The 72,089-nt window shown below is 40.9% G+C and overlaps 5 protein-coding genes across 6 annotated transcripts in view; 2 read left to right on the top strand and 3 right to left on the bottom strand.

The window, feature by feature from the left end:
* LOC110802659 (uncharacterized) overlaps positions 1–1,962 on the bottom strand; it is a 2,038-nt gene extending 76 nt beyond the window's left edge. Inside the window, exons 1-3 of the mRNA XM_056826827.1 lie at positions 1,813–1,962; positions 1,657–1,727; positions 1–486 (exon numbers count right to left, since the gene is read on the bottom strand). The exon at positions 1–486 is cut by the window's left edge and continues 76 nt beyond it. Of these exons, the coding sequence (XP_056682805.1) occupies positions 103–486; positions 1,657–1,727; positions 1,813–1,951 (594 nt within the window). The 5' untranslated portion in view covers positions 1,952–1,962 and the 3' untranslated portion in view covers positions 1–102. The remainder of the gene's footprint in view (positions 487–1,656; positions 1,728–1,812) is intronic.
* A 21,917-nt stretch (positions 1,963–23,879) lies between these two features.
* Positions 23,880–28,779, bottom strand: LOC110802661 (protein disulfide-isomerase-like). Of its 2 annotated transcripts, none has more exons than XM_056826826.1 (10): positions 28,575–28,779; positions 27,983–28,013; positions 27,569–27,859; positions 26,697–26,885; positions 26,454–26,585; positions 25,788–25,928; positions 25,268–25,387; positions 25,063–25,180; positions 24,383–24,486; positions 23,880–24,292 (listed from the first exon to the last, which is right to left on the bottom strand). In XM_056826826.1, exons 1-10 carry the CDS (start codon positions 28,739–28,741, stop codon positions 24,089–24,091), a joined length of 1,497 nt encoding a protein of 498 aa, XP_056682804.1. In that variant the 5' UTR covers positions 28,742–28,779; the 3' UTR covers positions 23,880–24,088. The 2 variants fall into 2 exon arrangements, with proteins under 2 accessions (XP_056682804.1, XP_056682803.1); XM_056826825.1 differs by having other exon boundaries at positions 24,383–24,496; positions 25,064–25,180.
* A 2,206-nt stretch (positions 28,780–30,985) lies between these two features.
* On the bottom strand, positions 30,986–43,280 carry LOC130471310 (uncharacterized). Its single transcript, XM_056841361.1, has 4 exons — positions 43,080–43,280; positions 42,580–42,983; positions 42,123–42,462; positions 30,986–31,639 (listed from the first exon to the last, which is right to left on the bottom strand). Exons 1-4 carry the CDS (start codon positions 43,278–43,280, stop codon positions 30,986–30,988), a joined length of 1,599 nt encoding a protein of 532 aa, XP_056697339.1.
* Positions 43,281–46,304: 3,024 nt separating this feature from the next.
* Positions 46,305–53,281, top strand: LOC110802652 (uncharacterized). Its single transcript, XM_022008090.2, has 4 exons — positions 46,305–46,666; positions 49,565–50,801; positions 51,952–52,026; positions 53,041–53,281. Exons 2-4 carry the CDS (start codon positions 49,866–49,868, stop codon positions 53,155–53,157), a joined length of 1,128 nt encoding a protein of 375 aa, XP_021863782.1. The 5' UTR covers positions 46,305–46,666; positions 49,565–49,865; the 3' UTR covers positions 53,158–53,281.
* Positions 53,282–61,032: 7,751 nt separating this feature from the next.
* LOC130471309 (uncharacterized) lies at positions 61,033–63,105 on the top strand. Its single transcript, XM_056841360.1, has one exon. It carries the CDS (start codon positions 61,033–61,035, stop codon positions 63,103–63,105), a length of 2,073 nt encoding a protein of 690 aa, XP_056697338.1.
* Positions 63,106–72,089: the final 8,984 nt, after the last annotated feature.

The following is a 72,089-nucleotide window of genomic DNA, read 5'->3' as shown; positions in this document are numbered from 1 at the left end:
ATACATATACATTCACGAAGTCTGTACCTCGATCCTATCCTATAAATCATTCATCGCTTGACCTCTTTTGCTTTAATCTCCGAGCTGAGTCGTCCCTCAATCTCAGGTAGTCGGATTATTCGTAGGAAAACGAGTAACAAATTGGCCGTGAACGTAGTAGTACTCAAACTCAGAGCATGACAAAGCCATAGATGCATAACATCTTGGCCATTGAACACTATCATAAAAGTTCAAAGTAGGTTCCAAAGGTATAAAGTTATTCAACTCATGATAACATTGTGTTTTAAGTCGGATCCAAGGTTCGATGTCTGGCAAAGTACACATCAAACAATATGCTTGCATAGCTGGCCTATCCCATTGACTTGGCCCTATATCACTTCGATATATATCTATATGTCTTTTTAAATGCAGAACATGACTTATGACCGGAGTATTAGCTTTCATTTTCATGTGAAAAGGGTTCGCCTTAGCCCTAGCTTCCAAAACCTGTCAAAATTATATACAAGCGTGCATAAGAAAAATATGTATAATAATGTACTACTTATTACTATCTCTGTTTCAAAATTATTTTTATGATTACTATTTGCAAAAATATTAAGATAAAATAGGAAAAATGTGTGAAAAATGTGGATGAATGTAAAAATGTATGATAAAGTATAATAGATGTGTAAAAAGATGGGTGGTTGTAAGAAAAAATGAATAAAGTGAGAAAGTGAGGATGTAATATGTCCAAAAGTAGAATAAAAAAATGTAAAGAGTCTATGAAACGGATTAAAACGAAAAATATAAAAATCGTTTTGAAACGAATGTAGTATGAATGTATTATATGCACTGCAGTAACTTTTACTTTAAGGTGACTTTTAATTTACCTAGTTATTTAATTTTAGGGTAAGTGGGTAATGTTTAACCAATACGGAGTATTGCGGTAATCTTTAACCTAAAAATGATTTTTAAGAGGTGGTTTTTTTAAAGGGTACATATGGTATAACCTTATGCTAAAACAAACACTGTGAATTTGATTATAGAATGGAAATAATAGAAATTTACTAAAATAATTGTGATAATATTTTAGTCAAATTGCTCCTTGTATCAATAATGAAATTATATTTAATCGATATTAAACTCTGTAATTTCCTTAAATATCCGAAGTTTAAACATTTATGAAATTTACACACTATTAGTCCCGACTATTTTTATTATACAACCACCCAAGCTAGGCAATTTGACACGTACGGGCCACGTCCCTAATTCCTCCACATCATGAAACTTTCATATATTTCGTTATACTTCCTCCAATTTTTAATACTCGCAACGTTTGTGATTTCTACACTATTCACATATTATACATTGACCACTGTTGGTGATTTATACGTAAGATAAACATAATCATGTGGGATCTTGTTAGATTCGTCTTAATGTGTATTTTCAAAATATTAACTTTTTATAATTTTTGCTTAAAGAGAATTAAAAATATTAATAATCAAAGTTGTGCATTGACATGCGTGAAAGTGACAAATGTTGCAGGTATAAATGAACAGAGAAAATATATAGTAGTACAACAGTACGTGGTCCTTATTTGTGTTATGCTTGATTTATGTTACTACATTAACTTAGTTGAACTAGGAAAAACAAAAAGAGTAATATAAAATGAATTACCTCAATTTGGAGCTTCAAGGATTTGATGAAATTAGCTACATCGTCTAGAATGGATGCTTGGTCGTCTTCGTCTATCTACAATATAAATATAACACGCATAAAAGACCATTCTTAAAACATTGTATCTATTTGAAAATTTTAAGAAAACAATAAAACTTGCCTCCTCATTTAGCAAAAGGGTGTCCTCATCCTCATCCTCATCCTCATCCTCCTCCTCATCAGCGAGATCAACTTCCTTAATAACACTGGTTGGACTAAAATCCCTAAAGTATTCAAAGCTATGCTCATCACTCATGTTTTGTTTTGTAGGAAACTATCTTATCTATCTATGGGAGTCATATATTTATACACCCTCTGCTTTTTTGTTTTTTCCCCTGTCAACGTCCGATAACTTTTAGCCATATATTTTCATTACTCACTCCGTCCCTTAATACTCGACCTGTTTTGACCAGATACGCTTGTCAATGCTCAACTTTGACCACCAATTTCTTTAACTACATATTATAAAAACTTACGGAGTATAAAAATATTCGTATTTTGAAAATATATGAAGTATTAAGATGAAGCCAACAATATATTATATATTAACATTTGTTTCCATATACTAGAAATAAAATAGGGTCAAAGTGAATTATGTGAATAGTGTAAAAAGTCAAAACGGGTCGAATATTAAGGGACGGAGGGAGTAATTTATTTCAAAAAAATAGATGGTTATGTTACTTAGATTTTTTTTATTTCACGTATGCGCGTCTGATTCTCAACACTCGAATATAAAAATGGAAAATTTGTAATTATTAATCCAACCTTTGCCCGATTTTCTTTAATTAAGCCTACCTATGCGATATTTCTAAATAATCCAACCTTTATGACCCAACTACTATTATTAAGCCTCACAAGTTACTAACCTGCTATAGGCGGTATTCACCCTTACGTGGCATATACCAATTATAATTCCTCCCCCTTTATTTTCTTTAATTGCTATTTTAATTTTCGTTCCTCTCTCCTCTGCGATTTTCTGCTTCATCTCTGGCTCTCTGCACTCCTCTCCATTATTTCTCTTCTACCTCTTCTCCACCATTGTCGATCCCTCATACCTCTCCATTCGAAGTTCATCAAAAATAATCAGCAATTGCTATGGCTGGGGTAAAGCAATTGCTTGTTGGATCTGGATCTTCTTCAAATTCAAGGGTTTTTTTCTTTCTAAATTTTCAACAAGACCACAATAACCAACATCCCACAACATAAAAAGAACTATATTATTGCAACAGCTCGGGTTTTTACGAACTGACCATCAAGGAAGCCCAAAATTCAAATTTACCAAAAAAGGAACAAAAACGCTACGGTTTGTAAGTTCACCTTTAATTGTACGATTTTAGAGACGAAATTTGAATAAGCGTGGATGAAGTCACCTATTTCCACAAGAAAATCGCTGATGATGTCATGAACCAGTACAATTGTGGTTGAAGCAGCAGTAATGGAGGAGAGAGGAATTGAAACACGGTACAGAGAAGAGAAGAGTTAAGGGTTTTTTGAAGAAGAAAAAAAATGAAATCCTTGTTCAGGTAGCAAGTGATGATGACGTGTCCAATATTTTAGGAGGGAAACCAACTTTAGGTTGTCAACGTCTTAACGTTGACTTTGTAGCAGGTAACCGGTCATCCAGGCTTAATAATAGTAGTTGGGTCATAAAGGTTGGATTATTTAGAAATATATTGCATATGTAGGCTTAATTAAAGAAAAATGGGCAAAGGTTGGATTAATAATTACAAATTTTCCTTGACTTTGTAGCAGGTAACCGGTCATCCAGGCTTAATAATAGTAGTTGGGTCATAAAGGTTGGATTATTTAGAAATATCGCATAGGTAGGCTTAATTAAAGAAAACCGAGCAAAGGTTGGATTAATAATTACAAATTTTCCTATAAAAATTGATATATATTTTGGGCACTTCACTTTAGACCAAAATCATGAATTTTCTTCACACATACTCCCTCTGTATTTATTTAAGAGATACACTTGCCTTTTCCGGCCGTATTTATTTAAGAGATACACTTGCAATTTTTAGTAACTTATCAACCCCACCTTCTAATTAAATAATATATATACACCCCACTCCCACCCCCCACTCCCTAAAATGACATGGTCCCCACCTGTTTTTCTTATTAAAACATCTACTCAACCCCACTTGTTTTATTACTTTATTTCATTCAATTCTTTTTCTTAATACCCGTACCCAGCCAAGTGTATCTCTTAAATAAATACGGAGGGAGTAATACGCAAGTCACACATTATAGAATACGTACCCGAATCCGACATATGTCAAGTCCTAGTAACATAGTTAGTTAGAATATATATGAATAATATGTGCATGTGAGATCTGTTTGGATGCATGCATCTCAATAAGTATTTACATAATATCTGTTTGGGCTCCCAATTGAATATCAATTGGGCCACTAAGTCCAAAGCCCAATGGCTCAAATCAACAACACCAAACCTGCCTCCACCACCAAGGCTATTCAGCCATCAACCAAGGCCCAAGGCCCAATAGCAATAAATGACCTATGGGCATTTATTATGCAAACACTATAAATAGGCCGCCAAGGCTCAAACCTCAAGGTACGTCTAATTTACTGCCTTAAGACTACTCTCTAGAGAACTTCTCTCTCTAGAATCCGAGCATTTTTCTTACTTAGGCATCGGAGGGGCTTTCCTCGGAAACACCCCCGAGGCTAGTAACATTGTCTTTGTGCAGGTGAATTCGGACAACACTCATTCAAGCCAACAAGATCTTCAACACATTCAAAAGGGCCTTCATTCGAAGCCCATTTTTCCATCCGTTTCAACACCGGAACAATTTGGCGCCGTCTGTGGGGAAAAACACTTTAAAGCTTCAAAAAACACCCCATTTTTCACGTAAGAAATGGAAATTCCCAACAATGACAACCAGGACGATGTCCTTGTCCAAACGGATTCGGAATCCGATGGAGGGGAACAACTGCACTCAGTGGCTAGATCACAACCGACAAGGGCTACCGCCGCAACAACCAGTAGACCCCCACTCCCTTCTCGAGAAGAGCTTGCCGCAGCCATGGCCATCATGCAAAACTACCTCTTCAATGAGAAAGAGCAGGCACAAGCAGCGGACCGTCAAGAAGCGAGGAGAATCAGGCGAAAACTTCTGCTTAATAGGCTGCCGCCTAACGAGGACGCTGCGAGACCCGAACGCACTCTCCTTACCTTGTCGGGAACACACTTAACAACAAGATGGAGAGAGAGTACCTGAGATACGCAACAGAGGGCCGAATAGCAACCGGAATGGTTTGAAACACCATCCCTAACACCGCAAGCTCTCCTAAGCGGAGCGAGTGACCGCACTCGGATCCGAAGCTCGGTACATAGCAGGTTGCGCCCCTCGGTCCATGATAGGTTGGGCAGCCCCAGCAGATCCAGTAGGCGAACCGAAGCCAGTGGCCAGTCAAGAAGGAGAAGGAGGAGTGATCAAACTCCTAGCCCCCTACACGCCCCCGAACAATCCCACAGAGGAAACTCGAGGAGTGATGGTATCAGGGCGAGGCTAGGAAAGAGGATCATGACCCCCATCATCTTCCCCGTTCTCGAATGATATTGTTATGGAGGAGATTCTCAAATTTAGGCTACCAGCACACTTAACATTCAACGGGATTACGGATCCGAGGGATCACGTCATCTCTTACGAGCAGAAAATATTCCTGAGCCCCTACTCCGAGGCTTGTTGGTGCAAATACTTCCCAACCACGCTGACAGGAGTTGCAGGGGAATGGTTCAGGTCGATGCCAAAGGGATCGATCAAAAGCTGGAAGAAGATGAAGAAGCGGTTCTGCGTACAATTCGTGAGCAATAATCGTCTCGAACGAACTACCACAGAACTGACCTCCATACAACAGGAACGAGATGAGAGTCTCCGAGACTTCATGGCCAGGTTCATGAAAGAATCCACCAACATCCCCAATCTGCAACCAGATGTAGCGATCTTTTCCTTGAAGCACGCGCTTCGGGAGGGGAAATTCCGAGATAAACTGTCAATGAAAAACCCCTCCAAGATAGCTGACGTACTTCAAATGGCGGATGCGTTCATCAGAACGGAAGAATTCAACAAGGCAGCAGCAAGGCTGAGGAACCCCTCGGATACGAGGGATACTAAAATGAATCAGCGTAAGCCCGAGGGCAACTCAAGAAAGGGGAAAGAGAAGGTGGGTGCGAGAGAAGCAAGCCCAAAGAAAGATGGGAAGCAGGGTGAATTTCAACCCAAGTACACCAATTACACTCCACTCACCACATCCCGAATAGAAATCTTCAGCCTCCACAAGGATGATGAAAAGTGGAAGCTGCCAGACAAGCTCAGATCAAACCCCCTCCGTAGGAACAAGAACAAGTGGTGTGAGTTCCACGATGACTTCGGCCATACCACCGAGGAATGCAACTCGCTGAAGGACAACATCGAAGACCTCATCCGCCGAGACTCTCTAAAGCAATACTTGCTCGACCAAAGAACGGAGAGGGAAGAAAAAGAGAAAGCAACGTCTGGAAAGCTACAAGAGCAAGCCAAGAGAAGAGTCCATGAGACCGAAGGGCAAAAGAAAAAACCGATTCTCGTGGTGTTCGGAGGCCAAAGATCCGGCCACGCCAGCAAGCAACATTTGAGGGCTCTCTCCCACCGAGTCAACTTCAGCACTATAGGGGAGAACCAGCCTACACCCCCGAACATGACTTTTACTGCTGATGACTGCCTCGGAACCCAGTAACAGCACGACGACCCGTTGGTAATTGAAATGGATCTCAACAACCACAACGTTCACAGGGTACTGGTCGATGGAGGGAGCGCCGTCAACATCATCTGCAGAAACTGCTTCGAGCAGCTCATCCTTGAAGAAGGAGAAGAGTCTCTAACTAAGGTCAGTTACCCGCTGATCGGCTTCAACGGATCCGCAGCCATTCCGCGGGGAAAGATCACTCTTCCCGTTACTATTGGCCAAGGCCTGGCAGCAAGGAACGTCCGAGAGGAATTCTTAGTGATGGACTGCGATTCGGTGTATAACGTCATCATGGGACGAACCATGATTCACAAGATACAAGCAGTCCCATCCACGTACCACCAAATGATGATGTACGTCTCAGACGCAGGCTTCGCCGAGCGGATAAAGGGTGACCAGGAGGTGGCAAGGTCAACCTGTCACACTGCTATCCGAAAACCGAAGCTAGGAGACAGTCCTGGAGATGAGGACGAGAAAAGTAGCCCCCCAAAAGAGGAAAACGATGCAAAGAGGAGAAAGGCTGGCCCGAGCAGTCTGGTAAAACCCGCTGAGGTTGATGCTCGGCCAGAAACCCTTTCTTCCGAACCAGATCAGGAAATGGAAGACATTCCCCTGGAAGATGATTCGGACAGAAGCATCCGAATAGGCAGAGGCCTGAGCTCGGGGCTCCGAATCGATCTGATCCAGTTGCTGAGGGATCACAAAGACATTTTCGCATGGTCGGCAGCCGATATGCCAGGGATAGATCCGGAGATGATTTGTTCATAAGCTGGATGTCAACCCCGAGGCCCGACCAATCAAACAGAAGAAAAGAAACTACTCCTCGGAGAAAAACAAAGCCATCACCGAAGAGGTTAGGAAACTGCAAGAAGCAGGCTTCATTGAGCCATGCATGTACCCCAAGTGGTTGGCCAACGTGGTCATGGTCAAAAAATCCAACGACTCGTGGCGCATGTGCGTCGACTTCACGGATCTGAATCGAGCCTGCCCGAAAGACTGCTATCCCCTCCCGAGGAAAGATCAGCTAGTGGACTCCACCAGTGGCCATGCATTGCTTGGCTTCATGGACGCCTTTTCAGGGTACCATCAAGTATTCATGCACCCCGACGATAGAGAAAAAACCGCCTTCATCACAAGCGCGGGAGTGTTCAACCACAGAATGATGCCCTTCCGATTGAAAAATGTCGGGGCCACCTATCAAAGGTTAGTTGATCACGTCTTCGCCGATCAAAAAGGAAGGAACGTCGAAGTCTATGTGGACGATTCCATAGTGAAGAGTGTGAAGGAGGAGGATCACATCAAAGATTTGGCCGAAACTTTTGCCAACCTGAGGAAGTACAAAATGAAGCTGAACCCGAAGAAGTGTGTCTTCGGGGTTAGAGCAGGAAAGTTCCTCGGATTCATGGTGAGCAAAAACCCGGACAAGGTCCAGACCGCATTAGACCTACCCGAGCCAAAGACAAAGAGAGACGTGCAAAGGTTAACAGGCAGGTTAGCCGCACTTTCAAGATTTATATCGAAGGCTTCGGACAAGGGGGCACCCTTCTTCAAAGCTCTCAAACCAAAAACTCTCCCAGGAGGAGAAGCAGAGCCTGCCAAAAAGAAAGGCGTCCCGAGGAAAGTGGACCCCGAGCTGACATGGGAACAAGAGCAGAAGGATGCATTTCAACAGCTCAGGGCTCACCTGGCCCAAATGCCGACACTAGCTAGGCCGAAGGAGGGGGAAACCCTATACTTATACGTCGCAGTTAGCCCCGGGACAGTAAGTGCGGTACTCCTGCGGGAAGAAGAGAAAAAGCAACAGCCAATCTACTTCACCAGCCGAACCCTAGCAGATGTTGAGACTCGGTACCCACTCATTGAAAAAGTAGCATACGCAGTGGTGGTGGCAGCCCGAAAGCTTAGACCCTACTTCGATTCTCATCAAGTAGTGGTGCTAACTGACCAACCACTGGAAAAAGTGCTAGACAAAATAGAGAGGTCGGGAAGATTGGCTGCATGGGCCTTCGAGTTATCTGAGTTCGGCATCAAGTATCAGCCGAGGACCGCCATCAAAGCACAAGTACTCGCTGACTTCTTGGCTGAATGCTCATATCAGGAAATGTTGGATGACACCAAGAGAACATGGGAAGTATACACTGACGGCTCTTCCACAGTGAACGGCTCGGGAGCCGGAGTGGTGTTGATACCCCCAGTAGGGAAAAGCATCGAATATGCCCTGAAGTTCGGTTTCAAAGCAACCAACAATGAGGCCGAATATGAGGCCGCAATCGCAGGGATAGAGTTATACTTATCTCTGGAGGCCGAACATGTTTGCCTCAAAACTGATTCTCAGCTCGTAGCCAACCAAATCCGAGGGGAGTATGAGGCCAAATGGCCAAGTATTACAACCTACCTAGCAAAAATTAAATCCTTAACGTCAAAGTTAAGATCCTTCGAAGTCATCCTCATTCCCCGAGGCCAGAACACACAAGCGGGTGCACTGTCCAAACTTGCAAGCTCAACGCTCATCGACCTAAACAGGTCGGTCCTTGTGGAAGTACACCAAGAAAGAAGCATTGACATGCCACCCCCCATAGTCTGCAACCTACGTCCCGAACCAAGCTGGATGGACGCAGTCGTTGCATACAAGGAAAGGGGAGAACTTCCCGAATACAAGCTACAAGCAAGAAAGTTGAAGAGATTCAACCAAAGGTTCATCATTGACGCCAACGGATAGCTCATGAGGAGGTCATTCTCAGCCCCACTACTGAAGTGTGTCGGCCCAACTGACGCCGATTACATCCTAAGGGAAATCCACCTCGGCATATGTGGAAATCACATCGGAGGCAGGGCATTGGCACACAAGGCACTAAGGGCCGGGTTCTGGTGGCCCACCATGGTTTCTGAAGCAAAAGCGCTGATAAGAAAGTGCGAGAAATGCCAGAAGTTCGCACCAGCAATCCACCAGCCAGCTCAGGCCTTACAGTCAACATTCTACCCCTTACCATTTGCACAATGGGGGTTGGACATCATCGGTCCATTCCCCTCGGCTGTGAACCAAAAGAAGTGGTTGATTGTAGCAGTTGATTACTTAAGCAAGTGGATCGAAGCTGAAGCAGGTTCATCCATCACTGAGCCACAGGTCCGCAAGTTCATCTGGCAAAACATCATCACAAGGTTCGGTATACCGAGGCTAATGGTCTTCGACCATGGAAAGCAATTTGACAACACACCACTGCAGACGTGGTGCAAACAGTTCGGTATCCACCTCGCTTACTCGGCGGTATGCCACCCTCAGAGCAACGGCCAGGACGAAGCTGCGAACAAGCTCATACTCAACGCACTCAAGAAAAGAGTCGAGGAAGAAAAGAGTAAGTGGCTGGAAGAGCTCCCTGGAACACTCTGTGTTAGGTTATGATACATATGACAATTCATAAATCATGCGGAAACAACCATTAAGCCAGGAATACATATTATTTACACATAATCATTTAGCACAGTTTAGATGCATACTCTTTGTTGCGTGCCTTCCCTAGCTGCGCCCGAACCGAACAAGAACAAGTCTTTAGGACTCTAAGTGTCGTCCCTCCGTAGATAGTCCACACCACGTCCGGATCCGCCTTAAGATTGACCAACTAGAATCGCCCTTAAGGTACTAATAATTTCGGCACTTTTAGGCAAGGTATGTGACTGAATTTTTCTCTCAAAAACTCACTTTGAATACTTGAAAACTCGTTGTAAATATGTGACCCTAGGCACTTATTTATAGAGTTTACGGAAAGGAATTATAATCCTATTAGAATACAAATCTATTTAATTACCACCCTACTAGGATTCTAATTAAACAAAGTTTATCTATTAGGATTAGATTTAATCATATTACGAATCCCGGTAGCCTTAGGATTCCGAGTAACACACACGAGTGGCGCACAAGCACCGCACGCCCGCACGCAGGCCTTGCGGCCCACGCCGAGCGCACAGCGCAAGGCCCACTGCCGCAGCCTTGCCCGCGCGCGCGCCCAAGCTACGGCTGGGCCTGGCTTTAGCGCTGGGCCTGGTCGTATGCTTGGCGTGTGGTTGTTGCGCTTGGCTTGCTGGGCGATGGCCCGGCTTCGTGCTGGGCCTTCGTCTGGCAGGCCTCGTCCGATGCTAATTCGTACGATACGCTTCCGATTAAATTCTCGATTCCGGAATTCATTTCCGATACGAACAATATTTAATATTTCCGATTCCGGAATTGATTTCCGTTTCGAACAAATATTTAATATTTCCGTTTCCGGAATTATTTTCCGATTCCGATAATATTTCCGATTCTGACAATATTTCCGTTTCCGGCAATATTTCCGATTCCGGCAATATTTCCATTTCCAATAATATTTTCCGATACGTACCATGTTTCCGTTTCCGGCAACAACTATGACTTGGATAATATTTATATTTCCGATACGATCCATATTTCCGTTTCCGGCAATATCATAGTTTCCGGAGTATTCTTTTCTTGCCTGTGACGATCTCAGCTCCCACTGAAACCAAGATCCGTCGATTCCGAATATCCATAGATGGAGTATTTAATGCCATTAAATACTTGATCCGTTTACGTACTATTTGTGTGACCCTACGGGTTCAGTCAAGAGTAAGCTGTGGATTAATATCATTAATTCCACTTGAACTGAAGCGGCCTCTAGCTAGGCATTCAGCTCACTTGATCTCACTGAATTATTAACTTGTTAATTAATACTGAACCGCATTTATTAGACTTAACATTGAATGCATACTTGGACCAAGGGCATTATTTCCTTCACTCTGGTCCCTTCGGACCACCGAGAAAGAAGCCACGGGACAAACGCCCTTCCATTTGGTATACGGTTCCGAAGCTGTCATCCCTGTAGAAATCGGAACAGAAAGCTTGATAGTCCAAGCATACAACAAGTATGATGGAACCCACGGACAAAGCAATGATCAACTTCTGACCGAAGCCTTGGATCTACTAGATGAAGCTCGGGATGAAGCCAGAACTCTCAACGCAGCTTACCAGCAGAGGGTTAGCAAACACTACAACCGAAGGGTCAATGCCAGACCTTTGAAGGTCGGCGACCTAGTGCTCAGAAATGCCGCGGCAGTTCAAAAGGGAAGGGTCTATGGGAAACTCTTGGCAACATGGGAAGGGCCATACATCATCCACTCTGAAAAGAGGACTGGCACCTTTATGCTTAAACAGTTAGACGGAACAATCTTGAAGAACCATTGGAATGCCGATGTTCTCAAGAAGTATTTTGTATGACCTTACCCCTTTGTAATCCAAGTAAGTTTAAACGAGTAAGTTTAATGAGAAGAGGAAAGCTACTAGCACCATGTGTTTCATTAAACATATCTCTAAATGTCTTTTGTCCTATTACCATTTTTATATATATATATATATATGCATGCATGCAACTTCGGATCTGATCAATCCGAAGCTAAAAATAATCCGACGCAGCCACTCCTTGGAAACTAAACCCAAGGAGCAGCCAACTCAACCCAACCCGCAAGGTACCGTCCAGAATCCTCGGATTCGCGATACCCAGGGAAACTCCGTTCGCAACAGGGTCTCTCGAATAGTTATGAGGAGTTCGGCTCAGATCCAAGGATCCCTGTAACGCCCCGACTTCTAAACACCATTAATTAGGTTAATTATCTTTAATTAGCAGCGGAAACCCTAATTTAGTCGGAGCGTCACATGCCGTATCTCCCTCGTGGGAAATACAAGGCGACATAGCCTTTTTACATTTACTGACTACTGTTGAGTAACAGTAATTATACTTCACTTCGATTAATTCTTTAAAATTTACATTGAAATCTAAGTAAACCTTAATAAATATTTCTAACATGTTTAACGTTAATTTAAAAATCTAACTCAAACCGTGAAATCAAACTTAGAGTTTAATTAATACATCCCTTCATTACTAATGACATAGTTATCTTTATTAAACATCGATCGTGAATTTGATGGTTGCATCCTCACTCTAAGGCATCCTATGATCTTCTTCGTACCTAAAACAAAAGCAACATCGTGAGCCGAGGCCCAGTAACATACTACCCTAACAGCGTAAACTCATTTCAATTCATTTTATTTACTTTGCAATCAGGGAGAATAGAACATAGTAAAACATTTTCATAAATGCAATAAAACATCATTTATAACTTGAAACTTTGATAGTTCCCATTATCTTTCTTAAAACCTTCTTTTTACTTGGTAACTGACAAGTTAGCCTTGCGGGACGTCTCCCACCTTGCGATAGTCCTCAAGGAGCACTCTCCCTTGTTGGACATACGCCCGTACCTAAATAGTTTCTCTTTTAGCTTGCGGTAACCCTCAAGGAGCACTCTCCCTTGTTGGGTGTCCCGCGGTACGGCGGTACGTGCACGACCTAAAAATAGTAACCCCACTAACTGCCAGAACCGGTTACACTTGTATTTATCATGTTTCTTATCTTATTATTATTAACTCATAGACATCGTTCTTATAAAATCATACATAAACATGCTTGAATATAATCATCATAAAACATACTTTATAAACACATTTCATATCCCACAATCCAATAAAAACATATCATTATAAACATATTTCATAATCTCATCAAAACACATTTCATAAGGGGATTGTGGGTGTTAGCAATAGATGTTACCTCAACCGTAGTTTATATTCCCTGTTCGATGGATCGTTCTTCCTGAACTCCGAGTCCAATTTCTTTCAAAATATTGAATAATTGAATTAGTTATTAATATGGTAATAATTTAACTTAGAAATTTCGAATTACTATAAATAACGAATTTTCTAATAATAATGTTAGAAATATAATTTCATAGTTTCAATGAAAATATAATTAAACACCAATTTTAGTGATAAATATAATTTATGGAAATTTCAATCGAAGTATATATATACATATATTCTAAATCAATTACACAAGATTTATTTAATTTATGTCCTTGATAAATCTAGTACGGTAATTTATTTTTCTTAAACTCGATAATCATATTTATTTATTTCCTGAAAATAATAACAATTCATTAGTAAATAATTATATCATAAAATTTATTAAAACATGAATATTAAGGAATTGATAATCTGAAATTCAGGTTTGTCTTACCCAAAGCCCAATTGATTTGGCCCAACTTGAATAAGGAGGAATAAAACAAAGTTTCAATTTCAGAAACTTTGTTTCTGAAATTGTAGAACACGAGCAGCAGGGGAGGGGGGCACGGGGACGCAGGGCACGAAGAGAAGGGAGGCTGGGCGGCTCAGCCTGGGCGGCGGAACCGCGCCGAGAGGCGACGGTGATGGTGGTTTGAGGCGGCAGAAACAGGCGAGGGAAGGGGAAGAGGGGCGCGAACAGGGGTGGAGAGTGGTGAAGCAGGGAAGAAGCAAGGGTGGTTCTGGGTGCTCGACGTGGTGGCTGGTGGTTCGTGGGGTTGGTGATTGGTGACCGACGGAGTGTGGTGTTGCTTTGGTGGTGCCACGAAGAGGAGAGGGAAGGGAGGCAGGGAGTATTTCGAAGGAGGAGGGAGAGCGAAGGGAGGTATGGTGGGAGTAGGTGGTCGGCCGGCGAAGTGGGTGGTCGGGTCTGGGTAGTTGGTGGTCGGCAGTGGTGGTTAAGGTGGTGGCAGATGGCTGCCGGTTGTGGTGGTTCGAATAAGGAGGAACAAGGGAGGAATTTTCAGATTTTTGTTAATTTGGTTTTTGTATTGAAATAATTCTGAAATTGGGTTGAATTTATAATTAGGTAGATTTCTAGAAGAACAAAAGTTCTTGGTCTCCAAGGCAATGAATATAGACTGAAATAAGGGAAGAGAGGAAGGAAAGAATGGCTTCCTTCTTCCATGTACGTGGAAAGCAAGGAGGAAGAAGCTAATTGAAAATTTTGTCCTTTAGGGGCATTTTAGTAATTTCAAGTAGTTAGGCCAAATTTCTGAATTTTAATTGCTATTTTAGGAAATTACTAAATATATAAATGTTTAATTAAAACAAAGTCTCGTAAAATATATCGTTAACAAAAAAATAAATAAATTTTCGTTTATAAATTTATCATTTAAAATAAATCGTAAAAACGTTTAAAATAACGAAATTTTTAAATTATTTCTAATAATTGAAACGAAATTACGTTAATAAAATATTATTAATTTTTAATAAACGAGTTTAAAAGTTTCGGGGTATTACAATCCCCGAAGCTCATAACTAGGAGTCAGACTTGCGACTTCTTGCCCAGGTTTCCGAACCACAAGAAGTCGGAAGAACAGAAACAGACGTTAAAGAGCTCAAAAGCATACTCTTAAACAGATCCACGGATCTGAAGAGCTCAGAAGCAGACTCTAAACACGTCTACAAATCGTTAAAGAGCTCAAAAGTAGACTCTTAAACAGATCCACGGATCTGAAGAGCTCAGAAGCAGACTCTAAACACGTTTACAAGCGTTAAAAAGCTCAAAGTAGCCTCTTAACAGATCCTCGAATCTGAACAGCTCGGAAGCGAAACTCCAAAGAAATCAAAGACTAAAGTCCAAAGCTACCGAATCCACCCGCAGAGCCTAAGCGAAACTCAAAACAAGTCTTAGAAAATCTACGGATTGGGAGAAATCGCAGACGAGGAAACAACTTAGCAAAACGGTGGATTCAAAAGCAAAAAACAGATACTTCGGAAATACACAAAAATATACGAAACAGCAAAGTCATTTTTCATTCAATATTTGGGGGGACAAGTACAATCATACCAACTAAAGCTCGGCACAGCCCGAGGAATCCTCAAAAAATTGAAAGCAAAATGACCAAAAGAAAAAGCTAAATTCGGCAGCCATCAACAGACAAAACACCGGCCTACCGAAGTACTAAGAAAGCAAAAAGAAGTTAAAGTACAACGCAGCGCCGAGGCAAAAGGGAAGAGAGTCGAGCGCAAGTTCAGAGGTCCTCAACTGGAACCGACCGACTCTGAAGAAGATGACTGCCCGAGTTCCTAAGGGACATCACCAACATGTCCCTGAGGAGCAGATCGCGAAGAGGCGCCAGCAGTGGTATCACCTTCCGAGGCGACCTTCCGAGCTTGCTGCGCCTTAGCAGCTTCTTCGCGCTCCTTGGCAGCATCGTCCCTATCAGCCTGACATTCCACCAAGTTATCCTAGGCCTCGAGCCACTGAGGCACATGCTCAGTCCACTTGAAGTCAGGCATATGCTTGGCAAACATCCGACGAGCACCAAGGATCCCCTCCCAATACTGGTCTCGACACTGGTCGGCAGTATACATCCGACGCAAAAGAAGGAGGAGACGAAGCAGAGGAAATGACAGGCGCAGCAGCTGTTACCTCTGGTCCCTAAGAAAAATAGACAGCGAAGGCAGGGTCAAAATCGAGACCACAAGAGTCCACAGAACCGAAGTCTAAACAAAATGAACGAACTAATCAGCGTTACCGGATCAGAGGTAGTTACCAATTCAGGAAGAACTGTCCGCCTCGGAACAACCTCTCCAGGGTTCTGAGAATCCCAAGGGTCGGCTCGAACGTCTTCCAGATGTGCAAGAGCGTGATCCGAGAACTTGTGATCCTCGAGCTTCGGCTGCCGAGGATTCTGCTTCTTGAAATCGTACGGCGGGCAACGAGTAAGGACCCCGTCACCGTTGAGCTGATAGCCGAGCACCTCGGGAACAATGGCCTTCTCACCTTGATCTGCGCAAAGAGGATGAAAAAATGAGATTCAAAGGAATAAAAAGGGAGGTTGACACCTCAATTGAAGCACGATCTCAGCATAAAAAATCTCACCCCTGTCGTAGATCCTACTGAGACCGACAGCAGCGAGGATGACCTCCCGTGTAATGTAATGCAAATTCGAAAGCCAATACATCGGCTCCCGAGCAGTTTTTGCCTTGAACCATTCCAGCTGCATGGCGTGGTCAGAGTTCTCTCTGTCTACGGGGCCAACCCGCGACATCGAAGGAACCGATTTCACGAACCACTTCGGGGGCGAAAAATTGTGAGGGTGCCTTGGATCCACAGGAACACGGACCAGCAACCATTAGTCCTTCCACCCATGGACCGAAGAAACGTACGGAAAGGCAGTCATATAAAGGTCCTCGCCCTTCCGCTTATTTTTGTTATTTATGGCCCACCAGCCGGCCTCGGCATTTGCGTTCCTCACAAGATCATGCATCTCTTTGAAAACCTCGATCGACGGCTCGTAGCCGAGGTAGTCACACATCCAGCGGTACCCCACAATATGACGCATAGACTTCGGCGTCAGCTGGCCCAAAGAAACGTTGTACTCCTCCAGCACACGGGCGATAAACGGATCCAAAGGGAACCGAAGCCCGTAGTCGAATTGATGGAGATACACAACAATGTACTCCGGAGGAGTACGGGTCACCCTCGCATTCTTCTGCGTCGGAAGCTCGCACCAATAACCCAAGGCATGCTGAATGCCATACAAATCCTCGGCAAGCCGATGATACTTTCCGCGCTTGGCTTCCACCAACCATTTCCCACCAACAGCCACACCATCCGGGCCCGCTATCTCGGACTTATCCTCAAACAGACAAGCAAGCCTCCCCAAGGGGTCAGCCTCCTCCCACCACCAGCACCTCGGCTCGATTCAGCACGGTTCTCATTTCCCGAGCCCCCTTCAGCATGAACCTCAGGAGACATCGATCTAGGCCCTTCAGAGGCTATCTTATTCTCCTCCTCACTACTAGAGGAGGACACCACGCCAGATTTCTTCTTCCACCTTCCCCCAGCCATGACAGAGTTGGGAAGCGCCGAGGATACACAGAAAAGGGGTAGAAATAAAAAGAAGTGAAAACAAAGAGCAAATTACCTCTCCGGAAGCGGAAAATGCCGATGAAACAGATGAAGTCAGGTCCCGAGGCAGATTCGTAGCAAATATGCAAAGATCTGAAGAAAACACCAAATGGAATCACCGGAATTCTTAAGAAGAATGGAGAGCGTTTGAGCGAATAAAGTTCGAAAAGAGGAAGGAAGTGCGGTATTTATAGGCCACGTTCTGAAAACCGCCCAACTTCCGCCCCTTAACACTTGTCAACCGTTCGCGGATTCAAACCACTCTATTTTCAAAAAAAAAAGAGGGAACCTTTGGACTTCCTATAGCTGGAAACCCACCCATTTAATTCCAAATGGGCTGGGTCTGGGGGGCATGTTGTTTGGGCTCCAAATTGAATATCAATTGGGCCACTAAGTCCAAAGCCCAATGGCTCAAATCAACAACACCAAACCTGCCTCCACCACCAAGGCTATTCAGCCATCAACCAAAGCCCAAGGCCCAATAGCAATAAATGACCTATGGGCCTTTATTATGCAAACACTATAAATAGGCCGCCAAGGCTCAAACCTCAAGGTACGTCCAATTTACTGCCTTAAGACTACTCTCTAGAGAACTTCTCTCTCTAGAATCCGAGCATTGTTCTTACTTAGCCATCGGAGGGGCTTTCCTCGGAAACACCCCCGAGGCTAGTAACATTGTCTTTGTGCAGGTGAATTCGGACAACACTCATTCAAGCCAACAAAATCTTCAACACATTCAAAAGGGCCTTCATTCGAAGCCCATTGTTCCATCTGTTTCAACACCGGAACAATATCCATTCGACCAAGCTTTACATTCTATTAATGATATCAATAGTACGTCGATTATATACACATGATGGTAATTGACTTTTAGATTTCACATAAATTTATATTTAGATTATAAATCGTACATCGCACGAATATTATACTAGTTAGTCATCTATTTACATAGAACAGAGTATGCCACGATGTGGTCAAGTAAATAGTACTCCCTATGTTCCTAAATGTTCTTCTCATTTCACTTTGACACATTTACCAATGCGCATTTACATCTTTCATATCTCTAATTACGTATTACCAAAAATTATAAAATTTCCATATTGTTAAACTACTCATTGAGACGAATCAAATAAGACCCCATATGACTATAGTTTTTCTTATATATTGATCGTAATTCAAAAGATTCTCTTGAATTGTGAATAGTGTCAAGATTCCAAATGAGAAGAACATTAAGGAACGGAAGAAGTAGTACTCTGTAATTGCTACCTTCGAGTATGCCACGAGGTGCAGTGGTGGCTTGGTATAGTTGATGTACTCCAGTGTGGTACGTGCTACTCATTTTGATACTTACACCTCGTGTCACGTCTTTAAAAAAAAATCAACCATATAATTTAACAGATTATATGACCTTTCTTAACAAATATATTCATACATATCAAAACATTAACCTTTTATTTGATTGTAAAATCTAATTAAGATACAGTTTTAAGAGAATACTATTATAATTTCAATGCATTTTCCATTTTAAAAAATGAGTTGCCCACGTACAATGGAAGCAAAAGGCTGTTTTGGAGGCCTCGAGCGTATCGTGTGGCAGTTATAGAGCACCGGTGACGGGAGTGGCGATGCGGCTATCCGATATGTGTTGCAAACATATATCAGTCAACAAAACGATAAAATAGAGAAAAAATGAAGTATCATTAATTCATGTAAAAACAAGTATAATTCCTGCTGTACCATTTCTTTTTAAAAAGTACCATTCAATTTATTTATTTTTTGTCTTTTGCTATGATATGCATTTACAAGCACATGCATACTCCCTCCGTCCTTTAATATTCGCACCGCTTCCCTTTTTGGGTCGTCCCTTAATACTTGCACCGCTTCTATACATGTAAATTTTTACCAGTATTATATTATTTCTTACACTTACCTACTAACCCATCTACGCCCCTACTCCCTACAAAAAAATCATTTAAAAATTCACATCCCCCACTCACTCTTCCCCATCTCTTGCCTATTTCCACTAACTATATTAAAAAAAATACTCCACTATCACCTAACACTCATTAAATTAATAATGTCAATTTAAGTATCTTAAACTCCGCACCGGTCAAACCGGTGCGAGTATTAAGGGACAGAGGATGTATCACATATAAAAAGATATTTCCTCTACCAGCGACAGCGCGCGACTTGGTTTCAATAAACAGTACATTGCAATATTGCATGCAATGGATCGCACGTGAGTAAGGCGGCAGGCCTTATCTTTAAAGCTTGCATGAAGTGGCCGGTGAAGCCTTAGCAGACGACATGCGTAGGGGTTAGTTTAATTTGCTAGTTCGCTTATGTCCTCCTCTGATGCGCGGAAACGGATAAAATATCCAGCTGAGCTGACCTTTTCCAAAACGTATTCGGAATACGAGTTTCGAAACTGTTGTAGTACGTGTTCGTTCAATTTTTACGGAATATTTTGTTATGTTCATCAAGTAAGAAATTGTTAATTGTACTTTGTTCAATGTGTATGAATAGTTTATTACTCACTCCCTCGGTACTTATTTAAGAGATACACTTGTCTTTTTCGGTCGTATTTATTTGATAGATACACTTGTCATTTTTAGTAACTTATCAATCCCACCATCTAATTAAATAATACATCTAATTAACCTACGACCCACCATCCTATTAAACAAATAATTTCAGAAACCCACCCCACCTCCTACCCCCCAAAATAACATGGTCTCCACTTGTTTATTTATTAAAATATCTACCAAATCCCATTTGCTTTATTATTTTATTTTCATGCAATTCTTTTTCTTAATACCGTGCCCGGCCAATTGCAAGGAAGAGAAATCACTTTTACACTTCCTCCTTACCTCCCTCTTCTCCGCTCTCTTCCATCATTCCTCACCCATTTACCCTATTTTCCATTTTTTTTTTCTATGAATTATTTTGTATTTCCAATGATTAGTTATAAGGTGGTGTAACTTGATTTTGATACATCAAAGTTCAAGTTACAATTTTTTTAAGCTACAAAATTCTTCAATGGTCGTTTACAATAATTTGTAGATTCCCAAAATATTTTATGTAGTACGAATTTTTATTTTTATGATTCAAAATAAATCATTCCATCAAATGTAACATAAAGATATTTCTTTTCACCTTTTTTTCTTAGCTTCCTGCTCAACATAGCTAGGTACACCTTCTTGAGTACATAATTACAGACGGTCGACTACCTGCTCAAAACTTATACAATAACTTTAAGCAAGTCTTTTTTTTTAATCACCATAGAGTTTCTCTAAGAAACCTAAGAACATTTATTTTGGAATTTCTTTTTTCTTTGAATTTTTTTTCCATGCAAATCTTTTTTAACTAGAAACCTTTTTCACAAACTTATACTCCCTCCGTCCCATAATTATAGTCATGTTTGACAAAAAAAATACGGGTTTTAAGAAAAATGGAATATAATGCATGAAAAAGTGGAATAAAATACAAATAATGATTGAGTTGTATGGAAAAGTAGAATAAAGTACATGTGAAAGAGAATATAGTACATAGGAGGGTGGAATATAGTACATAGGTGGGATTTTCAATACATTTTTAATTAATATAGTACATGAGAAAGTGAGGACCTTATTAGCCAACATTAGAAACATGACTATAATTTTGGGACATCCAATTTAGAAAACATGACTATATTGTTAGGACGGAAGGAGTAAAAGCTATAATTATTAGGAACACAGACAATATAGTATATATGGGCATGCAGTAATAGGCGTATTTGCCAAAATGTAATTTGTAGTTATCTAAATTAGGCAACATCATATTTGCAAATTTTAAATAAATCAACAAGGCTACAATGTCATAATTTTCCATCAAATGAAAACAGGGCAAAACAACAAAACTGAATAGTATATATTTTTGTACCCAATTCATGAAACCACAAGTTATCCATCTCTTTGATTGCTGCCGCTGAACTCCACATGGGAATATATGAACCCTTAGATTGGAGCACATCAGCAGCAATCAAGAGATTGACGGCTTGGATTGTACCATGTGTTTGTAAGTCCTTGATGATACTTATTTGAGGGAAAAACCATTTAGTTGGATAAACAAACTCAATACCAATACTAAAAAGTTTGGGTCATAATAAACTTGCATGCATTATTGAAGGAAAAAGGGACTTTTTATAGGCTTTTATTAATAACCGTCGGCCCGGCCCTTAATCAAGTGCATCAAACAAATTTGCACGGCCCTAACATTTTTGGGGCCCATTTTTGTTTTGTTAGAGCAGTGGTTAATTGAAGGAAGCCCGCTCTGGCCCGATCCAATTACATCTCAACAGACCTGCATCAATTAACTATTCACGCATTGCCACGTACCCGGAAACTTTTGGTTTTGACTTTACAGTGAAGCTTAGGGAATGCGCTTACGTAGACGTGGGTAGGGGTGTCAAATCGGGTCATTGGATCGGTTTCGGATCGGTTATAAACGGTTCGGGTCTTGTCGAAATCGGATAATGTCGGGTGAATGTTTCTATCCGGGTCAATTCGGATCGGTTCGGATAACTTCGGGTTCGGGTGAAGTCGGGTAATTAATTGTTTCGGGTTCGAGTCGGTTTCGGTTCGGGTAATTTCGGTTCGGCTAAATCTCGGGTTCGGTTTGAACCGGTTCAGGTTAAAAACGGTTTTGTGTCGGTTTATTTTGGTTCGGGTCTAGTTTGGTTCGGGTGCATATCGGATACGGTTGCATTTTGACCGGTTTACTGCGGGTACGGGTCATGTTCGGATCGGATAAGTCTCGGGTTCGGGTGAATGTCGAATTCAGTTAATATTTTAACCGGTTTACTGCTGGAATGTGTCATGTCTGGATCGGATAAAATCTCGGTTTCGGGTCAAGTTTGGATGGTGAGTCTCGGTTAGGGTCAAGTTCAGATCGGTCGTACCTCGGATCCGGGTCAATTACATATTGAGTTTGCGGTTTGAGCTAGGATCGGGTTGGTAGTATTCTTATGTTTTATGGATCGAGTAACTATTGAGTTCACTATCAAATCATATCGCTTTATTATTCTAATATCTCATGCCAAATAATGAATTTTTAGAATTCTACTTCCTCCGTCCAAAATTAACCTTTACATTTATCAAGATTCGCTGACACTAAACTTTACGGAGTAGAAGATAAGTTATTGTTCATATAAATATTAATTTATTGTAAAAGTAGACGTGAAATGAGATAGTGGGATTCTCCGTATTATTTATTGAAATATAAATGTGGTAGAAGATAGTGTCATAGTGGAGTGTTAATACTTGTTTCCATAAAACTCACCCGAAGGATTGACATTACTTATTGCTTAAGAAAAAAAAAATGTGATAGAAGATAGTGGAGTGTTAAGTAAAATAAATGTGATAGAAGATATCTAAATTAAGTAAAAATGAACTTATAAAGTTAAATTTAGACAATTAAATATCCCAACAATGAATATTGTAATTGTCCGAAGGTTACATTTTCGCTCTAACGTAATAATGATTAACAAATGTTTTGAAGTATAACATTTGTAGAACCAAACTTCATCAACTAAGTTCTTGGTTGATTAAATAATACTGAAATGGGAAGACCAAAGATATAAAAAACTAGTATTGTAATTTTTAATTAATTTCATGCTGTTTTATAATGTTTAAGACCTTTAATTATATGGGAATAATGACAATAAATTAGCTATGATATGACAAAAATGTGTATATCGAGTTGGAGTTTAGGTAATTAATAGTTCACTTGTTTAGGTGTCATATTATTAATGAGTAGACTAAATTTTAGTTGGATCAAATCGGATAGAATAAAATCGAGTATGGGTAGTTACTTTTTAGCTATCGGGTTAAATCGAGTCGGGTTATTTTCGGATGCCGGGTAGACTCGGGTTGGATAGGTGATAATTCGGTTGAAAGTCGGTTTCGGGTTCATTCGGATCGGGTCAAGAACAATGCGGGTTAAATCGGATATCGGGTTTTATCGGGTCGGGTCGATTGCAGTGGTTATCGGGTAAAATCGGATTTCGGATTGCTATCGGGTCGGATTTGGGTTCGGTTTGGTTAAAGCTAATCGGGTACTAATCGGGTTACGGGTCTCCTCCGGTTGTTAGCGGATCGGGTTCGGGTCTTTGATTCACGGATCAAATCGGATTTCGGATCAATGTCGGATCGGTTCGGATCGGGTTCAAGAGCCTCTACTTCTCGGATATATTCGGTTCGGATGTCGGTCGGTTTCGGTCGGTTTCTCGGATCAGGTCAATTTTTGACAGCCCTAGACGTGGGCATGTGCCGGGCCCCTATGCCTCATTTCTTAATGGGCCGTGTTTAAACGGGTTAAAGAAAAGTCGTGGCATGCCGGACTCGTACCTCATTTTATAAATGAGGTACATATACAACTCGTCTCACGTGTTGTATCGGGCTTGATCGTGCTATGCTAGCAACCTATCTTTCAAATTTTTAGATTTTTTCTTTCTGTCTCAATTTAATCGTCGTAATAGACTTTTCAATTGTGACAGAATTCTATATATCATTAAAATTTTGTTATTCCATACCAAAGTATTTTGGTGTACTCACGTTTCTTTTTACTTGACGTTGTACGAAGTTCTACGTAGTATTTAGTTATGTCAAGTTTTAATTTCATAGAGTATTTAAAAATGATTAAGAAACACGAAAACACGAAACTTTTACCAATACATGATCGAAACGTATCAAACGACAAATTCAACAAAATTAGATTAATCGATGTTCGTCATGATCGAAAATTGGTAATTTGGAACATAAAACCACCCGTACGTAAAATCTTCTTCAAGTTTGTAACTTTGTTCACAATTCATCAGTAAGTGAAACCGGTTCGTCCATTTCTTTCTCATCATCATGCCTATGTTTCTGAATGAAGTTGATAATTTCTTCTTTTGTTCTACCTTCGGTGTACTTAATCATCTCCTTATTCGACGATATGAAATACATAGTTGGGTAGCTTGCAACCTTCCCGAACTTGTCACTTGGGACGTCATTTGCCGTTGCATCCTGAAAAAAAATTGAATTTTGATTGAATTACAAATGTATGTTACAGAATTACATTTGAATTTATAGAGTCGGAAAAAGAAAGAAACTTACAAATTTCGCAATTAAAACATTTGGATCGTTTTGGTACGAGAGAGCTACTTCATCCAAAATTGGAGCAAGTTTCTTGCAGTGACCGCACCAAGGTGCATAGAACTCTAGCAAAACCGTGAAATAAATTAAAGGTCATTAATTAATTAACCTCACTAGTAAGTTCAACATTAAGGAACTCGAATGTAGAAGGTAAAGATGGTTGTCGGATGGGTCGAGCCGTACTCTGTGTTGAGCACATATTATCTTGGGCCCGACTTATGTCAAGCCCACTTGTTTCATGTCGGGTAGGGGCGTGTCAAAATTTTCAAAAGTGCAGTCCAGACACGGCCAGAACCAACGTGCCCTTGTGTCGGGCCATACCTTCGCGCCTAAGCCTAATTTCACTCATTTTAACGTGTATGTAGTGTCGTGCGGGCCATGTCATATCGTTTATTGACTGTCTTCTCATGCTTTTTCCAAAAGTAATGTGGCCCAAGCCCGACACATAACTTTGTGCTCATATCTAGTTGTGCCTTTTTCATGCTGAGTCGTGTCGTGTCTCAGCCCGGCCCAACCCGACCATTGACCCAATATCATCTTTAGCGGAAGGTGGTTGCTTTACCACCCTTACCCCACCTTGCGTTCTAATAATACTCCATAATTGATGTATGCATTCGTAATTAAAGATTGTATATTCTTACCTTCCTTTCCAGAATTGAATACCATATCCTGCAAGTTCTTCAAAACTACCACCTTAACAGGTTCATTGTTTTCTTGAGGAATATGTTCTGATTTTATGAATTCCTCTATTTTACCGTCCTAAACAAGAGACTAAAATAATTTTAGAGCTCACCAAAAAAAATTAAACAAAAAAAAAATTAAATATTTATGTGACAAGAAATTAACCATGAATTTTTTGAACCAAGGCACAACTTGATCATCTTCCACATTTGCTTTGAGGTATTTTTTGCCACCATTTCCTTGTATATAGATAAGAGGAACTAGAGATCCATCTAGCTTAAAAAACTGTGTTTTATCCAAAATGTCACAGAAATAGACTCCATTAGAAATAATATATGTAACGCTAAATATACTAGCTCCATTCGTCCATAGATTAATATGTCACTGGCTGACTAGCCCAATAGAAGATCCGCCACTGACTATATTAACGTTTTTGAAACTCTTAGAATAGTACCATATAAGAAATTTTTTGCATACTGTATTATTTATGGACGAACTAATTAACCTATTTTTTGTGATGACTATTATACAAGCTCAGTGAGATAGGAGGTGGATGGTAACTTTAGTTAATAGTGTGTTCTATTCACCTGATTACACTAATTTTTCTTGAATTTTTCTCACTTTATCTGAACTTATTTTTCCTGAAATAAGTTGAATAGAACATGAAACAATATTGTGTTTTTACCTTAAGAAGACGTTCATTGTTAGGCTCAAGATCACTCAATAAGAAGCTTATTTTGCCACCTTTGAGTATGTGAGCAATATCATAAAATTTGGACTTCAATGTGGCAGCATTATCGCTTGCGAAGTTCAAAATCATCGTTACCTGCCAATATATAACAAAAAATATGTTTCCTTCAAGGAGTACTCCGTATAAGATACAAACTTACAAATTAACAATTATGTGAGTTCAAATGTAAATATGTAACTAAAGATGGATGTGAGCCGTGTCGAGCCCACATGTATTAGGCTTGAATGAGCCAATTCACGTCAAGCCCACTTATTTCGTGTGCGTACGAATGAAAAGGCGACACGGCCCAAGCCTATGTTCCCTCATGTCAGGCCGTGATTTCATGTCTAAGCCTAATTTCACTTAATTCTACATGCTTTATCGTGTGGGCATTGTCAAGCTTTTCCAAATAAATGTTGCCTCACGCCTGCCCAAGGCCCATGAGTCCATGACTTTGTGCTCGTATGACGCCGTGTTTTTTTTCGTGCTAGGTAGTGTCATGCATCGGCCCGACCAAATGCTATCTTTATATGAAACTGATTAAATTTTCACTATTAACGTGACAACTACATTAAAGTACTGCAGAGAGATTGTATGCAAGAGATTAGAGGCCTTATTTACCTTAGTATTTAGATTTCTATCGGAGAAGAATCGACTAATGTAAGGATTACCGGGGTCGTCCATGTTAAATACAGTGACCGAAGGGTCATCTTCTTTTACAATGAACTTCTCCATGGCAGTTATATCAAAATCCTGCACAATGTCGAAAATGTAGCAATTATGTTCAACAATTTTCTCATAACTAGCATTAATATAAGGAGACGTCTTCAAAAAAAACTGAATTGATCGAAGGGATCGGAGTACCTTAAAATCAGCAAAGAGATCATCAAATGGCTTAAACAGTATAATTAACGGTCCTTTAACCGATAAATCGCCCCTCGGAAGGATTTTAGCGTCCAATGTATGACCAAAATCATATGCATTTCGTAGTTTTTCGGCTAACTTGGTGAAGTTTTCATATTCTTCCCCTGAAAATTCAGGGAACACCCCTACCTACACAGGATCGTTTGAACATTATATATCATATATTAAGTATGCTCTTAAGGATAGATATATATGGGTTTAGGATCCGACCCAAACCCTGCATAGGCTGCATCCCATTTTATAGGATTTGGTTTTATAGGGTTTGTGTTCGACTATGAGAGACTCATTGGATTGGTGCGAATCTGAGTCCAGATACTTAATAATGGATATGGGTCCAATATTCTTAGACCAGACTCATTAACCCATTTATTAAAATAAAAAAATAATAATATTAATTTAACTTATTTTTAGACATACTTTTTTACCTTGGAGTTTGAGGGAAGTAATATGAATTAATTTATAATATTTTATATACGAATGTGGTTTGTAAATTATGGTCAAATTATTGGCCTAGGAAAATTCCAAGACATAAAGGTTAAAATCAATAAAATTTCAAAGGTCCATTCCGAACTCATTTCAGACCCAAGACTCACCCAATCCATTAGATTTGGACATGTATTTGAATTTTTCAGACTCAATGGATTAATTTGTGGTGGATCTGGGTCCACATATAAAAATACGGGTTTGGATGTCACTGGATCCAACCCAGACCCGTCCCATATTCATCCCTACTTAAGCTTAAAGCGACAATTAAAAAGGAGCGGAGGGAGTGTATAAGAATAAATTAAACAATTAATTAAAAGTGTACTAACAATGAAACTCTTGGCTAGATCAATGACAGAAGCAGCATCATTAGTAGATTTGATCTCAACAGATGCAGGACCAAGTTGTTTCTGAACATATTTGACTAAATCATCGGCTTTTCGCGGTCCATTATATTCATCTTGTACATTTTTGCCGCCATTGTTGAGAATTTTAAGTGTTGGAAAACCACTGACTTTGTAAAGCCTAGCAATGGGCTTATTTACAGCTTCAAAAGCGTCGAATTTTGCAAGGGTGATTGGAGGATCATTCTTCTTCAGTATAGATGCAGCCTTCTCATACTGTAAATTTAACCAACATAATATTGCAATACTTAGTCCTTGCAACGGTTAATACGGAATATACCCGTGTTAAAAAATAAAAAATAAAAAATAAAAAGTAATATGAGACGGAGGGAATATTACCTCTGGAGCAAGTGTTTTGCAAAACCCACACCTGAAACAAAGAAGTAATGATATTGTGGTTAGGAGAAGTGTTAACAAAAATCACAAAAACATCAATGTTTTGGTCAAACAAGGCATAAACAAAATGATACTCCGTAATACTTTGTTTTCTACTACGTACTACGTATTATTCTTTTGGTGCAAATGAGCAATAAAAATTACTTACAAATGGATTGAGAAGAGCGGATTCTAGCATGTTACCTATTGTACGTACAAAGACCAAGATATCATTGGGCATACCATTATTATGGCAAAGTCAAACTTTTTGTATAACTTTTGAGTTCTGGTTGAGGGTGACCTATATTTTTTTATTAATAACTTCTACCATCTCTGGTAGGTGATGATGTATGAGTATGACAGTATGAGACAAAAATGATCTACTTTAATGTAATTGACTTTTGTTATAAATATCATAACGGATTAATGGATTATGTAAATAACGTAAAAGTCAAACGAGTCATCTAAAAAAAATCGGAGGAAGTATATATTATATTATGAAAATTGAAATATGTAGGATGCATGTAAACAATAAGATAGTTGATGAAAAACGTACCCAGGGGCATAAAACTCCACAAAGATGAAATCGTGTTTGGAAACAAAATCAGTGAAGTTGGAGTGATCCAAAGTAATCACCGATTCTTCCTCTCCTTGAATTCCACCAAAGATTGATAATAAAACCACAACCAAACACACCTCTAAACCCCTTAAAGTCAACGCCATTGCACACTAGTTTTTTTCCTGATTTTTGTATTAAAGAGAAGTTGATATCATAATTGAATTATATAAGAGGAATCAAAGGGTGGTACTACCATGTAATTAATTAATATAATATGATGGTATAATTGTATAATTAATCATTACTTATAATTTGATTGTAATAGTGTCATCATATTAAGTAGGATCAATTGTAATTAATTATGTGAGTGTATCCCCAATTGAATTGTGGCAAAATTATGAAAGTCAAACAGGTAACGTAGTAGGTTTTTTTCCCCTTTTGAGCGGATCTTATAGTTGTAAGTTGTAATTTCAAATAACGAGACAACACTTTTTAAATGAATACAAGAATAAAAAATAATCATCTCCCATTACCACATCATCAATCTGTCCTGAACAAATATCAAGTATACAATTTTAACTTGACATTTTACGGCTTTTAAAATGAGTACAATTTTAAGTTTTAAACCAATATATTCATCTAGCCTAACGATGGAATTGAAGGAGCGTTAAGTTTTGAGGGCGACTTTTTAGACTTGTATAGTGTCCACGAATTTCACATTGATAATATATGCAGAGAACTTATGTTTTTCTCTTTGAGCCAAAAAATAGTAATAAAAAAATTCCAGTAACAGGTTCTTGTATTTTCAAATTTATCATTATTACATTATATTTAATAAAAATTATATCGTTTAAAATTATACGAAGTATAAATTAATGTACTAACTATTTCAATATTTAAAGATTATAGTCCCATGACAAGTCACTAATAAAAGAAAAATATAGAGTACCAAGTTTGTTATCACCAAAAATGCGTAAACATGTCACTATGTGAGTAGTATTAACATTTATTTATTTAATTTGTAAACCAGAATGAGAAATTATGTCATCATAATTTAGCGATAGACTGAGAGGAAAGTTTATTAGGGGATTATGGCTATTTATTGTTACGTGTAGTGCACGTCTGGATAGTTTTTCATTTTAGTGTTTCTAAAGTTGGGCCTTCCCATAAGGGTTGTCTACTTCTAGTCTTGGTTTCTTTATCATGCTTTCGTGTCTGATTTGGGTTTTGCTGTTTAGCTTGTACACTCTATTTTGATTAATAAAATTTCTTTCATTTACCAAAAAATGGTTGGGTATAAAATATAAATACGGGTCTCTAGCCCAAAAAAAACAAAAAATCCTAAGAGCCACAAATGTAAAATGTTGTTGACGGAATTCAATCTTAAATTATAATTTTTCTCACTCTCTCTTTTAGGAGTCCTGTAACTTTCATGACTAATCTAGTTGACATCCACCTCCTAACATAAACATGATTTGTGTTTAATCCTTATACTTTTCTCTTTATATAGTTTGACTTTACATCTTTCCCAAATTCACTTCCTCGACATTTGCGCCAATTAAGCCATATTTTTTTGGCCAGGGCCCAAACATGAAGTTCATTACCTTGACCCGAGTTGTCTAGCTTAGCTGGAATTAATTTTGTAGAGACACCGGGAATGACATGTGTCAATTTCTGGTGCGATTTTTTCCCGTCAAAATTCACTTTCCCAAAAAAAAGTATCTGTTTTATTTTATTTTTATTCTCTACCTTTTTTTTATAAACTATTTATGTATGAAACAAAATTTTGTTTATAAATTATGACAATAATAGATACGACGTAATAATAATTATTCTAAATTGGTAATATTTTAGTCAAATCTTTATATTAATAATAGAAAATATATCACTCAATATTTTGGTCATATCCATATTAGCATTTTACATATGCATATTAGGTGAATATATTTAAACGAGTATGTTAAAAAATGTTATAACTATGCAGTAGTTGGGGAAATATTCAGTTAAATATTTTGTGAAAATAATTATCAAAATCCGTGCGTGCACGGGATCTAATCTAGTTAGACCCTATGTGCATCTTTGACCTTCGGTCAGGTGAAAAATAATTTCTCTCTCATTTTTCTCCTTCTTCCACACCATCTTTCACTAACTTGACATACCACTTACTTAAATTTTTTTTTTCTTCTACAATCTTGACTCAATTTCATTAATTTCTCTTACCTAATTTTTTACTTTTACATATACTCCACTCTAAATTTTTTTTGCTAAGCAAGTGAGAGATATATTAATGTCAAACAAGAATACAACCTAAGCTAACTCCAAGCATTACGAACCAACTAGGTTGGACCCTAATCACAAGGAGTCAGCAACAACCAGCTATACAAAGCTGCAAACAACAAGCTACAACATTACAAGCTCATGAACCACTCACTGTCTCTTTTGCTAACACTCTTAGGCATGACAGCATGTATTCTACCTCTCACCACTTGCTTCACCATGTTCACAGTATGATTCACAGTAGGAACATAGTTTTCCCAGAAACTAGTATTCCTACAATGCCAAATCAGATACACTGCAGCCATCAAAACTGCATAATATACCTGCTTCTTAAATTTAGACCACCTGCTATGACCAATTTGACTAATCAAACTGGTGAGGCTGTTACTATTAATGGACATACCCAACCAGGATTTAACAGCTCTGATGCAGTCACAGCTATAAACACATTGAAAAAACAGATGCTGATGAGTTTCATCTCCTTGCCCACAGATCAAACACATAGCTGACTGACTAACTCCAGTTCTGGCCAGCTTTGAGGTGGTCTGGAGTCTTGATTGCATAGCTAGCCACCCAATAAATCTATGTTTGGGATTATTCAATCTATTCCAAACTACTTTGTCCCAATGTACTCTAGGTTTAGTGCCAATTATTGTTTCATATACCTGCTTCACAGAATAAGTTGTCATATCTCTGAAGTCAGACAGAGTGAAGAACTGCTTCAGATGTTCTTTTGTTTTACAGATTTGCTTCCAATACCAACTTGCAGCAACTGGAGGTTTATACTGTTAGGTTATGATACATATGACAACTCATAAATCATGCGGAAAAACCATAAACCCAGGAAAACATATTATTTACACATAATCATTTAGCATAGATTAGATGCATACTCTTTGTTGCGTGCCTTCCCTAGCTGCGCCCGAACCGAACAAGAACAAGTCTTTAGGACTCCAAGTGTCGTCCCTCCGTAGATAGTCCACAGCACGTCCGGATCCGCCTTAAGATTGACCAACTAGAATCGCACTTAAGGTACTATTATTTTCGGCACTTTATAGGCAAATGTGTGACTGAATTTTTCTCTCAAAAACTCACTTTGAATACTTTTAAACTTGTGTTATAAATTGTGAGCCCTAGCCTCATATTTATAGCGGTATGGAAAGGGAATCGAAATCCTATTCAGATACAAATTAATTAAACCTAGAATCCTATAAGAACTCTAATTTAATTAATTTATCAAATAGAATTAGGAATTTAATCATTAACCGAACTCTGCATGTTTTAGGAAACGTGCACGAACACAAACACTTGCACACACACGCACGGCAGCCACGATGGGCCCCATGCGTGCGCGCGAGCAGCAGCCCACTCAGCGCCCGCGCGCGCTGCGCGCAGCCTGCTGGGCCTGGCCTTGCGCTGGGCCTGGCGTGGCTGTTTGTGCGGCGCGCTTGGCTTGCTGGGCGATGGCCTGGCTTCGTGCCGGGCCTCGTCCGGCAGGCCTCGTCCGATGCTTATTCGTACGATGCGCTTCCGATTAAATTTTCCGATTCCGGAATTCATTTCCGATACGAACAATATTTAATATTTCCGATTCCGGAATTAATTTCCGTTTCGAACAAATATTTAATATTTTCGTTTCCGGAATTATTTTCCGATTCCGGTAATATTTCCGATTCTGACAATATTTCCGTTTCCGGCAATATTTCCGATTCTGGAAATATTTCCATTTCCGATAATATTTTCCGACACGTACCATGTTTCCGTTTCCGGCAACATCTACGACTTGGATAATATTTATATTTCCGATACGATCCATATTTCCGTTTCCGGCAATATCATCGTTTCCGGAGTATTCATTCCTTGCCTGTGACGATCTTAGCTCCCACTGAAACCAAGATCTGTCGGTTCCGAATATTCATAGATGGAGTATTTAATGCTATTAAATACTTGATCCGTTTACGTACTATTTGTGTGACCCTACGGGTTCAGTCAAGAGTAAGCTGTGGATTAATATCATTAATTTCACTTGAACTGAAGCGGCCTCTAGCTAGGCATTCAGCTCACTTGATCTCACTGAATTATTAACTTGTTAATTAATACTGAACCGCATTTATTAGACTTAACATAGAATGCATACTTGGACCAAGGGCATTATTTCCTTCAGTCTCCCACTTGTCCTTAGGGACAAGTGTGCATTTCCTAATTCCTTTGTCACTCGATGCTTGCTCTTGAACATAAGGTAAGAGTTGTCATCCTTATTATGTCCAGAGGTGTTCCTCGGTTTCAGAGTTCAACTGATCAAATAAACAGATAATCATAGCCTATGATTCATCCGAGCACGGCCATGCATTTCACAGTTTCTAGCTCTCCGAGTGGCCTTGTACAACTTTTAAGCATCTCATCCCGATTTATGGGAGGACAATCCCAATCTTGCGATCTTGAGATTAGACTTCGTTTGATAGGTGATTACCTGAGCGTTGCCTTTATAGCCTCCTTTTACGGTGCGACGGTTGGTCAACGTCAAAGCAACCAGTTCTCAAACAAGTAATCTCAAATCACTCAGGTATTGAGGATTTAGTGTCTAATAATTTAATGAAATTTACTTATGACAGACTTTCATCTCTTACAGTAAAGTTTCATAGGTCTCGTCCGATACTAGTCTTCCCAAAGTAAGTATCTATGCAAATGATTATGACATTGCCATGTCCACATAGTTCAAGAAACAGAACTACTAGTCATCTTGCATTCTAATCGTCTAACGTTTTCTATGCGTCCAATTTTATAGAAAACTCCGATTAGGGACCATTTTCAACCTTTGACATTCAAGTTCACTTGATAGACATTTCTTAGTCACAGGACTGGTCCTGACAGTCTATCTTGAATATATCGTCAAATTGAAGGGACTTATCATTTAATAAACCACAAATTAAATGGAAAAATGAATTCTTTTCATTTATTGTGAATGATTAACCAATAATGTTTTACAAAGATTTAAACTCTAAAACTTTAAAACATTAAACAGAGACATCAAAGCCATTCTCCAATATGCTTGATTCCCATAGCTGCAGTGTGCGAGTTGTGCTTCGCCTGCGGCAGAGGTTTAGTTAATGGATCTGATATGTTGTCATCAGTTCCAATTTTGCTTATCTCGACTTCTTTTCTTTCAACGAACTCTCGTAGAAGGTGAAATCTACGAAGTACATGCTTGACTCTCTGGTGGTGTCTAGGCTCTTTTGCCTGTGCAATAGCTCCGTTATTATCACAATACAGGGCTATTGGTCCTTTAATGGAGGGGACTACACCAAGTTCTCCTATGAACTTCCTTAGCCATATAGCTTCCTTTGCTGCTTCATGTGCAGCAATGTACTCCGCTTCAGTTGTAGAATCCGCAATGGTGCTTTGCTTAGCACTTTTCCAGCTTACTGCTCCTCCGTTGAGGCAGAAGACAAACCCAGACTGTGATCTGAAATCATCTTTGTCGGTTTGGAAACTTGCGTCCGTATAGCCTTTAACAATTAATTCATCATCTCCACCATAGACCAGGAAGTCATCTTTGTGCCTTTTCAGGTACTTCAGAATGTTCTTGGCAGCAGTCCAATGCGCCTCTCCTGGGTCTGACTGGTATCTGCTCGTAGCACTGAGTGCGTACGCAACATCCGGGCGTGTACATATCATAGCATACATTATTGAACCAATCAATGATGCATATGGAATCCCATTCATTCGTCTACGCTCATCAAGTGTTTTTGGGCACTGAGTCTTGCTTAGAGTCATTCCATGAGACATGGGCAGGTAGCCTCGCTTGGAGTCCGCCATCTTGAACCTATCAAGCACCTTATTGATATAAGTGCTTTGACTAAGTCCAATCATCTTTTTAGATCTATCTCTGTAAATCTTGATGCCCAATATGTACTGTGCTTCTCCTAGATCCTTCATCGAAAAACATTTCCCAAGCCAAATCTTGACAGAGTTCAACATAGGAATGTCATTTCCGATAAGCAATATGTCGTCGACATATAATACTAGGAAAGCAATTTTGCTCCCACTGACCTTCTTGTATACACAAGATTCGTCCGCGTTCTTGATGAAACCAAAGTCACTGACTGCTTCATCAAAACGTATATTCCAGCTCCTGGATGCCTGCTTCAATCCGTAGATTCACTTCTTTAGCTTGCATACCTTTTTAGCATTCTTTGGATCCTCAAAACCTTCAGGCTGTGTCATAAACACAGTTTCTGTTAAAACGCCGTTTAAGAAAGCAGTTTTGACATCCATCTGCCATATTTCGTAATCGTAATATGCAGCGATTGCTAACATTATTCGAATAGACTTTAGCATTGCAACTGGTGAAAAGGTTTCATCGTAATCCACACCGTGGACTTGCCTGTAACCTTTTGCAACCAATCTAGCTTTGAAAACTTCAAGTTTCCCATCCTTGTCCTTTTTCAGTTTGAAAACCCATTTGCTTCCAATGGCTTGGTAGCCATCTGGCAAATCGACCAAATCCCATACTTGGTTTTCAGACATGGAGTCTAATTCAGATTGCATGGCTTCTTGCCATTGCTTGGAGCTAGGGCTCGTCATAGCTTGCTTGTAAGTCGCAGGTTCATCACTTTCAAGTAATAGAACGTCATAGCTCTCGTTCGTCAAAATACCTAAGTACCTTTCCGGTTGAGATCTATATCTTTGCGATCTACGCGGGGTAACATTTCTAGATTGACCATGATTCTCACCAGATTCTTCTAAAGATCTCTGAGTTTCATCCTGAATGTCATCTTGAGCATTCTCTAGAGTTTGTTGTTCGACTCGAATTTCTTCGAGGTCTACTTTTCTCCCACTTGTCATTTTGGAAATGTGATCCTTCTCCAAAAAGACACCATCTCGAGCAACGAACACTTTGTTCTCAGATGTATTGTAGAAGTAATACCCCTTTGTTTCCTTTGGATAGCCCACAAGGATACATTTGTCAGATTTTGGATGAAGTTTGTCTGAAATTAATCGTTTGACGTATACTTCACATCCCCAAATCTTAAGAAAAGACACATTTGGAGGCTTTCCAAACCATAATTCGTATGGAGTCTTTTCGACAGCTTTAGACGGAGCTCTATTTATAGTGAGTGCAGCTGTATTTAGTGCATGTCCCCAAAATTCTAATGGAAGTTCGGCCTGACCCATCATTGACCTGACCATGTCTAGCAAGGTTCTGTTCCTCCGTTCTGACACACCGTTCCATTGTGGTGTTCCAGGAGGAGTCAATTCTGATAGAATTCCACATTCTTTCAGATGGTCATCAAATTCATAGCTCAGATATTCACCGCCTCTATCAGACCGCAGTGCCTTAATCTTCTTGCCTAATTGATTCTCTACTTCACTCTGAAATTCCTTGAATTTGTCAAAGGATTCAGACTTATGCTTCATTAGGTAGACATAACCATACCTACTGAAGTCATCAGTGAAAGTGATAAAGTAGCTGAAACCACCTCTAGCATTTGTACTCATTGGTCCACATACATCTGTATGGATTAAACCCAATAGTTCATTTGCTCTTTCTCCAACTTTAGAGAAAGGTTGCTTCGTCATTTTGCCAAGTAAACATGATTCGCATTTACCATAATCCTCTAAGTCAAATGGTTCTAGAATTCCTTCTCTTTGAAGTCTTTCTAAGCGTTTCAAGTTTATATGGCCTAATCGACAATGCCACAGATAGGTGAGATCTGAATCATCCTTTTTGGCCTTTTTGGTATTTATGTTATATACTTGTTTGTCGTGATCTAATAAATAAAGTCCATTGACTAATCTAGCAGATCCATAAAACATCTCTTTAAAATAAAACGAACAACTATTGTCTTTTATTATAAAGGAAAATCCCTTAGCATCTAAGCAAGAAACTGAAATGATGTTTTTAGTAAGACTTGGAACATGGAAACATTCTTCCAGTTCCAAAACTAGCCCGGAGGGCAACGACAAATAGTAAGTTCCTACAGCTAATGCAGCAATCCGTGCTCCATTTCCCACTCGTAGGTCGACTTCACCCTTGCTTAACTTTCTACTTCTTCTTAGTCCCTGTGGATTGGAACATAAGTGTGAGCCACAACCTGTATCTAATACCCAAGAAGTTGAATTAGCAAGTATACAGTCTATAACGAAAATACCTGAAGATGGAACGACTGTTCCGTTCTTCTGATCTTCCTTTAGCTTCAAGCAATCTCTCTTCCAATGCCCCTTCTTCTTGCAGTAGAAGCATTCGGATTCAGAAGTGGGTTGACTGACCTTTCTCTTTGCAGATTTGGCGCCAGTTTGCTTAGTTGGGCTGGCTTTGTTGCCACCTTTCTTAGCATTCCTCTTCTTTCCAGATTTCTTGAACTTGCCCCCACGCACCATAAGCACATCCTGCTTATCACTTTTGAGCGTCTTTTCAGCGGTCTTCAGCATACCGTGAAGCTCAGTGAGCGTTTTGTCCAGACTATTCATACTGTAGTTCAGTTTGAACTGATCATACCCGCTATGAAGAGAATGGAGGACGGTGTCTATAGCCATTTCCTGAGAAAATTGCTGATCCAGCCGACTCATATTCTCAATGAGTCCAATCATTTTGAGAACATGTGGACTTACGGGCTCGCCTTTCTTAAGCTTGGTCTCAAGAATTTGCCTATGAGTCTCGAATCTTTCGACTCGAGCCAGATCTTGGAACATGTTCTTCAACTCACTGATGATTGTGAAAGCATCTGAGTTGATGAACGTTTTCTGCAGATCCGCACTCATGGTGGCGAGCATTAGACATTTCACATCCTTGTTGGCATCAATCCAACGATTGAGGGCTGCCTGAGTGACCCCGTCGCCTGCAGCTTCGGGCATCGCCTCATCTAGGACATACTCCTTTTCTTCCTGCATAAGAACTATTTGCAAGTTCCTTTGCCAGTCAAGGAAGTTTTTCCCGTTCAACTTCTCCTTTTCGAGAATTGATCGAATGTTGAATGAATTGTTGTTTGCCATATTAAAAACTACAATTGAAAAGAATAAACAAATAAATAACCATTCACAGTTTCTCTTAATAAACTTAAATTCTAGCATATATGCATAATTCAATGTTTATTAAGCATTTTATTCAAATTATGTGTTCCGGCAGGTGTGAATAAAATGATTCCAAGATCCTAAAATCATTGAAGAACTAAGCACAGTTTGTCGACTTAATCCTAGAACATCTTAGGTAAGCAAAAGCCTTTTGCTAATAGTCTAGAAACTATTCTTGGTTGATAGGTACGTCTAAGAACTTATTAGGTAAACCTATCGAATTTGCCACGACATAAAAGGACTCCTTACTTATATCGTTGAGTTTCACCAAAACTAACATGTACTCACAATTATTTGTGTACCTTGCCCCTTTAGGACCAATAAGTAACACCTCGCTGAGCGAAAACTATTACTAGATTGATGTAAAGGATATCCAAGCAAGTGTATATTTTGGCATGGCACCTTTTAACTCAATTTTTAAGTTTGGAACTTAAGGCTCTTACTATGTTGGTTAGATTTTAAGTGAACTAAAATCCTTAATCATGCAACATAATCAAGCTTTTGATCTCATGCATTTTAAGACATATTTAAAAGCAATAAATAACTTAAAACATGCATAAGATATTTGTGATCTAGTATGGCCCGACTTCATCTTGAAGCTTTGACTTCAAAGTCCGTCTTGAAAATCTCCGTGGGAGGCACCATTTTCTTCAAATAGGATAAGCTATAACTAATTACAACTATTTGATGGTTCGCAGACCATATTTGAATTGAAAAATAACTTTGGTACTTTAGACCAATTACATTCAAATTAATGGTACGCAGACCATATTTTCTATCCTATTTGGGCCATACTAGTCACTTCATAACCTGCAAAACAGTACATATACAATATATACCATTCACCCATTCATTATCATGAATGGCCCACATAGCTGGTTAGTAAAACACATTATGCATCACGTAAACATTTGCAGCAATTAATCAAGGGCACCAATAATCTACCAATTATTCAGTCCTTATTAATTCTAATCAAGTTGTTTTAACCTTAAGGATTTGTAGACCTAATCAAGAGTTTATGACTAAAAAACGCTCCCACTTAAACCAATAAATTCATATGCTTTACCAATTTTAAACATAAAAATGTATTTCTAGTCTAACCGGAAACATACAAATTTAATTAAAATTTAAAGCTCATATAAATTTATAATTGAATCCAAAAAGTTTAATTTAATTTCAGTCGCATTTAAATTAATTCATGATTTTAATTTTAGTAAAATAATTAGAATAAATAACATTTATTATAATTATAATATTCAAAATTAAAATCCAAGAAAATAATTTAAATTATTAATTTTAAAATTAATTAAAATTACGTGAACTGAAATTTTTAAATTAAACATTCAGAACGATCTAATCGTAACGCAAACACCCTACGCGTTGCACGCCCATGGGCCGCACGCACACAGCCATTGCTGGCCATGTGCGCGCAGCCCATGCGCTCGTCGCATAGCTGCTGCATCCCTATCGCAAGCCTCCGCACGCATTGGTACTCGCTGCGCGCGCCAGCGCTCATCGCACGCGGGCTATCGCTCGCAGTGCGCGCGCGACATCGCTCGCTGGGCGCGCGAGCCATCGCTCGCTGGGCGCGCGACATCGCTCGCTGGGCGGGCGACATCGCTCGCTGTGCGCGCGAGCAATGCTAGGCGCAGCGCTCGTGGCACGCGAGCTTGTGCTCGCTGCGCGCGAGGCTGCGCGCTCTTGTGCGAGGCAGCGCGCGTTGTGGCGCAGCTCGCTTGCTGCCCACACGCGACTGCCTTGGCTCGCCCTACGCCCATGCCCATTCGTCCATTGGTCGTGGCACACGACACAAGGCAGGGCTGCTGCCTTGTGCTCGTGCACTACGCCCTTGCTCATTGCATTCGTGCCGCACGGGCGACGAGCTCCCTTGCTCGTCGTCGCATGCCCGCATTATACAACACCCCTTAAGGGTAACACGAAGCGTCCATTGCTTCGTGCGTGCAAGTTATATGAACGAATCGCATAAAAATTTAAAATTTATATTTAAAATTAATGACAAATTAATAAATAATATTAATTTCATAATTTTAGGGCGAAAAATCGAAAATTTATTATCCAATTGATTTCCGATTGTTATGGATTCAAGTCTAGGTCATAAAAATTTAAAATTTATCGTAAATTTACAATTTTTATGGTGGTTTTTAATCATAGGTTTCTAATTAAATTACAATTAATTATGAAAATCAAATTAATTCTAAATTATTCTAATTTTCAACAAATTAATCATAATTACAAATTAGATTGCATAATTAACAAGACTAGGCATTCAAACTTGTTAAACATATGCAGTAGGTCAATCAAAAATTCAAGATTTATCAACAAGAATCGCAAATATTTAATTTAACATCTTAAATTTACGAAATTTTGCATTCGAAAAACTAAAACCTTCAAAAAGTCATAGTTAGGCTTCGAATTTGAGAATTCTGGGTTCGGCAGAAAAATATTATTTTTGTCAAAATTTTAGAATGCCTTTTACATGCGGAATTGACACAAAAATCACTCAATTCGGATGAGTAACGAAGAAACTGCCGAAAAACTGCGTACGTATAATTAAATAAACGCAATTTGCAATTAATTAACAATTACGAAAATTAATCACCCCTTTTAATTCTTGCAAATTTGTAATATTTAACCATGTTCATGCAATTTAGATTATGAAAATAATAAGGGGCTCGTGATACCACTGTTAGGTTATGATACATATGACAACTCATAAATCATGCGGAAAAACCATAAACCCAGGAAAACATATTATTTACACATAATCATTTAGCATAGATTAGATGCATACTCTTTGTTGCGTGCCTTCCCTAGCTGCGCCCGAACCGAACAAGAACAAGTCTTTAGGACTCCAAGTGTCGTCCCTCCGTAGATAGTCCACAGCACGTCCGGATCCGCCTTAAGATTGACCAACTAGAATCGCACTTAAGGTACTATTATTTTCGGCACTTTATAGGCAAATGTGTGACTGAATTTTTCTCTCAAAAACTCACTTTGAATACTTTTAAACTTGTGTTATAAATTGTGAGCCCTAGCCTCATATTTATAGCGGTATGGAAAGGGAATCGAAATCCTATTCAGATACAAATTAATTAAACCTAGAATCCTATAAGAACTCTAATTTAATTAATTTATCAAATAGAATTAGGAATTTAATCATTAACCGAACTCTGCATGTTTTAGGAAACGTGCACGAACACAAACACTTGCACACACACGCACGGCAGCCACGATGGGCCCCATGCGTGCACGCGAGCAGCAGCCCACTCAGCGCCCGCGCGCGCTGCGCGCTGTGCGCGCTGTGCGCTGCGCGTGCTGTGCGCGCTGTGCGCGCTGCGCGCTGCGCGCAGCCTGCTGGGCCTGGCCTTGCGCTGGGCCTGGCGTGGCTGTTTGTGCGGCGCGCTTGGCTTGCTGGGCGATGGCCTGGCTTCGTGCTGGGCCTCGTCCGGCAGGCCTCGTCCGATGCTTATTCGTACGATGCGCTTCCGATTAAATTTTCCGATTCCGGAATTCATTTCCGATACGAACAATATTTAATATTTCCGATTCCGGAATTAATTTCCGTTTCGAACAAATATTTAATATTTCCGTTTCCGGAATTATTTTCCGATTCCGGTAATATTTCCGATTCTGACAATATTTCCGTTTCCGGCAATATTTCCGATTCTGGAAATATTTCCATTTCCGATAATATTTTCCGACACGTACCATGTTTCCGTTTCCGGCAACATCTACGACTTGGATAATATTTATATTTCCGATACGATCCATATTTCCGTTTCCGGCAATATCATCGTTTCCGGAGTATTCATTCCTTGCCTGTGACGATCTTAGCTCCCACTGAAACCAAGATCCGTCGGTTCCGAATATTCATAGATGGAGTATTTAATGCTATTAAATACTTGATCCGTTTACGTACTATTTGTGTGACCCTACGGGTTCAGTCAAGAGTAAGCTGTGGATTAATATCATTAATTTCACTTGAACTGAAGCGGCCTCTAGCTAGGCATTCAGCTCACTTGATCTCACTGAATTATTAACTTGTTAATTAATACTGAACCGCATTTATTAGACTTAACATAGAATGCATACTTGGACCAAGGGCATTATTTCTTTCATATACTCCCACCAATCCCCATCTTTGAGATACACTGAAGAGATCCACTTGATCCACACATTATCCTGCTTAATAGCCAAAGCCCAAACATATTTTCCCATTGCTGCTGTATTCCACAGAATTATATCCCTAAAATCCAAACCACCAAATTGCTTGCCACAACAAGTATTATCCCAAGCAACACTGCTAGGTTTCTGACTGTATGCTTGTCCACTCCACAAGAAGGCCCTACAGATCCTCCCAATGTCCTGCAGCACACTCTTTGGCAACACATAAATTTGAGCCCAGTAGATATGCAGACTCAACAAAACAGAATTGATCAACTGCACTCTTGCAGAATAAGACAGATTTTTGGAGCTCCAAATTTTGATTCTAGCTACAATTTTATCCACCAAATGACTGCATTGAGCCACAGAGATCTTTTTAGAGCAAATTGGAACCCCCAAATATTTGAAAGGAAGATTGCTTCTGGTAAAACCAGAAACATCTACCACCCTCTAAACTTCAGTATCTGACATGCCATGACAGTAAATGGATGACTTCTGTTGATTAGCTTTGAGGCCAGAAGAAACAGAAAAGAGCTTAAAAGTCTTGAGCAGCAAAAGAATAGAAGGATACTCACCCTTACAACATAAGATCAAATCATCAGCAAAGCACAGATGGGTGAGCTTGATCTCTCTACACCTTGGATGAAAACCAAACAAAGGCATATCACTCATCTTATGTAAGAGTCTTGACAGATACTCCATGCATATGACAAATAAGAGTGGAGAAATGGGATCACCCTGCCTCAAACCCCTCTTGGATTTAAAAAACCCATGCATGGAACCATTGAACATCAGAGAGAACATGGGAGTGGAAACACATTGCATCACCAAGTTTACAAAATGCTGTGGAAACTCTAACTGCTCTAACATTTCCTGAAGAAATTGCCAATCCACAGTATCATAAGCTTTTTGTAAATCTATCTTCATGAGACAACTAGGCTTCACACCCTTCCTTCCATACTACCTCACCAAATCCTGAACAACCATTATATTATGAACAATGAACCTACCATGCACAAAGCCCCCTTGGTTTTCTAAGATAAGATCTGGCAGAATCTGTCTAAGCCTTCCACACAGCACCTTAGTAAGACACTTGTAAAGTGTGTTACAACAAGATATTGGTCTAAATTCAGTCACATCTTTCTCCACTCTAAATTCACCTTCAAACATAATTATTAATTTTAACAATCAAATAAATATGAAATTAAATTAACATACGTGGCATTGTAAAAAAACATATCCTGAAAATTGTATACACGTGGCATTGTAAAAACTTATCATGAAAATTTTCTAAAAAAAATTAAGATGCATTGCATGCGTGGCAGCACATGAGCCAAAAAAAATATGCATTGCATGCATGCATACAATACAAAATGATTTTAGCCAATATTAACCTAAAATAATACTCCGTATGCAAACAAGTAACAACTAATGTCTAAGCTCCATGCAAGTTGCGCTTTATTTGGCCCCACTTCCCTTTTTGATTAACTTGACCTTGGGTCACATATACGACCCGGGTCAAGTTAATAAAATGTTGACCTTTGCACACTGTCAACATTGTAGTCATTTTGTCCTGTCAATTATCACTTGACCCAAGCATCATGTCAAGATTGTGTGTGCTCTTATACTCTTAGGTTTAGGTATTGTCAGGAATTGCTTATACATTCACTACAAGAATTTGTATCTTTAACGACAACCTAATTACGACGGGTCAAAAATCCCGTTGCAAAAGCCTTTTGCGACGGGGCTAACAACCAAACAATGACGGGAATAACCGTCGCAAATGTCTTTTAAGACGGATTTATGACGGGATTTTCTATTAACGGCGGCCCCCTTTTATGACGGGTTCGCGACAGGAAATCCCGTCGTTAATCAACGATTATTGGCCTTTCGCGACGGGATTTCCAACGTTAATAGTACAATTTCTTGTAGTGATTGTTATTAATTTCCATTCATTTGAATTTTACTTATCCATATTTTTGGCTCGTTTGAATTTATTGGGCTTAAAAGTACGTTTTTTTAATTCTTAATCGAATTGAATTTACATCCCATATTTACTATGGGTGTTTAGTTAGAGAGATAAAACGGAAGAGACAGGAATTAGGAGGAAATAATTAAAGAAATCAGTGTTTGTCTAGGGGGTTTGGGATTAGAGGAGGGAGGGTGTCAACTTCCCTTGTCACACCATTCCTATACATAGTGAGGAGATGGGTCATGGTTTAACGTATAAGGATGACTTGAAAAAGATACATTTATCCTTAATGAAAATAAAGAGAGAAAGAAAAGAGTGGAACAGTTATGGGTTGTTTGGTATGAGGGATAAGGATAAGAGGGATAAGAGGGCGGGATAATAATTGTTTGGGCTCCCAATTGATATTCAATTGGGCTACTAAGTCCAAAGCCCAATGACTCTAAACAACAACATCAAACCTTACCACTATGGCTATTCAGCCATCCATTAAGGCCCAAGGCCCAATAGCAATAAATGACCTACGGGCATTTATTATGCAAACACTATAAATAGGCCACCAAGGCTCACACCTCAAGGTACGTCCAATTTATCGCCTTAAGACTACTCTTCTAGAGAACTTCTATCTAGAATCCGAGCACCGTTCTTATTTAGGCATCGGAGGGGCTTTCCTCGGAAACACCCCCGAGGCTAGTGACTTTGCTCTTGTGCAGGTGAATTCGGACTCGACTCATTCAAGCAAGCAAGATCTTCAACACATACGAAAGGGCCTTCATTCGAAGCCCATTATTTCCATCTTTACAACACCGGAACAATAATATAAAATTGGTGAGTAGGATAAGTATTAAATACTCCGTAATGGATGTTCCTTGTGCATTGAATGTGGTAAGGGATAAAGTTACATTAGCCTTACTAATTATCTCCCTTTCTTCTCTTTACTTCCTTCTCAACTTCTCGTTAAAGGTACAATAGTCTTTACCTCCGCACACTCATCCCTCTTCTTTATACCACCTCCCCGAGTATTATTTTGGTGGGATAAGAGAGTTTTTGTCCTTATCATTCACTATCCCTATACTCCTTATTCCTATCTCCTTAACAAACATCACAAACTTTTAATTAAGGTCGGTGTACAAAATGTTGTAAGACGGATGTAAGGCTACCTCAAGATATAATGTAAAAATAATTTATTCTTTAGTGATAAATTTCTCCCTCTTTATCCCTTCAAAAATCACTAACAAGGTATAAAAGTAATCATATTATTTTATAATATAAAAAGTTAATCAATTTTTTTTTAAAGTCCCTGTATATTATAAAGCAAACTCAGCTTGAGGAGCCCGTGCACAACAAGAACTGTAAAAAATTGACCCGGCCTAAAAACCCAACATGAACCGACCAAACCCGTAACCCGAAAATTTGGAAAAACTTGTAACTCGTAACACGACCTGTACTCGACCCGAAAAAATCAATAACCAATTTTGGTAAAACTTATAACCTGTAACCCGACTTGTACCCGGCCCGTACCCTACCCGAAAAAAACAATAACCGATTTTAACGCGATGTTGTATGACCCGACACCCGACTGAAAGATGACCGATAACTGAATTGACGCGACCGGATAATAACTGAATGACCCGAACCCGATTCGATACCTGACCCGACAATGACCTTAACCGATTATTACTTGACATAACCTGTTAGCGATCAGACCTGTGGAGTAAATATTTTACGCTTGAATATTTTGAGATGACCAAATCAGTTATTGACTCGAAATACACATTAACTTTATTATGTATTAGCTTGACAAGAACACACGATGATAAAATAATCATAGGTTAAAACTTTGACCATGCCCGATAGTTATCGGACCAGATCTGGACCTGTGTTCGGAGTGAACCCGATCTGAATTTTTATCCACCCGACAATTATCCGATCCAAACTTGATCTGAACACGAAATTACCTGCTAGAACAATTTAAACCCGACTAGATAAAACCCGAATCTGAAATTGAACTCAACCTGAACATGACTCCACCCGAACCCAACCTGTACCCGAAATGAAAAGATAAACCAACATGACCCAACTGAAAACCAATCCGAACTAAATTGGTTGACAAAATGATACCCAACCCGACCCGATAATGACCACAGACCCAAGATAATCTCGGACCCGACCTGTATAATCGTTTTGACAGCTCTATCACAAGTTCACAACATAGTACTCGTCTACTCCACCGAGTGCCCAAAATAACAACCGAACAATTTGTTTCTCGTGACATCTACTTTGCTCTTGCGGCACCCGCAATTCACCCAATAAACAGGCCGCTCATTTTATCCCCACTTCCGCAGTTCTTATGCTTCTTGCTTACAGTACTTTACTACACAATTACAAGCAATCAAACACAATCCACCCTATTCATTCAATAATTATTCCCGTACTAAATTGGGGTTATTATAAACAAGGATTTTGTTGGATTGGATCTCAACAGTAGCTTTTTTTTGATTGATTTTGTATTTTATTTGGTGGGTGGGTTGGTGGTTAAGCATCTGATTCCATTGTTACTTTGCTTTGCAGCCTTACCCAAATCAAGGTGTGTTCTTTTTCTCTCTCTCTTTCTTCCATTAATGTTTGTTTTTCTATAACTTAATTTGTTGAATTCTTTGCTGGGTTTTCTTGATTGACTCATTTTGACTGATGACTACTAATTCAATGTGTTTTTTATTTATTTTTTAATTGATATTTAGTTTTTACATGTGTAAGTTGAATAAGCTTGTCTTTGATTTGTATTTGGAATCTGAATGTTGTTGTGAACTGGTCGAAGTATGAGGTTGAAGGTTCTTCTTCAACCCTTGATTTTCTGGGGGTTACCTTATTTCTAAATTAAGGGAGAAATGTATTTAAGCAAATAGGCTTTAATGGATTTTTTGGGGTACAGTTTTTCTGAACCATTTTGAGTTTTGGCCTTTTGGGTGTATGGGAACTTGAGGTTGGCTAATTCTGCCTTAATGAATGATTTGGTGTTTTTGAGAAGGGTGTGCAAGGAGCATTTGTATGGAAGTTGAACCTTTGGATATATTTGCCTATGATCGAATTGAGAAAATGTTTAATCTCGATTTGTAAATGGTGCTTTGGCGGCCTTCTATAAAGCTGAAATTTGGTGATTTCGCTTCTTTGTGAGTTGTGGATGGAACATCGTAGTGTACGCCCTGTTAGGTTGAACTGTTGGGAGGACTTGTAGGAAACACGATTTAATAGGGTAGAGGTTTGTGATGAACAGTCAGTCAGTTTAGTTGTTTGTAAACTTCTAGTATGGTTCCTGGGGTATTGTTTGTCTCGGGTAGCACCTGCTGACTGAATTTAAGCACTCATGCACCTGTGAATACTCTTCCTTTCGCTTGCTACTAACCCTGGTCCCTTAGTAGATCATTCACATAGCATCGGTGGTGTTCATGGCTTTTGGTGCTAGTGTTCAACCTGTTACTCAATACGAAAAATTGGATTTCGTACTTGTCACTGTGATTCTAAAAGATTAAGTGAAAAAGAGAAAGTTTCATTGTAGAAGCTGTGAGAACATCCTGTTTCCTAGACAAGATTTTGTCTTTTTCATTGGCAGAGAGATTTCAAGTGAAGCATGAGAGGCGCTTGAATGTAGTGGGTTTGGCTTTGCTAGCTGTTATTCTAATTACTTCTTCTAGTTTTCTTTTGATAGACTGACTTGGCCTTAAGTATGCTGTCCTGATGGATTCTACATGACCTTATTTGGATTGTTGTCCACTAAATGTTGCACTTTTAATTTTCAATTTTCTAGATTGAACTTTTATTGTTGTAAGATAGAACCATCACAGTTTTTACAGTCAACTCTTCCATAATCCGGTGATGCATTCACACGTGGATCATGAGGTGGTATGTAATTCTGTCTTGCGAGGAGATTGACAGAAATTTGAGTGCGGTAGGAAATAGTAGCAGTATGGATTTATTTTACTCTTTTTGACAAGTTGTTGAAGAAATCTAGAAGCCGCTTCAGGCTTCACAGTAGAAGGGGGGGGGGGGGGGGGGGGTGTACATTAAAAAGATGTTAATACTCATCTGTAAAGTAAAAAAGAAATAAAGGACAATTTTGTGAGTACTTTGATTTATTTGTTGTGATCCCTACTTGAAAAGATGTCCATAAGAAGTCCTTTCGAATTTGTTGAAAATGAATGGCTGAGTTACTTTCCAGGAGCCAAATAAAGTTATTCACCCTCCAATATAAGGTAGATAATCCTTCCTGGGAGAAAGTCTTAAACTCTCAAGTATCGTTTGAAGTTTGCCAGAATAGGAGTCACAAAAAATGCTTGTCATTTTTTTCTTCTTCTTTTGTGGTCTTGTGGAGGCTGGCTATCGAACTGTCACCTTTCCTTTGCATGGTTGTAAAGAAAGTGCTCATGTGTCAATTGAAGAAAGCGATTTGGGCTCTGTGCATTGTCCCTGCACTGGTACTCCCTCGTTTAGCATATCCTAGATTGAGAGAATGCTCTAGTTGGAGGCCTCCCATAGTCCCTACTCCCATGAAGTGTTAGGTACTCTAGATGTTCATGGATGTGAACGAGTTTATTGTATAATTGCTTATATTGTGGATCATTTATTTTAATGTACTCTAAATGTACTTGGATAATGCACAGTGGCTCTTTTTCTTGTAAGTTTGTTGGTGCTTAATTTCTATACATACACAACAACTGTCCCTAGTGCATCCTGCTGTTAATGGCATCTAGGTAGGTCCAAATCGATGGACCCCCTAACAGACTGAAAAAGAGCAATTTTTTTTTCTTAGAGCCCTATGCTGAACAGAATCTTATTTGCACAATAAGTACAGCCATGTATCTTAACAAGTTTCATTGTATTGTGTGAAAATCATCCCAAGGATGAGGTCCTCTGCTTCTTTGCAGGGATTATTGTTCTGTCACTGTACGAGCTCTCATATTTTAGAACGACTGTTAGAGATTAGTTTCCCTTATTTATTTTATATGAGCGGTTGCATTTGTTTTCTTTTAGATGGTTTATCCATATAACTCAAGTCTTGTTCTACTCTTTGTATTGAATACATGCCTCTCTAATGGGGAAGACTTAAAATCTGTTAAGTACACAAATAGAGACATAGTTACTGATGTAGGATTTTTGAACTTTTGAGCAACTTTATGGTAGCATTTTGGCTTTACTGCATTGTAGTTGGACCAACTAAAGTAACACTAGGATCATGTTACTCCGCTAAATCAAAGCTAACTAAAGTTGCTCATATATTAAACTATTGAAGTAAATCACAGCTAAATCCTCTTCTAATCTTGTGTTTGCGTTGTATCAAGTTGTAGTATGTACACCTCACAAGCATTCCCACACTTTTTGCTTGAGACGCATGCGGATTCATGTTGACATATCTGTACTTTTCTCCTTGCACTGTGTTTCCTTTATCATTGTCAATCGTGTTCAACGAACAATTATGTGGTTTGTGTAGGTTATGAGACATTCTTCTGGAGTTCAGATTTTGTTTTATAAACAGCAGTATCTTGGTGTTGTGAGAGGAAAATGATGCTATTATTCCAAGCTTCAAAACACTATGTTTTCAGCTAAAAACATCCAGTGTATTTATCCTTCTTCACTTCAGTGTAGTTGGCCGATTAACTATATATGGGACTACTGTTGCACCTCATCTTTTTCTTAGAGAAGAACAGAGGGGACGTTATTCACCTGCGATGAATAGATAAATGATTTATGGATTTTTAACATTTCTTTTCTGAGGTGTCAAATCAACCTGCATGATGGGTAAGGAAATCCAGAAAGAAACAGTGAATCAAGGAGTTTGTAGTGGAAGCTCTTCACCAACTAAATGCGATAGTTCAAGAGCTTCAACTGCATCACAGCTTAGTATAGATAGGGATCTGGGCTTGCCTTCTTGCCGTGTGTGCCAATGCGTTGAATCTGACAGAAGAGGGGATGCTGCTCTTGGATTTTTGGGGATAGATCCACTTCTAGTGGAGTCACATAATGTAAAGGAGCTACCTGAGCCTGGCACCAAAAAGGCCCTAAATGACGTTGAGGGGAGCGCGTCAGTAGACACAAGTAAGAAATTGGAGCCTGGGTATGTGCAGTTCATCAGTCCTACAGGAGAGGTTTTTGTTTGTAATACAGATTTAGAAATGGGTGCGTGCTACAATCGGGACACCTTGATTGAACTTGGCTGTGCCTGTAAGAATGATCTTGCCCTTGTACACTATGCTTGTGCCCTGAAATGGTTTATTAACCACGGTTCAACTGTCTGTGAAATATGTGGGTGTATTGCTAGTAATATTAGAATTGCTGATTTCAACAAGGTACTTGCTTCCTTGAAAGATTACGAGGCATTAAGAGATAGGACCGCCAATGGGGTACCTAATCCTGCCCACGTACATTGTAATTCTGATGTGAGTTGTGTCGATCCTGATGCTGTTGCCGCTATCCGCAGACAGAGGCTTAGTGAGATTTATTTGTGGTTTAATCCGTATGGTCATCTCCGTCATAATAATAACACCAGTGAAAATTTAAATGCCCCTTCAGTTCTGGTTGTTACAGAGCCACCCGCAAACATCGTTTTTCAAGATGTCACACCTCAAAATGCAGCTACGAAATGGGCTGTTGAAGGTACGGGTATTTTGCTGGCGACAGGCCTGCTAACTGTTACTCTTGCATGGCTCATTGCTCCTCGTGTTGGGAAGGTATGTTTGATTTAAGATTTCTATGTTATATCGTATTCCACTGTACTCTAAATTGTAGCTGGAATTTTGCTGGCGACAGGCCTGCTAACTGTACTCTAAAAATGCGGTATCGGTCACGGTCGTGGGATCGGCCTCGGGGTCTTTCGTTAGTCGCAGACCGTGTCACAGTTGTCGCGTAGGAATTTGAAATTTGAAAAAGAAGCCCCATGTCAGCCCCACTCACTACATACCCTAGTCCCCCTCTCCTAGACCGTACACGTGACATAATTAAATGATTACCTTTGTCTACCTTCTCTCTCCTCTCTTGTTTTAGATTTGAAAATGGAGTTCTCTACTCTATTTCAGTAGAGTTTCTCCATTTCTTTCCCTTTTCCTTTTCTTTTTGTCGAAAACATGGGGAATTCAGCTGAAAACCGAGTAGATGTGAGGCTAAATAACGTTTAATGCGGACAAAATTCGTTAGGATAGGTTGAACCGGCCGAGATATCACCTTTTTTAAAAACACCTTTACAACTCGGGATATCTCGTATCGCCAGCCTCCAAAACCTAGTTAACTCGGGCGATACTAGTTAACTCGGGCGAGTTTTTACACCAGTCTGTGCCCAACTGCCCAAGCTCTTATTGATTAGTAGTTTGAGAACTTGCTTCAACAAGTTAGTGTTGGACTGTTGGGCACCATTAAAATGCATGTTATGGCCCAACACATAACTTATCACACCTCTGTGATTGATAAATCATGGATATCATGGCGTTACAGATTCCTGTATGCTTAGAATTGTTTTGCTGTTTATGCCAATGCTTTTTGTAGTTTATGTTAGGGGAATTTAGGTCCCTTAACGGCATGAATGATGAACTACCCCCTTTTTAGTTTTAAATTTTGTATAAATATTCTGATCCTGCACAGTTTAGACTTCAGAGTGAGCCTTGTGGACTGATGTAATGATGTATGGTGTCATTGTTGTTCCCTTGGTCATCTTTCAAGAACAAGTAGTCACTGGTACTTACATATAAATGTAACGGCAAGTCAGCAATTTAAATTTAGTTTTGGGGCACATCTTTGATGTCCTTTGACTTGATATTTCATATGATATGACAAGTGCACAAATCAAAGGCTATTTTCACGCGTTACAGTAGATTTTTGCTCTTGCAGAGAACAGCAAAAAATGGTCTTCATATTCTTCTCGGAGGTGTTTGTGCCTTAGCTGTTGTTGTCTTCTTTCGCTGTGTAAGTACTTTATCTATCTCTTTTCTTGCATGTATTTTATATGCAGTGCATGTAATTATGTTTATGTTCTGATTTGGTTTAAGCTCATTCATATTAATTGTAGCAAATTACCCTTTTTTTTCTTTGCGTCCATCTGAGAACACCTATATGGAATGAGAAGCTAAAGAATTGGGAGCTATATGAAAAAGTTGCCAAAGAATTGAGATAAATTTATTAGTAGGCCACCAAACTTCGAGATAGAATGATATATTAGTCAAAGGAATTGCTCATGTCTAGATACAAACATACTTCGTATAATATATGCAAACATACGTAATATCCATACAGCAATACGTTTATTAGTTTCTGATATGTGATTTTTCAGTACAATCATGTTTGACATACATCTCAGACCACTAGTCATAGAAGTTCTCACTTCTTCTCGTGTGTGTCTGTGTGTGCAACCATTATGTGTAATTACAGTTGTTTATGATGCGTATAAGTTTTCAATACATCGTGATGTTTAACATATAGACCCACTTGGTCATAACTGCTTCCCATAGATACAGCTATGGAAAGTATAATACACAGTTTCTTGATGAATTGATGTTTATATTACTAAAGTCAATCACATAGTTGGAATTCATGTTTATATTTGGTCTGCTTAAAGTTCTCAAGCTAAGAACTGTGAATTTTGACATTTTGAATTCTGGTTCTATGCTTTTGAGAAGAAAGCTAGATCTTTACCTGTTTGCTAAACCAGTAGTCTGCAAAGGGAATAAACCAAACTCGATCTGTTAGCCTTCTTCCCCTACTTTTCTTCCCTGTCAGGCAGATTCTTGTAATGTATGACACAGTGTCTCGATAACTTATTCCAAAACTCGGGTGACTTGTTCTTTCCTCTCTAGGGGTGACTTGTTTCTTTATTGCAAAATAAATTAGTATGAGATAATCTCTCATCTGAGACTTGTTTTCCTGCTGAAACCTTTATTTTCATCAGTTTCAGTTTTTAAATTTTGTTGGTAAATTCTGCAGATTGTTCTAACCAGAATCAAATATGGACCGGCACGATACTGGGCAATTTTGTTTGTATTCTGGTTTCTTGTGTTTGGTATATGGGCATCGCGGACACATGCTGCTCATACAACCTGAATTTCTGTTATGTTATAGGCCGCATCTCTGATATGTTTGTAAAGTCTGTTTCACCCAATTTTCCTGTCATGAATTCATGACAGTGGATAGTTGTTTTTTTTTTTTTTTTTTTTTTTTTTTTTTTACATAATATATATGGTTACTTACAGTTGATTTTAATGTTTGTAATGAACGTTGAGTTCTTATTCAATCTTGCTGGAAGACATGGATAATTCATTCATCGGATTGGAGTATTATGCTTAACAATGTGATCGGTATTATCTTATATTCAAGTGCAAGTAAATAACCGAGCTGTCTAGTGTAAGCAAACAATATTCACTTATTCAGGCAATGGGTTATGAACTTTTGGAAATATGTTGAAATCAAATGGCCGGAATTGCGACTTTACTTGCCAATGTTGGTGATTTTTCCGATCATCATTGTTTTGACGATACCTGAACATACTCACAGAAATTAACTCGATCTCTTTGTTGAAACACGGTTGAAGTTGGTGTGTTGTAATCAGTTTCCTTTAAAGAATCCAGGATTTGAAGAAGATATGAAGAAAAGGAAACTTTCCATAATTTTCTTTTTGCAACACAAAAAAATGAAAAAAAAGTCATCCCAAATTATATTAACAACGGTATTTAAAATTTTTACCACAACCCTGCCATAGAATTAGTCTCCGTCTTGTGCACAAAGGCAATCGATTTAGCTCCATGCTTCTGTGTGCTGCAAACTTGCAGCAACTGCACCACTCTTTGCAGTTCAAACATATTCTTTACAGCAATGGCTACTCAAGAACAAGGTTCCTGAGTTGATCATTGAGCAGTTAGTCTCCATCATAGTTGCTATAGTCACTGCAAACCACACAAGTTAAGGTTGGCACCCATGTTTGATCAGAATCTTTCTTCCGTGCTACCTCCAGCTAGCAGCAGCCTGCTTTGGAAGTCGGAACTAAATTTCACATAACAAGTCCAGGTAACTTAAAACAACAGCTCTGTCAGAATTCCTGGTTCCTGCATTTTCTCTGCAATTTTGCATTGCTTCATCTAGCCTGCCTATCCTCTTGTACGTGACAGCATCATTGTATTTTGTATATGATAACTCTGAACTCGTTTGCTTTACTTCTTTCCCGCAAATCATCAATTATCTCTTCTGCTTCCTTTACAGTTGATAGTTTGCTATACAAATTGATAATACAGTTTGAAGAAGAACATACATCCGCACCCTCAAATGATCGAAGCAGTCTGTAAGAATCCACTTCTTCTTCTAAGGTATCCAGCAAAACATGAATATACACCAGTGTTTTTCCCCAGAAATTTCCTAATCACAATTGCCATAGCATCAGATTGAGATCAATATGACAGCCTTCCCTGAGTTTGGCCTCATTAGATTGTGTTTGTGAAACCTTGTCACTTCTAGCAAGTTCTACCAAATTCTGCAAGTGCAAAAAGAGTGAATAAAGAGAAAAGTGCAAAGAAAACAAAAATATTCATATGTTAGAATGTTACAAAGCATTTGTTAGGAGTGGTTAATGTGAAAGCCCTCGGCATAAAGACAATTCTTGGCTTTGCTTTGCCGTGCCTGCTGCCTAGCCCGTGTGTCTTTTTGTTGGCAAGACCCGACCCTCTGGTTACGTGTCATGACAGCATTTTGAAATCGGGGCCAGAAACGGCCTGAGACCACATGCCCATCGTGCTGGGCATACCATCCTTATGTTCCTAGGTCATATTTCACTTATTTACAAAAATGTGGCACAGGTAAAGCACATCACGCATAATAAAGTGCCAATTTTTTCGTGTTGGGTCATATAATGTTTGGGCTTGCCCAGTGCCTTCAGTACTCGTCGAGCATGACAAAGGAGCTGAATAGCACAATTTCCACCTATAAACATCAAACTCCATCAACTCATTTCATCCCATGCTTCTGTATCATGTTCAGAAATATGTGGATCCCCCCTGCATTCTTCAGATTTTTTTTTTGGTAAGTAAGAAATATATTAACAAATCGTAATCAAATGTATGTACAAGGTTGACAAACAGACCTAACAAAGAACAAACCTTAACAGCCGACAACACTCAAAACAAAAGACAAAAAACAACTAAGAACAAGAAGCCAAGAAGCCAACATCCTTACTGACCACCCCTGAACCTAACAACAGCAGCAGCAACTGTGCACACAGACGCAAGCTACAGCAATGCAGCCTCACAACAGCAGCCCAACCCCTGCAACAAATCAACCAAAAGCAGAAGCCTTCAGCCCCTCAAACCAACTGATATTAGTATCCGCCCATTTTATCCCAATCAGATTTTGCACTCTTGTACACACATCAAACTGGACCCTCTTGACCAAGGTAATTGGGGTTATGAGAACAACATCCCAGTGTGCCTTGTTCCTGGCTAGCCACAAATGATACACCAACGCCGCAAGACAAGAGAACACCACATGCCTTCGAATTCTGTTCTTGCAACATCTACCCCGTTTCCTCCAGAGAGTCCCACATCTCTCCAAAGGTCTATTGTGAATGCCAATCCAATTACAAACTAATTGTTTGCATAAATGGCTATACTGGCATTGGAAAAAGACATGATCAACATTTTCCATTTCAAGACCACAGAGAAGGCACTCTCCACAAACAACAATACCTGCTTTGAGTAACCTGTCCTGTGTTCTCAATCGGTCATGAGCTAACAACCAGGCAATAAAAGATTGTCGAGGAACATTATACTTGTTCCAAACCCAGTAGGTCCAAGGAACAAGCGTAGCCTCTCCTGGCCTTAAGCCATCTGTAGCCTGCTCTAATAGTGTAAGCCTTACCAGAATCCCACTTATTTTCCATAAACCCCTCCTTCATCTCCATTTTAAGTCTACAAATAACCTTCCAAGACCAGCTGGCGTCCTTGGGTGGGACATACTCCCACCAGTCTTGCTGTTTTAAGTACACATTGTGCACCCATTTCACCCAGAGCATAGCAGCTTTAAGCGCCACTTGCCCAACATACTTCCCCTGAGCAGCTTTATTCCAAGTAACACAGTCCAGAATACTAAGACCCCCATGTTTCTTAGGCCAACAAATCCTATCCCAAGAAATAGGAGGAGCCCGAGAGAGTGTAGCTTTTCCTTCCCATAAAAAAGCTCGACAAACTTGAGCTATTTTATCTAGAACCGTCTTAGGTAAAAGAAACACCTGAGCCCAATACACATGAATACTCATCAAGACTGCGTTTATCAACACAGTTCTCGCTGCATATGAGAGATGTCTGGAGCTCCAACACATAATTCTAATAGTAATTTTATCAACCAAAATGTCACAATCTGCCACTACAGAAACCCTTTTAGCATTCAAAGGAACACTTAGGTATCTAAACGGGAAGGACCCCTTCACAAACCCAAAGCAATGCAGAATATCATTCTGAATATCGACAGGAACACTTCCAAAATAAATTGCCGTTTTCTCCATGTTTGCAGCTAAGCCAGAGCACTTAGCAAAAAGCTTCAATGCCTTACTCACGATTTTAACCGAGCGAACCTCACCCTTAGTGAAGATCATAATGTCGTCAACAAAAATGAGGTGGGTGAGGTTAAGCACTTTACATCTATAATGAAAATTGAAATGATCGGAGTAACTCACCTTCTTCATAATCCTAGTAAAATATTCCGATCCATAGCAATCACAAACAACAAGGGTGAAATAGGATCCCCTTGCCTCAAGCCTTTCTTACCTTTAGAGAACCCATGAAGCCCACCATTCAAGCATATGGAATAAGACGGGGAGGAAATGCATTGGACAACCCATCTGATAAACATGTCGGGAAAATGAAGCGCGTGCAACAGGTCCTTGATAAAATCCCAGCTTATAGAATCATACGCTTTCCTCAAGTCAACCGTGATTGTACATCTAGGAGGCTTGTGCTTGCAATTGTACTGTTTCACAACATCTTGACAAACCAAAGTATTTTGTATGATTGACCGACCAGACACAAACGCTCCTTGCACCTTATCTACTAAATCCGGAAGCACTTCCTTAAGCCGTGTACAAAGCATTTTGGAGATAACCTTATACACCACATTGCAGCACGCAATAGGTCTAAACTGAGTTACTAATTCAGGATGTTCAACTTTGGGAATCAAAGTGAGGGTGGTAGTATTCACTTGTTTTAGTAATACACCAGTATTGAAGATATCCAAAACTGCCTCGGTAACATCAGCTCCAATCACACTCCAAGCTTCTTTAAAGAACTTGCTAGAATAACCATCAGGCCCAGGAGCCTTGCTATCATCAATCTTCCACAAAGCAGCCTTGACATCTTCGGGACAAAACGATCTACAAACCTGAGTATTCTGACCATCAGTCAGAATAGGGCCCAGATTTACAATATCAATATTAATAGCCTTTCTGTGAGCAACATCAGTACCAAGTAGTCCTTTATAGTACTCCACAAAGGCACCAATCACCTCATCAGGCTTCTCCAGCCAGGTCCCTTGAGTGTTTTGGATTCTATATACATTGTTCCTCAACTTTCTTTTTCTAATGCACGCATGAAAGTAGGCAGTGTTAGCGTCACCAAGCTGAGGCCAAGAAGCTTTGGCTCTTTGTCTTAGAAAACTATTTCGAGCCTGATTAGCAAAAGTGTACTTGGATCTAGCTGTTGCCTCCTCACTTATCCTTTGAACATTACACACATCAAGCTGTAACCTATTCTGACAATCAATCAGTTCTTTGTAAGCAGTATCAGCTGAATTCTCAATATCCGAAAATATCTCGATATTCAAAGCTTTCATCACAGGCTTTAGCAACTTCAACCTAGTGACCATCTTGTAGATTATAGTCCCATGGACCTCAGTCAGTGACCAAGTATCGTGAACCTTAGACATGAAGGATGGAGCATCAGTCAACATATTGAAAAACCTGAATGATTTTTTCCCGCCACCCACCTGATTGAACAAGCTCAAAACACACGGACTATGATCAAAACTACCTTCTGGGTAGAACTGGCAAACAACACCAGGAAAAAGAGAGTTCCAGGTATCATTACTTACCATTCTATCAATTTTACAGCACACCCTCCCATCCCCAATCTGCTTATTCGTCCACGTATAATAAACCCCTGTGTAAGGGAGGTCCACAAGCCCACACTGACGAAGACAAAGCCTGAAAGGCTCCACCTCTCGCAAAGTGACAGGAGAACCAAACCTATCAGAAAGATTAAGCACATTATTAAAATCACCCCAACAATCCAGGCACTGTTTAGATGCTCGCACTAATTCCCTCTAGAGAATCCCATAAATTCACCCTTTGGACAGGATCATTGTGGGCATAAACAACTGTATAACCAAAGGAAACTCCAGTTGCTTTGTGGACCACATTAACATGAATGAATTGATCCCCAATAACTAACGGCATGACATAAAACACCTCAGATAACCAAATAACCCATATCCGACCACCAGGATGCTTATTATAGTTAGTAACAACACTCCAATCCGAACCCATACCAGGAAAACCCTTTTGAAAGTTGATAGGTTTCACCCTGGTTTCCAGCAGCCCAAACAACCCAATGTTATAATGGTTTAAAAACCATTTAATATCTCGTTGTTTGTCAAGATTATTCAGGCCCCTAACATTCCAGAAATCCACTCTATCCATGAGGGGGTGGAGAAGCCCCTCCTCATGTACTATACAATCATGCCCTATATTCTCTATTATAGAACCACCAATCACCTCAGTCTCCCTATTGCCTCCAACATCACTATCAACAGTAAGAGCTTGATTGCTCTGTAGAACTTGTGGAACTTGGGTGGTCTGTGGAACTTGAGTGCCCCTAGGAACCCAAGCCTTTCGCTGGCATTGTGGTGGTTGGTGTTGTGGTTGTACAGGCCTTCTCCTCTCCTGTCTCTCTAGCAAAGCTTTCTGCACCTCTATCTTTTTCTTTCTGCATTCCTCCACGTAATGCCCAACCCCCCTACAATCACCACAAATAATGGGTCTCCATTCAAACTCTACTGGTTGTACCAATTTCATCCCCAATTCATTAATGAATTCAACTTCATTAGGGAAATTCCCATCCACTGCAACTTCAACCATGACTCTAGCATAGTCAAGGATATCTTTCTCCGCAGTAGCTCTATCAGTCTTGATGGGCTTACCAAGAATCCCTGCTATTTTCATCAAAGACGATCTCCCCCAATACTTCAAGTCGAGACCAGGGAATCGTACCCAAATGGGCACATTAGAAACTTTGTCTTTCATCACATCTACCCCGGTGCCCAAGGCTTCATGATAACCGGCTTACTGTCAAATAAAACCGGCCCTGCCTCAATGGCTTTGTTCCTGCCATCTATATTTCTGAACTTCACCATGAAAGCTCCATTTTTCAACAAGCTTACTTTAACAATTCCAAATTTTCCCCATGTTCTTCTAGCAACAGCAATAACAATATGGAAAGGTGGTTTAATTAAAAATATGTAACACACAACGGAGGATTCCCAATATTCAATCTCAGATTTGACATCATCAAAATCAATTGTAACAAAGTTGACATTCCGTTCAATTACTGGGTTTGCCTGAGCAGCAGACAAATCCAATCCTTCCTCTTGAATACTTGGGAATAGAGTAGACCTCCAACTACTGGCTACTGGCACACTCACCGCCGGTGTTTGAAACGCATTCGTAATAGGCTGGAAGGGGATACAAATAGCCTCCGTGCACGAGGAGTGGTGTGGCTGCGCACTTACCTCCGGCACCGGAACAACTGCCACCGTTTCTTCTCTGTCTCATCTTACCAGCTATCGTCCTCAGATGAAGGTTCCTCCTCGCTTTAGGTTTTTGTTTAGGTACCTTTGTTTGTTTACTCTGGGGCTCTAGTTCAGAATTCTTACTCTTCTTACCCTTTTTGTGCCTCGCTATGGCCTCAACCAAAGATTGAAGGTGCAAAAATGGTGATTTTTCAATACACTAGGCTGTCGCCATTTTTTCTCTCTATAGAGGATCTCAATGAAATAAGCTCTTTCAAAACTATTCTTCAGAAATTTCACAACACTCGAATCCACATCTGCAGTTTCACAATCCACAAAATGCCCAAAATTGAAATGGAGAAATAAGTTAAGCTTCCTGGATCTTAAAAAGAACAATGACTTCAGATCATAGGAAAAGGAAACCTTCCATCCGTTTTTTCATTAAAAAGATAATCAGAATTTGTACAGGATGCAGCCAAAAAACACTGAAAGAGCAGGTCTAACTCCAAGTTGTCAGCCCTACTCTTGGGGACTAGTTGTACAGGATGCAGCCAAAAAACACTGAAAGAGCAGGTCTAACTCCAAGTAGTCAGCCCTACTCTTGGGGACTAGTTGTACGGAGTAGAAGTAACCTAGCAGATCATCCATGTCACAGCAGACCATCGGACATCTGATAAGACAGATCAAGCAAAGCAACCGCAGGAAGTACCTATTGAAAGTACCACAAGTCCTCAAGAACCGCACAGACCCTCAGGTCTGCGGGGAAACGACCTGCTAGACGACAACATAGATACGTCGTTAAGTAAAAGGACAAACAACAAGTACATCACTAGCGTACACGCGGCAACATCTGAATAGGCCAAAGTACTGAATAGTACGCCTATAAATACTGCCGTCCCCATTCATTTGCGGACACGTTCAATACAAGTACAATTCTTAACCCTCTCTACTTTCTCTCTCTAGAGCATTATCTCATTTGCTGACTTAGGCATCGGAGGGGGTTTCCTCGGTTAAACCCCCGAGGTTAGCTTACGTTCGTTCTGTCTGACAGGGCAACATCACCAGGCAGGGCTCCCCCAGTTCCATACTCGGAACAAGTGGCGCTAGAAGGAGGGGACTTCCCAGACCTTGCTTCTAAAAGACCTACCCTCTCACACAATGACTGAGTCAAGCAAACCGATAATCCAGCAGATAGAACCACCCACCTCAAAAAACAACCAGAGAACCACAAATGTACCCTTGTTCGGCATGCCTCAGAGTCTTGGTCCGCCAAGAGAGACACCACAACCCAGAGCTATGGCAACCCCTAGCCAGGGCCAGGGTATCCCAATTCCAACCAGTGCCTCACTAGCACGATTGGGGGCACAGTTCTCACCCGACCAGATGCGCACAGCAATAGAAGTCCTGACATTCCTTACTCAAACAACCCCACAAGCCCAGGTCATGAGAACAGCCCCAGAGGTTGAGGTTGAGAAGAGGAGAAAACGTCCCAGACCCCAACATAGTCCGAATGTTTGGAGGAGGAATCTGCAGCAAGACATGGAAGGGGCTGATAATCAAGAGTATGAAGCAGAGAGTATCACACCAAGCAGAGCTCAACCCCGGGCAAGGACTGAACAAGCACCCAGTCATAGACACCACTCCGTGTCAGGTACGCCCAATCCCATCCGAGCAGTAGTTAAGCCTGATAATTCTCCCTTCTGCGATGAAATACTCTCTGAAAGAATGGAAAAGATAAAAATGCCCACCTGCAAATACTCCGGAAAGACAGACCCAACGAATCACCTCTCTGCCTTTGGGGGACACATGATGCTATATACCAACACAGACTCTATGTGGTGTAAGGTCTTTCCTTCCACTCTAGAGGGGATGGCACAGAGCTGGTTTGGTAAAATACCCAAAGGCACCATAACATCTTTCCGGCAGCTAGCTATCTTGTTTCGCACCCAATACGTGGCAAACATTTTCAGAGAAAGGATGACAGGGGAGCTGATGTCAGTCATCCAGGGGCCTCAGGAATCTCTGAGGGAATACATATCCAGATTCAATATGGAGGCGTCGAATATACCCAAGTTGCAGCAAGAGGTAGCAGTCCTGGCCATGATGACTGGTCTGCGGGATGGAGAGTTCAAGAGTTATCTGGGCAGAAAATCATTCACAACCCTGGCAGAGGTACTGGGAAAGGCAAATGAATTTATAAAGAGTGAAGAAATTGGCAGAGCAACCTCACGTCGATATGTGGCAAGTGAGAACAATTACGGTAGTCATAGCAAGAAAGAGCCATACAAAAAAGAATACCCAGACAGAAAAGAAAACCCACAGCCAAGAAGAGACTGGCAGGGACCAGGCAGAGGCAAAGGTAACGAATTCAAAACTGAAAAAAGGGGGAAGTTTAATGAGTATACCCCCTTAGTGGCATCCAGAACTCAAATTTTTGCCATCAGCAAAGAAGACGAGAAGTGGCAGAGACCTCCCAAAATGTACAACAAGTACAGGGACCCAAAAAAGTACTGTGACTTTCACAGAGATCATGGCCACCTCACAGAAGAATGCACTCATTTGAAGGATAATATCGAAGATCTGATCCGGAGGGGATACTTGACTCAATTCAAAGCAAAAAGCTCGTATAGCAGGACCTATGAGAACAGAGATAATGATAATAGGTCCGACAATAAGAAGGCGGAACCCAATCAAAGCTATCCAGCAGACCAAAAGAGAATGGGCGACATTTTGGTCATAACAGGAGGGCCAGTTTACGCAGGAACCACTGTTAGCGGGGCCAAGGCCAGTGTGAGAGAATTCAAACACCAGGTTAATTACCATAATTCTGGCAGGTGGCCCGCCCCTCCAAAAATCCCGCAGTGCACTTTCACAGAGGAGGACTGTAAAGGCATAATATACCCCCATGACGACCCTATGGTACTAGCCCTGAACGTAGCAAACAGAAAAATCCACCGTATTCTGATAGACGGAGGTAGCTCTGCGAACATCTTGTTCTGGCCTGCTTTCCAAGAGTTGCAAATTGATGAGAAATACGTAAAGCCAGTCAATTACCCAGTAATCGGATTCACAGGAGCCACAGTGATACTAGAAGGGATAGTCAGTTTGCCAGTGCAGATTGGCCAAGGGAAGGATATCAAGGACATCATGGTAGACTTCATGATTGTGAAAGTCCCCGCAGCCTACAACGTCATTCTTGGCAGCCATTCATCCATGACGCAGGGGCTGTAGTCTCCACTTATCACCTCACCATGATGTATACGACAAATGATGGCCGCTCAGCCAAGGTCAAAGGCAGTCAGGAGCAGGCTAAGAAGTGCTACCACACTACGCTAAAACAACCACCCAGACCCCCACCACTGGAAGAAGAAGAACTTCCCCAATCTCGAAAAAGAAAGAGAGCAGAGCGCAAAAAAGACAAGTTGTTAAGCATGGAAAACTTCGAGCATCGGGAGGAAGGTCTGTTGGAACCCACGTCAACTGACGAAACTGAGGAGATAGAATTAGAGGAAGGGTTGATAGAACGGACGGTTCGAATTGGCACAGACGTAGATCTATCCCTCAGAGTGAACCTCATTGGTCTGCTGAGAGAGCACGCAGACATATTTGCTTTCTCAGCGGACGAAATGCCAGGGATTGACCCCAGTGTCATGGTCCATAGACTGAATGTCAGCAGAGAAGTTAGGCCAGTGAAACAGAAGAAGAGAAATTTCTCGGCAGAGAAGAATGTAGCCATCCAAGAAGAAATCAACAAATTGCTAGCAGCCAAGTTCATAGAAGAGTGCGATTACCCAGAATGGCTGGCTAACGTTGTGATGGTAAAGAAAGCAAATGGTCAATGGAGGATGTGTGTAGACTTCACGGACCTAAACAAGGCCTGTCCGAAGGACTGTTACCCATTGCCCAGAATAGACCAGCTGGTTGATTCCACCAGTGGACACGCTCTCTTGAGTTTCATGGATGCATTTTCCGGCTACCATCAGATCAGTTTACTCGAATCAGATCGTAAGAAAGCTGCTTTCATCACAGACGCTGGAGTTTATAACTACAAAGCTATGCCATTCGGCCTGAAAAATGCGGGTGCAACCTACCAGAAGCTTGTAGATAAGATATTCGCACAGCAAAAGGGTCGGAATGTGGAAGTATATGTGGATGATTCCATAGTCAAGAGCAAAAAAGAGGCTGATCACATCGCAGACCTGCGAGAAACATTTGCTACGTTGAGACAGTACGGCATGAAACTAAACCCAAAGAAATGTGTGTTCGGTGTTAAGTCAGGAAAATTCTTGGGATTTCTGGTCAGTGAAAGGGGAATAGATGCCAACCCAGAGAAGGTGGAGGCCATACTCAACTTGCCAGAGCCAAAAAACATACGAGATATACAGAGATTAACTGGAAAGATGGCAGCACTCACTCGTTTTATCAGTAAATCTGCAGATAGATCCCTCCCATTTTTTCAGGTACTGAAAGGCAACAAAACATTCAAGTGGGAAGCAGAGCAAGAAAAGGCATTCGCAGAGGTAAAGAATCACCTGAAGAGCCTCCCAACAATAGCCAGACCAGAAGTAGGAGATGTTTTGCAGTTGTACATCTCGGCCTCCAAAAAGACTGTAGCAGCAGCCTTAATAGTGGAAAAGGACAAGGCCCAACAACCAGTATATTTCGTCAGTCACATTCTCAACCCCGCAGAGCAGAGGTACCCCCTGATCGAAAAAATGGCCTTCGCAATTATGATAGCTGCCAGGAAGCTGAAATCATACTTCGACGCTCACAAGGTACAAGTAGCAGGAACCACTGTTAGCGGGGCCAAGGCCAGTGTGAGCGAATTCAAACACCAGGTTAATTACCATAATTCTGGCAGGTGGCCCGCCCCTCCAAAAATCCCGCAGTGCACTTTCACAGAGGAGGACTGTAAAGGCATAATATACCCCCATGACGACCCTATGGTATTAGCCCTGAACGTAGCAAACAGAAAAATCCACCGTATTCTGATAGACGGAGGTAGCTCTGCGAACATCTTGTTCTGGCCTGCTTTCCAAGAGTTGCAAATTGATGAGAAATACGTAAAGCCAGTCAATTACCCAGTAATCGGATTCACAGGAGCCACAGTGATACCAGAAGGGATAGTCAGTTTGCCAGTGCAGATTGGCCAAGGGAAGGATATCAAGGACATCATGGTAGACTTCATGATCGTGAAAGTCCCCGCAGCCTACAACGTCATTCTTGGCAGACCATTCATCCATGACGCAGGGGCTGTAGTCTCCACTTATCACCTCACCATGATGTATACGACAAATGATGGCCGCTCAGCCAAGGTCAAAGGCAGTCAGGAGCAGGCTAAGAAGTGCTACCACACTGCGCTAAAACAACCACCCAGACCCCCACCACTGGCAGAAGAAGAACTTCCCCAATCTCGAAAAAGAAAGAGAGCAGAGCGCAAAAAAGACAAGTTGTTAAGCATGGAAAACTTCGAGCATCGGGAGGAAGGTCTGTTGGAACCCACGTCAACTGACGAAACTGAGGAGATAGAATTAGAGGAAGGGTTGACAGACCGGACGGTTCGAATTGGCACAGACGTAGATCTATCCCTCAGAGTGAACCTCATTGGTCTGCTGAGAGAGCACGCAGACATATTTTCTTTCTCAGCGGACGAAATGCCAGGGATTGACCCCAGTGTCATGGTCCATAGACTGAATGTCAGCAGAGAAGTTAGGCCAGTGAAACAGAAGAAGAGAAATTTCTCGGCAGAGAAGAATGTAGCCATCCAAGAAGAAATCAACAAATTGCTAGCAGCCAAGTTCATAGAAGAGTGCGATTACCCAGAATGGCTGGCTAACGTTGTGATGGTAAAGAAAGCAAATGGTCAATGGAGGATGTGTGTAGACTTCACGGACCTAAACAAGGCCTGTCCGAAGGGCTGTTACCCATTGCCCAGAATAGACCAGCTGGTTGATTCCACCAGTGGGCACGCTCTCTTGAGTTTCATGGACGCATTTTCCGGCTACCATCAGATCAGTTTACTCGAATCAGATCGTAAGAAAGCTGCTTTCATCACAGACGCTGGAGTTTATAACTACAAAGCTATGCCATTCGGCCTGAAAAATGCGGGTGCAACCTACCAGAAGCTTGTAGATAAGATATTCGCACAGCAAAAGGGCCGGAATGTGGAAGTATATGTGGATGATTCCATAGTCAAGAGCAAAAAAGAGGTTGATCACATCGCTGACCTGCGAGAAACATTTGCTACGTTGAGACAGTACGGCATGAAACTAAACCCAAAGAAATGTGTGTTCGGTGTTAAGTCAGGAAAATTCTTGGGATTTCTGGTCAGTGAAAGGGGAATAGATGCCAACCCAGAGAAGGTGGAGGCCATACTCAACTTGCCAGAGCCAAAAAACATACGAGATATACAGAGATTAACTGGAAAGATGGCAGCACTCACTCGTTTTATCAGTAAATCTGCAGATAGATCCCTCCCATTTTTTCAGGTACTGAAAGGCAACAAAACATTCAAGTGGGAAGCAGAGCAAGAAAAGGCATTCGCAGAGGTAAAGAATCACCTGAAGAGCCTCCCAACAATAGCCAGACCAGAAGTAGGAGATGTTTTGCAGTTGTACATCTCGGCCTCCAAAAAGACTGTAGCAGCAGCCTTAATAGTGGAAAAGGACAAGGCCCAACAACCAGTATATTTCGTCAGTCACATTCTCAACCCCGCAGAGCAGAGGTACCCCCTGATCGAAAAAATGGCCTTCGCAATTATGATAGCTGCCAGGAAGCTGAAACCATACTTCGACGCTCACAAGGTACAAGTATTAACAAATCAGCCTTTGGAGAAATCATTGCGAAGGCTGGATACCTCAGGCAGACTGCTGAAATGGGCGGTAGAACTCTCAGAGTACGATATTGAATACAGGCCAAGAACGGCCATAAAGGCACAGGCATTAGCAGACTTCATAGCTGAGGCATCTTACGAGGAAGAGGAGGAGCCTCTGGGGACCTGGCAGATATATGTAGATGGCTCAGCCGCAGTTACGGGGTCAGGAGCAGGCATTATAATGACTTCACCAGAAGGTAATGTCTTTGAATATGCCATAAAGTTCAAGTTCAAAGCCTCAAATAATGAAGCAGAGTACGAAGCAGCGATCGCAGGCATTCAAATGTGCAAGGCAGCGGATGCTAAGAAAATCGTGTTGAAAACAGATTCCCAGTTAGTGGCCAGTCAGTATAGAGGCGAGTATGAAGCTCGAGAACCGTCCATGCAGAGGTATCTGGCACTGATGAAAGAAGCAGTAGCCCAGTTGGAAAGCTTCGAGATCCAGTTGGTCCCCAGAGCAGAGAATAGCCAAGCAGATGCTCTCTCAAAATTAGCAAGCTCTTCGCTGCAAGACCTGGAAAGAACAGTGATGGTGGAAGTACAGGAAGAGAAGAGTATCGATAAGAGGCCTATGGTAAATGCCATCAGCACAGAGCCTCAGTGGTACGACAGTATAGTATCATACAAGCTTGGCAGGGGTCTCCCTACAGCAGAGCCAGAACAGAAGAAGATAAAGCGAAACGAACACTGGTTTGTGATCTACCAGGGCAGATTGTACAAAAAATCCTTCTCCCTACCCCTGCTGAGATGCGTCTCAACAGAGGAATCACAGAGAATCATTGAAGAAATTCATGAGGGAATATGCGGTAATCATATTGGGGGTAGAACACTAGCCTTAAAAGCTCTCAGAGCAGGGAACTATTGGCCAACCATGGTGAGTGACTCGCAGTCATACGTGAAGAAATGCGACAAATGCCAAAAGTTCGCTCCAGTAATCAATCTGCCCTCAAATGATCTGCAACCAATCATCAATCCCATACCATTCGCTCAGTGGGGAATGGACATCCTGGGTCCGTTTACAGCCGCGAGTGGAGGAAGAAGATACTTGATCGTGGCAGTGGATTATTTCACCAAGTGGATAGAAGCAGAGCCCACAAAAAGCATAACAGCGAAACGAATGAAAGACTTCATATGGTGAAACATCATCACAAGATTTGGCATCCCAGAAAGTTTGGTCTTTGATCACGGGACACAATTCGATTGCACACCGGTAAAGGATTATTGCGCAGAGCTAAGAATCAAGTTTGCTTACGCATCAGTATGCCACCCACAGAGCAATGGACAGGCCGAGGCGGAGAACAAGCAGATCCTTGGAGCTCTGCGAAAGAAAATCGAGGATTTTAAGGGTGCATGGGCAGACCTCATACCAGAAATTTTTTGGTCCAATAGAACAACTGAGAAAGAGGCGACAGGAGAAAGTCCCTACAAGTTAGCCTTTGGAGCAGAAGCAGTATTACCGGTAGAGGTTGGCCTGCCCAGTTTCAGAGTGCAGTACTATGATGAAGGCACCAATGAACAACTCATGAGGGAATCATTAGACCTTCTGCCAGAGGTAAGGTTGCTAGCAGAGCTGAGACTCACAGCAAACAAAGAGAGAATGAGCAGAGCTTACAACAAAAGAGTCAAGCACAGGCCTATGCATGTGGGAGACCTGGTGCTTAGACGAACAGCAGCCACAGGAAAGGGCAAGGCAGAGGGGAAATTCACTGCAAATTGGGAAGGACCATACCAGATCACAAGGGAGATAGCCCCTGGCTCATATCATCTCATGACAGTGGATGGAAAAGAGTTAAAGAATAGTTGGAACGCCAACATGCTCAAAAAATACTATGTTTAGTACAAGTGACCTATACAATGATAAGGCAAGATAAGCCAAAATTATCCCTTTTTGTACTCCTTTTTACAGAATACATATAATGAAATGAGCTTGGCGGTTCCAAGAAAAGATATGGTGATAAGCAAAGCACGATGTAACTTAGAAATACACCATGATACACACATTCAACAGATGACTTGACTTGATCACTCAAGTTAGCTGAAGAACAGTGTCATGATGAATTTCTAAGCTAGAATATCGCAAAGCAATTTCCGAGTTTTGCCTTGGCTAAAACCAAGGCAATTCAAAATTGGAAGCAGCCCAAAAGGCTAGTTAGACTATCGCAGAGCAATTTCTGAGTTTTGTCTTGGCCAAAGCCAAGGCAATTCAAAATTGGAAGCAGCCCAAAAGGCTAGTTAGACTATCGCAGAGCAATTTCTGGGTTTTGTCTTGGCCAAAGCCAAGGCAATTCAAAATTGGAAGTAGCCCAAAAAGCTAGTTAGAATATCGCAAAGCAATTTCCGAGTTTTGCCTTGGCCAAAGCCAAGGCAATTCAAGGTTGAAGGTAGCTCAAAAGGCTAGCCAGAATACCGCAGAAATGTCACAAAGCAGTCCCTAAGTTTGCCTTGGCAAAAGCCAAGACAGCCCAAAAGGGGAGGTAGTCATAAGACATGCTATAAAGTTTGACTCTGATCAAGGCTAGAACTTTCCAAAGGCAAACAAGATATCAAAAATTGGCTAAGTACCTAGCAAAATATGCATATCAAATGCCGGCGGCTATACCTTCATTAAAAACCAAGGAAAATAGATAAAGTACAGCCCTACAAAATGGCTCTGGGCAGTAAACACACCAGCCCAACTCAAAAATATCTAAGAAGAAAAGCAGAAATAAACTAACTGTAAATTGTTCCAAAAACAGAGTGGCACAAACGCCACCACCCAACAGGGCAAACTCTAAATAATATTGTTTAAAAACTAAACTATTACATAACAGGCCCAGTCACACAAGAAGAACAGGGGGATAGCCGCCACACCCATTATTCGTCATTGCCTGCAACATCATCTTCATCTGAGAAAGGCAAATCTCCTGGGTGAATGTTCTCGACGCAAAAGTCGGGCACATCACTAGGCTCTATGGCATGACCCTCAGCAGCTTCAGCCTCCCGCAGTTCCTTAAGAATGGTAAGGTGCAGGCCAGCGAGCCAATCCTCTTCGATCAAGCTCCAATCAAACTGCGGATATTTGCGCTTGATTATAAGAGAGGCCTCTTTCCACCCACCATCATACCTCTGCATCAAAAGGGCATATTGAGCGTCAGAGCGACAAAATTCTCGCACAGCAGCAGCCACCTCCTTCTGCACAGAAAGGCGAAGGTCTGCCAGCTCATCAGCATGCCTCTACTCAACAAAGCTTAGCTGCTCCGCCAAATCCTCAGTACGCTTCCTCTCCGCCTCTACCTCCGCCTGAGCCTTAGCTAAATTCTCCCCAGCTAGGCGCAGAGCTACAACCTCACTAGCCAAGTTGTCTCTCTCGACAGATATCGCTTGAACATTGGCATTGGCAATAGTAAGGGAGGAAGATGCTCTTTCGTTTTCCAGGGTCAGGTCTCGGATCTGCCTGTCCCTTTCTTCAAGAAGAGCAAGATGTTCATCATGCTTCCTCTGATAGAAGAAAAAGAAGTCGCAGAGCTCCTTCACAGCAACCCCAGCCTGCAAATAAAAAAAAAAGGGCTAAGTACAAAAACACGCAAAAAATGGCTAAGTACAAAAACACGCAAAAAATGGCTAAGTACGAAAACAGCATAGATTCAAAAGCTTCTTACCTCTAGCACCTTCTGGCAGGCGTTAGCCCCAGGGGTATTAACACGCTCAAGAGGGCGGTCAGCTGGAAGTGTTAACCCCTTCAACATCCGGTATGCCAACGTTCCGCCTTTCTCTGGGAAGCTGGCATACAAAGACTCGTTAGCTCTAACATCCCAGTGAGGAACAAAGATGTCATCGCTAATCGGCGCAGGGGAGAAGCAGGCAGCCAACTCAGGGTTCACCGCAGGGCGAACATCAATGGTCTCCTTCTCCAGAAATTCCCTGTTCCTAATGTTCACAAAAGAAAGAACAGAAGACTCAGGCAACCTCAGTTGCTCCTCCAAGTAAGCAGCAAGAGCAGCAGATGAAGTAGGAAGAGAAGCGGTGCTTTGATTAGCAGGAGCAGAAGCTTGGGCCTGCTCCTGCGAGCGAGAACCCTCCCCAGTGCAAATGCGCTTACCTGGGCGCTGCACAAAAGGGACGTCCCGCTCTTCGGTCACGATCTCCACCTGCTCGGAGATAGAGGAATTCACGACTTGGTCAGGTTGAGCAGACCGCAATTGATCTGCAGCAGTTCGCGTAGCGTCAACAGAAACGCTTTCCGTCTCAGGGCGAGGCCGACGTTGGCCCGCAATATTACCCCCTCCACGAGTGGTCTGACCACGCCGAGCAGAGGCAGATATAGAAGGTGTAGCCCGAGAAACAGGGGCAGAACGCGGCGTCGAGGTGCTCGCCCCAGCAGTTATTCCTGCAGAGCCTCCCCCTCTGCTAGTGCGGTTAGCCACAGAACCCCCACCTCTAGCAGTACGGCTAGCAGCAGAACTCCCCCCTCGAACAGTCCGTCGAGAGCTTGCTCTGCGTCCGCCAACAACATCAGCTATAGTACGATAAGCATTGGCGGGGTCTTCAGCTGGCTCGTTAGTCTGGGGGGTTCCATCAGCAGTTAAACCCAGGGAGCTCATATCAAGGTGTTGACGACCTAGCAGGACAAGGAAACACAAGAAAATGTTATTTAAAAAAAAAAAAAAAAAAAAAAAAAAACAGCTAAGTACAAAAAAGAGCAAAAAAGAAAGAAAAATGTACCATGAGGATGAGTGTTGCACAAGTGCATAGCGGAAAGAACATCATTCCGCAGAATATACATCGACTGAGGCAGCCAGTTCTTGGGGGCGCGGCCGACGTCCTTCCCGTTCGCGTCGCGCTTAATTACTGAGTCAAACCACTCATAAGTAGCGTCCTCCAAGTTATGACCAACCAGAACCTCCACACCCTCCATCTTGCCATTTGGAGAAACAAAGGTGCGAGGCAGAGGAAAGTCAGCGGGAACTCGAAGCCAGAAGAATCGACCCTTCCAATCCCTCTGCCCAGTGGGATTGCCCAAGCAGGTCATTTTGCCCCGAGCAGTGTAGGTGGTAAACCAACCAATGCTTCCCTCCTTGTTATCGCTGCTTCGGACACAATGCAGCCGTTTACACAAAGAAAGGGTCTCAGGGAAACCCTTGAAGCGCACCACCCAGAGATAGCAAATTAGAGTCCTCACAGCGAAAGGATGCAGCTGCGCCAAGCAGACATTGAATGCCTTCAGAAACTTGGTTAAGGTTGGATCAAGGGGAAAACGCAGACCGAAGTCCAAATGGTATGAGTACAGCCCAATATGACCAGGAGGAGGAGCAGTAATACGAGCATCATCTGCGGGAACAACCAACTCATACCCAGGAGGAAA

The sequence above is a fragment of the Spinacia oleracea genome, chromosome 4, assembly GCF_020520425.1.
Source record: "Spinacia oleracea cultivar Varoflay chromosome 4, BTI_SOV_V1, whole genome shotgun sequence".
NCBI lineage: Eukaryota > Viridiplantae > Streptophyta > Magnoliopsida > Caryophyllales > Amaranthaceae > Spinacia > Spinacia oleracea.
This window is presented reverse-complemented; position numbering and strand designations above follow the sequence as displayed.

What these genes read in the sequence shown, in the direction of transcription:
- LOC130471309 (XM_056841360.1), top strand. Translation starts at nt 61,033, where the DNA reads ATGACTGAGTCAAGCAAACCGATAATCCAGCAGATAGAACCACCCACC.
- LOC110802661 (XM_056826825.1), bottom strand. Translation starts at nt 28,741, where the DNA reads ATGGCGTTGACTTTAAGGGGTTTAGAGGTGTGTTTGGTTGTGGTTTTA. An exon ending in GCAAAACACTTGCTCCAGAG is followed by an intron (nt 27,860 to 27,982) that starts GTAATATTCCCT and finishes TTAAATTTACAG; the next exon opens with TATGAGAAGGCTGCATCTAT. An exon ending in ATCTCTTTGCTGATTTTAAG is followed by an intron (nt 26,586 to 26,696) that starts GTACTCCGATCC and finishes GACATTGTGCAG; the next exon opens with GATTTTGATATAACTGCCAT.
- LOC110802652 (XM_022008090.2), top strand. Translation starts at nt 49,866, where the DNA reads ATGATGGGTAAGGAAATCCAGAAAGAAACAGTGAATCAAGGAGTTTGT. An exon ending in TTGCTCCTCGTGTTGGGAAG is followed by an intron (nt 50,802 to 51,951) that starts GTATGTTTGATT and finishes TTGCTCTTGCAG; the next exon opens with AGAACAGCAAAAAATGGTCT. An exon ending in TTGTTGTCTTCTTTCGCTGT is followed by an intron (nt 52,027 to 53,040) that starts GTAAGTACTTTA and finishes TAAATTCTGCAG; the next exon opens with ATTGTTCTAACCAGAATCAA.
- LOC130471310 (XM_056841361.1), bottom strand. Translation starts at nt 43,280, where the DNA reads ATGTTTGAAGGTGAATTTAGAGTGGAGAAAGATGTGACTGAATTTAGA. An exon ending in TCCATTTACTGTCATGGCAT is followed by an intron (nt 42,463 to 42,579) that starts GTCAGATACTGA and finishes GGCTCAATGCAG; the next exon opens with TCATTTGGTGGATAAAATTG. An exon ending in TGGCTATTAAGCAGGATAAT is followed by an intron (nt 31,640 to 42,122) that starts GTGTGGATCAAG and finishes ATAACCTAACAG; the next exon opens with TATAAACCTCCAGTTGCTGC.